This window comes from Miscanthus floridulus, chromosome 11, assembly GCF_019320115.1.
Source record: "Miscanthus floridulus cultivar M001 chromosome 11, ASM1932011v1, whole genome shotgun sequence".
In the NCBI taxonomy this organism is placed as follows: Eukaryota; Viridiplantae; Streptophyta; class Magnoliopsida; order Poales; family Poaceae; genus Miscanthus; species Miscanthus floridulus.
The window spans coordinates 11,207,621-11,279,709 of record NC_089590.1 but is presented as its reverse complement, the minus strand read 5'-3'; the positions used below and the strand labels follow the sequence as shown (position 1 = coordinate 11,279,709).

The window sequence follows — 72,089 nt, the reverse complement described above, 5'->3', positions numbered from 1 at the left end:
GGAGCAGCTTCTGGGGGCACCAGACATGAAGGTGTGCCATAGGACAGGAGGGGTGTCGGTGCCCCTCCAATGGTCATCCAACGACTAGTTTCACTAGCCTTTGGGGCACCGGACATGGCACAGTGGTGCCACTCCAGGCCAGCTCCTTGTTTTCCCTCCTCTATAGAACAAATGGGGCGGTGCACCGTCAAGGGGTGGCGGTGACCGTGGTGGTGCCCATCCCGGTTTCCCCCACTCTTTGTTGAAAAATGACGGTGGCAATGGATAGGGTGACGATGCCCTCGGGGGTGCACCGTAGCGCCTGAGGCAGTGTACATAGCCACTGGCGGTGCTAGCTCCAACTCCAGCTTCTTGGCTGAGGCCAAATGGTACCGCCCTAGGGTAGGCGGTGCACCGGATAGGGGATGATGGTGCCCCCAGAGGCAGCACCTCACCACCTCCTCTGATTCCTTTGCAAACGTGCCAACACCCCAAGTGTTTCAGTATCACGTGCAAGTGTGTTAGCATTTTCACAATCATTTTTCAAAGGTTAATCACTTCTCACCGATTGTGCACTAGGCCTAAGATGCAAATGCAAGTTATCCAACACCTAGTGGCACTAGATGATCGAGTTGTCCGATAAGGGCTCCCCTCTTAATAGTACGACCATCTATTCTAAATGTGATCACACTCTCTATAGTGTCTTGATCACCAAATCAAAATGGCCCTATCAAATATACCTTTGCCTTGAGCCCATTTTGTTTTTCTCTTTCTTCTTTTCCATGTCCAGAGCTTGATCATCATCATATGTCCAACATCATTGTGATAGAACATCCCAATTTATACAAGATCAAGTATGGCTGCCCCCGCTAACACGTTGACACACACACACTTTCACTTATATAAACCCGGTAGTCCATCGAGTGTCGCGAAGGACCTCGGTAAATCCACATCGCAACCAAGACCGTAATAGATTAAGCAAATACACATCACATACATGGAGTTTGCAGCGGAAATAATATTACAATTGAGTTCACAAATGAATAGTATAATACTGAGTTCAAATCTGATTTGAGGAAAACAACATAGCTTTGAAATGAATACAATAACATAAGTTCCAAATATATTGTTAGCATAAGTGACATCCTCCAACAAGAGCATATAGATAAGAAGTAACTATGGAGTCACCGAGCCCACCAACACTTAGCCACCAACTTCAGTAGGTCAGGAACTTCACCTACAACAGGGTGGGATAAAACCCTGAGTACTCGAATGTACTCAGCTAGACTCACCCGACAGGAGAGAAATAAAATGACTCTCAAGGATATGCAAGGCTTATTTGGTGGAGTTGGTTGGATAGCATAACATTGCAAAAGAGCATTACTATCATAAGTCCTTACTTTCAATATTTTAGTCAATATTTTAGCATCAAAATTAGTGAAGCTTATTATAGCTATATTTGCACCTATTCTATAGCAATCACTTGATTATCATTAATAAGCATCACAGTAATAACCATATCCAGTTTATCATAATAATCAACATAACCATCATATTACATCAAGTATTACTATGATGCTGAAGCTAGTTGAGTTTCTCACTATTCGGGAGAGACGACGATTTGAATCGATTGGAACCAGCAATGTAGAAATCCATAACACAAACCGAGGCATACCGTGCGAAGACAACCTTAGGTCACCTTTGGTACTATTTAGGATACCGTGGGTTTGAGCTGAGCCGCACACTCAGTGGCAACCGAATGCCAGGTAGCTCAAGCCAAGCCTACCATGGTCAATCCCTATCCTGCCGCACATCCTTACTTCCTCCAGTGTGAGCGTCATGCATCTCAAATTTTCAGCCTGAATTGAGCTACTCGGCTTCGCGGTCGGAATGACTTATCCATCCAGCTAAGTGAAAGGAGGTGTTCAATCTCGACAGAAGTTCCAACAACGGTACGGTGCTTAATCGACATAGACGGGATCAACATAGCCAACGATCACCATTTGCATGGAAGATCTCGCCCGGTCTCCATTTATATAATCATCACATGGTTACTTTCCACGAAGCAAATATAGCCAACCATGACCGAGTATCCACCTATATCTCGCAAGTGCAGAAAATCACCTGACTTCTACCGGTCTAAGCATGGCTAAGCATAAATTGACCTACACATACTAGTAAGGGTCCAGGTATGTATATCTGGTGGACAAGGTAAGTCATGCAACAATGGTTTCATCCAACTCCTATAACTTAATGCACAGTACATAAAAAGATAGTCTCGAGTGCATTTGTAAAAAGAGAGGGTAGGAGGCTTAGAATGCTCCAGGGCTTGCCTGGGATCCAACACTAGGTTAGTGTTTGTTAGATGACACTCTTGGCGAGCATCTCCCATCCTAGCACTTGCTTAGTCCTTCCATCTTCAGGTTAGATCCACCAAACACCATCTTCGGGTTCGACTCCAACATCATGTCCTTCAGTTCCTCGCGTCGGGTATCTAGCATACCTAATAATATGCAACGATGCAAGTGCATGAATGTACAGAAGCAACACATGATGCATTTGGAAGGCACACAAGACATTCATGAGTATACTATCGAAGACATAAACACCTAGAGAGCAACTTATTTAATTAACTATCACAAGAAGGCAACACTAAGTATTTATCCACAAGGCAACTTAAGTTAAGCTATTATAAGGCACTCAACTAGCACAAGCTAAACAAGCTTAACATCACACAACCAGCAGGTTAGAGATGATTATGGTAAGATACATGTTCATTAGATATCTCAAGCAAATTAGCTCCATCAAGCATAACAAATTTATTGCTAGACACTAAACAACTTGATACATCATGTATACATGTGTGACTACTCTATAACTTAATTAGTTAAGCAACACATATAACAAGTTGTAAGATACTTCAGGTAAATTAGTCTAACACCACTAAAATTATGAGCTAACACTACCAATCACACAAGCAATGCAAAACGATAGCAATCAACTATAGGTGCACACACAGATTCTGGACAGCAGTGCAATAGTTACTTGTTTTAGCCATAACAAGAGATATACACATACAAAAAGGGTGGTATAAGACTTTATTGAAAGATAAAAAAATTATCTACAACTTTCGTATGATCACCCAGAGCTAATTCAAAGGCTAACAAAGTCAGAACACACCAAGAAGAAGATCTGTACAAACAAGAATAGAAAACTGATATGAACTTCAGAGATGCATAACTAGAGTTCTATTCATCCAACCAACATGATATTTAACTTTCTAGACAGATTATTAAGTTATCTATAACTTTCTTATTATCATCTCAAGATGATTCCACAGTTAACTAGGCCAAGCATTACAAAGAAACATTACTGTCCAGATTTGGGCAGATTCTGACATCCAACTTTAAACATCTATATCTAGAGTTCTAGACAACCAAAAGCTATGTTATTTAACATTTCAGAAATCTTAAGAAAAGTACTACAACTCTTTAATTATGAACAAGAGGTGATTCTACAGCTATCACAGTCAAAAAGCATGACATTGCAGATCAGTCCAGAACACAAACAAAACCTAACAGAGACTTTGTAAAATCTATAACTCTCAGACCTGTTGTCCTAAAATCATAAAATTTTAGGAACAGCGAGATAAGTAAGTTACCTACAAATTTTGTATTCACCACATTCACATAAAGCAACATTTACATCATGAAATCAACCACTTAACAGAAACTACACATGCACTCATTTTTAGCATACATATAACAAAGTTCTTCTTTTAGTACTTTAACAAGATAACATATGCAGAGTTATTTTTTATATATCTCAGCTACTATTCTTATAGTTAACTAACATTAGTTATAGCTAGCATGAGAACACACTAAAGCAACATTAACATGGAGGTTAGACGGTGAGGTTCATCTTTTAGTTTATTCACTGAACGCTCGATTATTGGCTAGCAAGCATAAACAAACTGACACTGACAAAGGTAACTCACCCCCAGGGTGTTTTGGGATGGTTCCTAAACAGAATATAAACATCTTCTAACATACACCTAGCACACATTTAAACAAGGAATAAGAAAAGATTAAAAGCATGCATAAGCAATATAATTACTAGTTGTTATATTAACAAGAGAGCATACAAATAAGCTATTTCAAAGCTCAAACATCACTAACATACTGAGCAACAATTCATCTTTGTCACAAGCACCCAAAGCATCACAAGAACATGTATACACACATCTAATATGAAAAACATGTTCTCTTTTAAAGTTTAATTAAACATGCACCAAATAAAAAGGTGATGTTGCGAACAGCTAGTTTGGAACCGATATTTTTATGGTGGGGAGATGTTATCAAGATAAGACTACTGTATAAATTTTACATGCTCAGGTTTAATATATTAATTATTACAATAAAACAAGTTTAATTGTAATTAAGCATGTGGGAGCAAGCTAAATCTAAAGATCAACATTTTATGCAAACACATGGCTATATTAAGGTTCCTTAGGTTGCAAAAATATCATGCAAAGCTAGTGGAACCACATTTTCCATTTTTACACATGTATATTATTTATAAACTATTAACCAAGCACTAGCAAGGTTAAATCAATAACTCAGGCATACATGCACCAATGAAGCTAATTTTTTTTATCACAGATCAATCATAACATGAGTAGGATACCATAAAACTTTCACATCAAAAGAAGCACTACAACTACAAATATGAATTTATCTCTAGAAAACCCTAGAAAGCATCGATATAAATCTACAGCAAGATTTATCTACTAAAACATGAATGATTATACATCTACTGCATAGATCTAGTCACAAGGATTCCAGAACATCTTCATTTTCTATTTTATGATTTTCTATGAATTACTATGCATTTAACAAGATTTCATAGCATTAAACGATTATAAATCAAACAACATACAAAACTGTAGCACACAACAATTTTTATATTTTTATCAGATAGAATACTCCAAGATGAAACCAACAAAATTGGTTTCACTCAATTTGGAGATATTGATTTTACAAGTTTAGCACATAAGCTGGAAAACATTAAAACAAAAAACAACTAAACCCTAGAAACTGCTACGCGCACACAGCTCAGTGCACCCCCAGGGGCTGACGGCTGGGGCCTAAGGTCAACCTGACCCCACATGTCACAGACATAGAGGTAGGGGTGGCGCTTTGACCGGCCGTAGCTCGCCGGCGGTGATTTTTACGGCGACGCGACTAGCACCATTAGACTCCTCTCTCCGAGACACATCTATCAGGATAGGTTAGCGAACGATTTTTCAACTTCTACGCATGCAGTGCAGGAAGAAGCGGCAACGGCGATTGCGAGCTCGACGGCATCCATGGCGGCGGCGTTGGCCCATGGGGCCCTTACCTTGCGACGACGGATGACGCAGCTAGGTTGGCGAGCGAGAGGGCATCATGGTGGAGCTGTGGGTGCAGGAAATGGCGGTGGATTTTAGGGCGGTGGCGGCATGCCCTGCTATCGGTTTTAGCCGAGAGAGAGGGAGAGCAGTAGCAAGAGGGAGGGAAGGGCTAGTGAAAGGGAGAGGGAGACAGCAGGCGCGACGCTCGGTTTGCCTCCCCAATGCGCACACACGTAGCTACACACATGGGCACCGTGGCACTCGTGCCAGCGATGGGAGCACCATGCAACGGCTAGGCTCTGAAGCTGGTCAGCCATGACCTTCCCCCATTGATTCAGATTCAAAAACTGAAGCTAAGGGCTGACCAAAACCATCCCAAAAGGACAACGGAAACCCCAACTTCCTCCCTTCGTAACTCCTAAACCAAACAATGATTGGATTAACCAATTATTCCTGGTGGTAGAGCTACATGAGTACTCCAACTTTGATTAAAGGATCTTGGTCAGATTCGAGCTGGTTTGCAAGATAAAAATTCCCAAAGAAGGCTACATCAAAACTGAAAACTGAACTTTCAGCAATCCAGACTTAGCCAAATTTTTGGGTTGCTGTTTGGCCATGATAGAAACTGAACTAGGTCTCGATCCTTAAACAAAGTTTGATCTACACAATCCAAACTACAACTTTTATTCAAGCTCCAACTCCATGCAAGCACTCTAAACAACAGGTCAACATAGGTCAAAACAACATCTTGAAAAAGGCATTTTTAGCCACTCCCACACATAGAAGCAATTTTAGATTATGTCATGAATATATACATGGTTTCATTTTTCATCTTAAGTGTGTCTAGGTTGGTTTAGTGACCAAACAACAATCACCTGCATTAACATGCATGATCATCAAGCATACATATGGCTAATCTAAGTATTTTATGGAAATAAACATAACAACAAAATGTATCACCACATGCTCATGATTATGAATGGATGGATGATGCTTATGCTCATGGAATGCAAGTGTGATATGCATGCTGAACACCTAGGGTATTACAATCATCACCTTGGATTTCATTTTTGCTCCATCACTAGGCTTAGACCAACCTATCTCAATTTCACACTTAGAGTATAGGGTTTAGTCCTAATGGGTTTCATCAATTTACCAAAACCAAACTAGAGCTTTCAATTAATTAGGACCTAGTGTGCTAACTTCTAATCCTTGAAAATGCTTTGAAAATATGCTAACACACGTGCACATTGGTGATACACAAGGTGTTTAGCACTTGGAAGCAAGGGTGGAGAGATAGAAGTTTAAAAGGAGAAGAAGAGAGCAACCAGACCCTAGGGTTTAGTGGGTCTAGAACCTAACCCTAGGAGAGCAGGGTGCTAGCTGTTGCTCTGGACCTAGCTAATAGGATGGTCCGAACCATCTATGTGTGGTCTAGTTGGGACTCGGCATGAGCAGCCCAGGGCCACGCACGCTCTAGACCCAGGCGAAGTGCTGGTCTAGACTAGTGTAGGCGTGTCCGGTTGAGATGCAATGCGGGCACAGGGACACGTGGCACAATGATGTGCATCCAGACCATCGGAGTTAGTCTGGACGGTGCGTTTGGACCTAGTCGGGAGCCATTTTGGTTCTTGGGGGAGCTCTCTTGACTCTCCAGACTTCCACGTGTAGATAGTTCAGATGGTGGTCGCTTGGTGTGGCAAAACTACCTAAATTATATGGTCCACATGTGCCTGTCATTGTCTTACAGACTTCTAACTACTGCACATGGGAGCCAGACAACTCCGTAAGTCTATCGGGTGTCCTCGGGAAACCCAAATCATCCACTTAAACATTCCGAGCAGGATACATCACAAGAAGCATTGAAGTATTACAATAGTTTTACAAATATATAAATATATTACATCAGAGTAAATAGAGGAAGTCTTACAAACCATAAGTTTACAAACCATTTATTTAGTTATTACAAACCATAAGTTTTAGCCATCAAGGCAGTGGAGTGGCATGATAGGTACCACTTATATTACAACACACAAAAGAGGTTCACCCTACCTAAGGGTGCATGACAAACTCCTACTCCTGGGACTCCTCCTCTAGAACCATCATACAACAGGGACACATGCCAACCTATTGATGAGGCTCACCTACAACAAGGGTTTAACAAACCCTAAGTACAAAGGTACTCAACAAGACATAACCGACAAAAGGAAAAGACTCTAAGGATATGTAGGCTTACAGGGAATCAAGGTAAGTCTAAAGCAAGAATCAAGATTAACTTTGCATAAAAGCTTACTAATTATTGATCCTTACTTTCAATGTTTTAGCTCAAGTTAATTCATTGCAAGTCTCCAATTTGCACCTGATCTAATTCGACCACTTCATTAAACATCATATGAGGTGATCATAAGTACCAATGTTTCATTAATTAAACCACAATGTAGAGCAAAGAATTGAGTCTCCTTCAATGAGAAACACGGCGATTTGATTCAATTTGGCCTAGCTGGGGTTTCGTTACCACACGACATATGTAGGTCCTAGACCTACATATATCAACCTTCAACTCGGATCCTCCAAAACATGAACCGGTCTATGCTACCCAAGAATATAGTACTCCACCATCCTATGTCATCCATGATGTTTTTGTAAGGTGGGTACACGCTACTCTCACCATCTCCCACTCCTAGTGCGCAGTTAGCTTTTCACATAATGGAATAGCCGAGGTCTTAGGCTTACCAGAGTATGTGGCCAGTACTGCAAAGTCTCAATGCACATAGGTCTACAACGGACAGTCCTTAATCGACACAGATGGGACAAGCATGACCAGGCAACCCAGTCGGCTTAACCACCAAAGACAATTCCCATGTCCTATCCGGTCTCAAGTTATGCTAATTCATTATTTAATACTCAGGACATCTCCTGAGGATAGGACCATTGCGAATGATGAAATCATGACTTGACACTTATCAACTAAGCATGGCTAAGCATAACTAACCTATGATAACTAGTAGGGTGATAAGAAAAAGTATTGATATACCAAGGTAGTTATGCAGCAATTGGTAATCAATCAACTCCTAATCTTACTTAATGCAAGAGGCATAAGACTTAAGTGATTAACGTTTATAAAACATAAGGAATGGGTTTATGCTCCGAGGCTTGCCTTCGATGTTGGGGTTGTAAGATTCCTTAGATGAAGGACTAAGCATGGATTATGAAGACTAAACAAGATTACTTAACTTGAGTACAACTTTCCTTCACTTTCTAATTAAGTTAACTACTTCACAAAGCACTTTGTTGTTTATTATTAACAAGGTTGATTATGAGAGCAACAATCATAAACTTAAGTTTCCAAGGAACAACAATGAATTAGTGTTCCAAGGTCCACAATCAATCCCAAAATCACATTGAAACAAGTTAAGGATTTATAGAAGTCATTTGGTATTTATTTAATTAATTAACAAGGCATTTTAATAGACCAAAACTAAGTGGACAATTTATAATTATCAAAATAGTACCAACATTTTTGTGAATACAGGTCTAAGCATATTAAGCATACACAAAAATTTTTATGATTAAAGGATAATTATTTTAGACTATAAAAATCATGGAAGGTTCATTTATTAATGAAAAGATGTAATTTTCAACCATAGCAAAACTACTGATATTGACCAACTCATATTTTTCCATGATTAAGCATGTCATAACAAGCTCACACAAAAATTTTCATAATTTTATTAGCTTTATTTATTTAGTTATGAATTAATCAAGTTTCATGATTTATTAGCATTTTCAGAAAACCTAAAAAGGATTAAATCCTTTTCTCACTCAACCCCATCTCAGCCACAGTCACTGACAAATGGGCCCCTAGGTCAGCGAACAGGGCTCCCACACTGACTGCGGCTCAGACGCCGTTGACCGGTAGTTTCCTCGCTGGCGACGGGCGTGCCTCGACAAACTTGCCTCTCTCTCTCGCATACCTCTTGGTGCCACTAATCAACCATCTAGGACAGCGCAGCACGCACACCGGTGGCCATGGTGGCACGACAGAGCTCTGGCATGATGGGAACGATCAATGACGATGACTCCGGCGACCCAAGCTACTCCTACACCTCCCTCTCGGCCTCACGAACACAACCGAATGGTCAATCGAGCGAATTGATGCCAGCAGCGCAACTGGTCGCGACCACAGTGGCCTAGCGGCACTCCCGCGAAGCGGAGGCGGCCAACGGTGAGCTCACCGGCGACGCGAAGGGCACCGATGCACTTAGCGCACTCACGTGCACACACTCAAGGGGTCTGTTGAGCATGTGCGGATTTACTACACATGCGATTGCGGCCACGGTGGCTCAACAAAGCAGAGCATGCCGGCGCGGCGGCGTTTCGGCCAAAAGGGCTCAGTAGAGGTAAAACGGGCAGCGGTGTTAGCATCAGGAGCTCACCGTTACTTCAGAACGATGGCTAGTTGAACTAGGGACACGATGGAGCTAGGTCATCGACGTCAGGGATGAAAGAGGTGGCATGGCTCACGGACACGGTGGCATTCCAGCTCGTCTAGACTTTGGCAACGAAAACCATCAAGCCTATGAGCAACAGGGTGACCAGAGGAAGCAGAAATGCGAAAAGGATGGAGCGGAGGTGCGCCACAGAGTGCTAGCCATGGTGAGGGGATCACGGCGGCGCTCTACTTGATGCCCGGGAAGATGACAGCGCTAGGGCAATTCCTGCGGCTTGGGAATGGCGAAGCTGGCTGTGAGATGAATTGTGACAAGGTGGAGCGGTGGCGGTGAATTCAGCTGGTGAACTAGAGGCACTTGATGGCAGCGAGAAAAGGAGAAAGAGAGGTTGGCGGCCAGCTCAGCGACTTAAGGGCGTCGACGCTGCTTCTAGGCATCCAGCTCCTGCTTGCGAAGCATCAAGGCGAAGCAGCTGTGTGCCCACACGAGAATAGGTGGCGAAATGGTCAACGGCAGTAGCAAGCAGGCAGAGTGCTCGCTGGCGTCACTATAGCTACCGGACAGTGCTTCTTCTCCCCCTTTTCTCCCAATTCCAATTGGCAACTCGCTGAGCTCCAAAAACCGAAGTTGTTCATCTTACTTTGATCTTCATCTTTGCTTTAAGCATGAACACCTAATTCTAACTAGATTAGGAGATCAAGATCCAAGAATAGGGAGGGATTGAAACAACAAACTCTAAACTTCAGATCTTCAGTTAGGGTTATGAAATTTTGTTAGCTTAGCTTTGTTTGTGAATTAATTGGTGATTAATTAGTGAGCAAACCAAACCACCAATAGCACCATTGCAAAGTTGAAGCTTCAAACTTTGAAATGATACTATTGTTTGGGCAAGTTTATTCAAGAAATTCATTTTAATAATGCCCCCAACTTTGAATTAATGTTGGATTCCAAGATAGCCAAATTTGACTGTGTTGGATTTCAAGTTTAAATTCAAATTTGGAGCTCAAATTTTAATAGGTTGGACTTGAATTCATACTCCATACTTGACACTAGTATAAAGCACCAACTTTACACCTCAAAGTTTATTAGAGCATAAATTCAAGTATTTTGGTGAAATTCAAAAATAAAAGGTCACAAAGTACCTTAAAAGGAATTTTGGTATTAGCTCAATACATCACACATGCATTGCAATGCTAGCCAATTAACATTGATTTTAGTGAATGCAAAGCTTGGTTAGCTACCATGATGCTTAACATGCATGATGATGACATGCTCAAGTTTTAGTGATGCTTAACACCAAGGGTGTTACACTTGGTCCGGTCCGGAGGTGGCGAGTGTGCTCACGTGTGAGCTGTTAAGAGCAACAGTCATGTGACCATTTAAACTAACTGTGTGGCACGTCATGATTGGCCCTAGGGTCCGGACCCTACTATGACTTGGTCCAGAGTTTGGACTCCCCTCCCAGGAGAGTAACGGTTGGAACTTCCTTGGGTCTTTATAAATAGAAGAGGGACGGCTTGGGCTCACTCTCTTGCACATTTTCATCAGTGATACATCCTTGTGAGCTAATGCAAATACCTCCCACTCATCTCCTCCATTGATTCTTCATATTTGTAAGATTGAGAGTGATCCAAAGTGCTTTTGCTTGAGTGATTGCATCTAGTGGCACTTGAGGATTATTTGAGCTGCGGTTGTCTTGTTACTCTTGGTGGTTGCCACCACCTAGATGGCTTGGAGTAGAGGAGGAGCTTTGGCACGAGTTGGTGATTGTTTGTGGCCATCTCCCAGTGATCTTGTGAGGGGTTCTTGACCTTTCCAAGGCGGAGACCCAAAAGATACTCTAGTGGATTGCTCGTGTTCTTGAGAACCCTCATTTGTGTTTGGTGTAACACCCAAAATTTTGCATTATTTTAAAATAGCTGAAATTGATTTTTAGTGCAATTTTGTGAGCATGTCAATAAAGTAAAATAAATAACTTTGTGAAACTAAAATTTATCCTAAGCTTAGGAATAGGTTGCTGCATACATGCTGATGCATATTTTATTATGTTTGACTGGTTTCTGTAGCTTTTGAAAAGAGTTTCAAATTCCTTTTGAAAAGGTTGATTCAAAATTCTAGAAAATAAAAAGAAAAGGATAAAACCTCACCTCTCTCACTCTCTTGGCTTTTGGCCCAGCAAGTAGCCAAGCCCAGCTCGCCATGCGAGCAGGCCCGCTCCTCCTCTCTTCTTCTTGGGCCAAGGAGGCCGAGGCCCAGCTCACGGTAGCCCACAGCGGCAGCAGCCCTCCTCCTCTCTCTGTCTCGCTGACGAAGCTAGCCCACATGTCAGTGGTGTCTTCCTCCATCGGACCCGAGCCGGACTCCGATCTCACCTCCCTTTTTCCGCCCGAGTCGAGGTGGCATGTGGCCCATGTCCAAGTCTGCCTATAAGAGGGCATGTGACCACGTCCATGCCCATTTTCCCGAGCCCTAGCGCATGCGCCGCCCTCGCCCGAGCTCTCCTCGCGAGCCAAAACCCTAGGCCGCCACCCAAGCTCGCAATTCGCCGTAACTGTCATCCTTCTCGTCCTCGTAAGCACGCGAACAAGTTCGCCTTGATCCCGTGAGTCTTCTCAAGTTTTTTTTCTTCGGTACAATTTTGCTTATTTCGTGTCTTCCCCGTGCACAGGAGCTCTGTCATCGCCGCGTTGAGCTGCACGCCGTCGGTGACTGCCATCCGCCTCCATCACCTAGCTAGGTGAGTCCACGTCGAGCTCCTCGTTTGAATGGACCCGGTCCCGTGCCAAATGGTGGCTGGAATCGCCCAAACCGGCAGCACCGGCGAGAACCTCACCGCCGGCCATGTCATGCCGCTGTGATGGCCTTCTTCTCTGGCCAGAGCGCCGCCCGCACACCACACCGATCTAATCTAGATCGTTCAATCTCGATCCAGTGGCCGAGATTCATAGATACCCCTTCGGGTGGTTGTCTTGCTAAAGAGCCCCTGGCGGACTTTATAATAGAACCCACCGTCCTTTACGCTTTCTAATTTCTACGTTTTCATTTTTGGAAAACATATTTTCCTTTTTAACAGAATCAAAATACGTTTTCACTAATTACAGTTTTGCCACTGATTTTCAAATGCTTATAAAATGCTCATTTTAACTCTGATTTGATCCATTCAACTTGTGTTGGATTTGTAATTTCATAATCTACGTGTTAGTGTCCTTGTTAGCCCAGTTCCAGTTTTTAAATTTCGAGTTCATGTTTAATGCATTAATAGTCTATAAGGAAAACTTGGAAAAATCCATATCTTGCTTGTTTTAGATCCGATTTCGGTGAATTTCGCGTCTATGTGATCGTAGTGACAAGTAGAATGTTTTTATACACTTTTCAAACTGTTTTCTTGCTGGTGGTGTATTGTTCTAATTATAGCCCTTTGTTTGCTTCGTGCATGATTGCTCGGATGATTGTATGTTGCTGCTTGGTGTTGTTGATCGAGTTCAGACGGTGAGGTTTACATTGTTGATCAAGAGAACTTCTACGACCAGCAAGACCAGCAAGACCAGCAAGACTTTCAGGAGAACTTTGATCAAGGCAAGTATAGCTAGGGACCTTCCTTGTTGTCCTATTCATGATGCTCACTAAAATACATATGCATGTGTCTTCCTTGCTACCTATGGTAGGATTTCCTAGATTTTGAATACTCAATTACCTTGTCACCCTGGGAGGTTTGCATTGGGTAGTTCTATTGCTAGTGCAACAATCATGATCTTGAAACTTGATTAATGAATATGCTACAAACATAAACAAGATGACTTTTTAGCAACAGAAGGACTTATCTTGTAACTGATTATCCGGGATTAACGTACAACAATGAGGGCTATATGGCTCTGGCTCTAGTTGATTGAGAAACCCTTCTCTAGCTGGTTAGAGGTCTGCGAGTTGGATATAGGACAGCCGCTATCCTGTTGAGCCTAGCTTTGGAAGCGGCCTATTACTTTATTTTTGGAAGGGGGGTTCCTATATCTGATGACCCTACGGCCCTGGCCGGTTAGACGAGCTCTTAGGTAGCTTTATATGATTTTTGATGTTTTGGACCTTGCAAACCCATCCATTTGGAAATCATGACTCACAGTGAAAGTGTACACCTCTGCGCAGAGTTAACAAACTGGTATACTAGCCATGCTCATGGATACGAGCGACCTTGGAACACTTACATTAAGGGATAATGACTTTTACTTGTTAAGATGATTATTTATGTTAATTGTTTAAGATATTGATTATTCATGTTCATTGTCATGTGTTATGGGATTATTGCTACCTTGATGTTAATAAATGCTAAACTTGATGATGACTTAAATGCTAACCGCAGTAAACCAGTGTTAGCTATTTGAGCCTCATGAACTCTTAGTTATCTTGTTAAGTACGACATGTACTTATGCCTTGCTTTATCTTTTATGTTGGAAAAATCCTAGATGGGTAACAGATCAAGATTGGATTGAAGATTATCGTGATGAGTATTAGGCTTGGTGTTCACCAATTGACGTCCCTGTTAGAGCTTCCACGAGTTCCTTAGCTAAAATATTAAGGTTAAAAGTGCTATAATAAATAGTTGGGTTGGTCTATCCTGTCTCTTTGCTTGCTGTTTTCTGGAGCAGTCAGTGATGTTTTGGTTATAACTTTTCACCTGTTCGAGCAATGGTCATGAAATTTTATTGGGAGTATGTAGACTTCTGTGTCTTTCCAATGGCACAAGAATCACCTTTTTATCTATTCGTATCTGAGAGTTATGACTGTCACAATATGAACATTTGTGCTGTCTGGAATCTCAGGACAGTTTCTGTTGTGGACTGTTTTTGATTAATGTAACGTCAGAATCAGAAAATGTGGTCTAAATGAAAGTTATAGATAATTTCTTAAGTTTTCCAACCGTATAAAGATCATCTTATTTGGATATCTGGAACTCGAGTTATGACAGTTTTTTCTGACCTGCTGATTCTGCATCACGTCCAGAAATTTTCAGAATTGCTTATCTCTTACATATTGGTGTTGTTTCATGTTGGAGTACAGATGTCTGGCCGTGGATGAGGTAGAGGACGTGGGAGAGGTGCTCCACCACCCCCACCACCACCCATGACCACAACAGAGGTGTTGGCGATGCAAGGACAGTTCATGCAGTCCATGATGCAGTTCTTTCAGAACCAACCTATTGGAGCACCAGCACCTCCACCACCAAGAGACAAGCGGAGGGAATTCATGCAAGGACATCCTCCAGTTTTCTCTCATGCCGCTGACCCCTTGGAGGTAGATGATTGGCTACGCGCAGTGGGGAAACAACTCAACATCGCTCAGTGTGATGATCAACAAAAGGTGTTGTATGCATCGGGACAGCTTCAGGGAGCAGCTCAGACTTGGTGGGAGTCATATCAGTCTGCTCGTCCCAACAATGCTCCTGCTATCACTTGGCTAGAATTTGTGAGGGATTTCAAGGCACACCATATTCCAGATGGTTTGATAGAGCTCAAGTAGGAGGAATTCAGATCTCTCAGGATGGGTTCTATGTCTGTTAGTGAGTATCACAACAAGTTTGCTCAGTTGGCTCGCTATGCTCCTAATGACATGAGGGAGGATGCAGATAAGCAACATCTCTTCCTCAAGGGAATTTACTATGATCTTAGGTTGCAGTTGGCTGATAACACATATGCTAATTTCCAGCAGTTGGTGAATCACGCTATTGTGCTTGACAATATGCGATTGGAGAGGGACAGGAAGAGAAAGATGAAGGGACAGGCCTCCGGAAGCAACACACGCCCACACTATAATAATCGGCAGAGGTATCAAGGTCCAGTCAGTCAGTGGAACCATGGTCAATTTCCACAACGCTCTCAGAACCAACAATAGAATTGGAACCAGCGTACCCCGTAGCAAATGGGCAATCAGACTCCATGCCAGGGAACACCCAACAATACCCTGATGAAGAGTAGTGCACCTAGTACTCCCAATAGGTGTTTCCAATGTGGAGATGTGGGACACTATGCTAACCATTGCCCTCAGAAGCCGAACCAATAGACACCTCAGAAGCAGAATAGCAACCAGAAGCCCACGTACAACACTGGAAGAGTGAACCATGTGGCGCCTGAGACTGTGGTTGGAGCACCAGAAGTTATGTTGGGTACGTTCAACATCAACTCTATCCCCGCTAATGTTCCTTTTGACTCTGGAGCTTCACATTCTTTTATTTCACAAGCGTTTGTTAGAACACATAGCATACCTTTAATTGCAATGAAGACCCAAATGTAGTAAATTCACCGGGGGGATCAATACCAGCTGCACATTGTTGCCCTTCAGCAAGTCTTACCTTAAGGGGGTAGACTTCACAGTCAGTTCTATTGTGTCGAGAACTTTTGGGATCGATGTGATTCTGGGTATGGATTGGATGAAAGAACACCGAGCTGTGATTCAGTGTCAGGAGAGAGTTGTAGTAGTGTCAACACCAAAGGGAGATCGAATCAGTGTTGGCGTGATAGTGCAACCACCACCAACAGCTATAGTGAATCAACTAGATGATGATGCTAATCCCTAGGACCGTGTTGTGGAGGAGTTTCTAGATGTCTTCCCCGATGATTTGCCAGGTATGCCACCTGACCGTGACATTGAGTTTATAATTGAATTATTACCTGGTACCACACCTATAGCTAAGAGACCATATAGAATGGGGGTTAATGAATTAGAAGAACTTAAGAAACAATTGAAAGAGTTGTCAGATAAAGGTTTCATTCGTCCTAGTGCATCACCTTGGGGAGCGCCTGTGATCTTTGTTGACAAGAAGGATGGAACACAGCGTATGTGTGTGGATTATCGATCTCTTAATGAGGTAACTATCAAGAACAAGTACCCGTTGCCTAGAATTGATGATTTGTTTGACCAGTTGAGAGGTGCTTGTGTGTTTTCTAAGATTGTTCTGCGTTCTGGTTATCATCAGTTGAAGATTCGGAATACTGATATACCTAAAACAGCTTTTACTATGAGGTATGGGTTATATGAGTATACAATTATGTCATTTGGTTTGACCAATGCACCTGTCTACTTTATGTATATGATGAATAAGGTGTTTATGGAGTATCTTGATAAGTTTGTGGTAGTATTCATTGATGATATATTGGTATTCTCTAAGACTAAAGATGATCATGCTGAACATCTGAGGTTGGTGCTGCAGAAGCTTAGAGAGCATAAGTTGTATGCTAAGCAGAGTAAGTGTGAATTCTGGTTAAGAGAAATCTCTTTTCTTGGACATGTGGTTTCTAATGGTGGCATAGCAGTGGATCTAGGCAAGGTGAGGGATGTACTGAATTGGAGGCCACCTAATGATGTAAGTGAGATCCACAGTTTTCTTGGCTTAGCTGGTTATTATCGAAGATTCATTGAAGGTTTCTCCAAGCTCGCTAAACCCATGATAGCCCTGTTAGAGAAGAATGCTAAGTTTGAGTGGTCTAATCAGTGTCAAGCTAGTTTTGAAGAATTAAAGAAGTGGTTGACAACAGCGCCAGTGCTAATTTTGCCTGATCTAAATAAGAAGTTCTCTATCTATTGTGATGCGTCTCGTCAAGGTTTGATGTGTTCTTATGCAAGAGGGTAGAGTTGTTGCTTATGCATCTAGATAGCTGAGGAAACATGAGTTGAATTATCCCACTCACAATTTGGAGTTAGCAGCTGTGGTTCATGCTTTAAAAATCTGGAGACACTATCTGATTGGGCATAAGAGTGATATCTTTACCGATCATAAGAGTTTGAAGTACATATTCACTTAGACGGATCTGAATTTGAGACAACGTCGTTGGTTGGAACTGATCAAGGATTATGTTCTAGAGGTGCACTATCATCCTAGTAAAGCGAATGTTGTGGCCGATGCACTTAGTAGGAAGAGATATGCCAATGAGCTTGAGATGGAACCTGTGCCAGAAGAGTTATGGGAAGAGCTTCAACACTTGAACCTTGGTATTGCTTATAATGCTATGGAGATAGAAGTGACACCTACATTAGAGCTTGAGATACGTAAGGGTCAGTTGGAGGATGAGAAACTAAGGAAGATAGCAGGTAATATAGCGCTTGGGAAAGCTCTAGGTTTCAGCATAGATGAGAATGGGACTCTATGGTTTAGAAAAAGAATCTGTGTGCCTGAAGTGAAAGCCATTCATGAAGCAATTCTATGTGAAGCACATGATTCAACTTATTCTATCCATCCTGGCAGTACTAAGATGTATCTGGATCTTAAAGAGAAGTATTGGTGGTATGGTCTGAAGAAAGATGTAGCTGAGTATGTTGCTATATGTGATACTTGTCAGAGAGTGAAAGCTGAGCATCAGCGACCTGTAGGATTGTTGCAACCTATGAAGATACCTGAGTGGAAGTGGGAAGAAGTTGGAATGGACTTCATAGTTGATGAGGACATCGCCACGCTGGACACACCGACGCCATGGTCTTCCCCAAGTTGCAATTCATTTCCAACTCAGCTGCCACGTCGTCCTCGGATTCAGCAGACACGTCGTTACTGTTTCGGTCATAACTTCCTCATACGACATCGAAACGGGCCGTTCTTGGATGCGTTGGAAAGGGGACGACGATGCCGTCGTTTTGGGTCTGGTCCCAGCTCCAGAAGGTCCGTGGATCATTCTGTGTGACCACGGCAAGGTGCTGCGTCACCTATTTGGGCCAACTTGGCCATGTATCGTGTCGGGCCTTAAGCCCAAGTTGTGGGCGCCCAACCCCTGGCCGTCCCCAACCCTAGGTCGAGTCTTAGACTATAAACTTAGCCGCCGCCGTTGCTACACAATTGGGTTTTGTTTAGAGTTTAGTTTTCCCTCGAGAAACTGAATCGTTCATTGTAACTGTGGTGACAAATCCTTTTACAGTGATCCAGGGCCCCCGTTCTTGATCTCCTCCACTGTGTCGATTAGTCCTTTGGAACCGAGTTCTTGAACCCTCTATTGATATTCGCGTCATTCATATTTGCAATTTCAGATTGCGTGATTTACCTTCTTGCTTGTGCTCTTCGATTCGCTTGCAGGAAAAGCCTTCTTGGCGAGGTCAATCAAGTTGTGCTTGGTTGATAACCAACGGAGCGGTGGTGTAACGGTTGCAGGGTTCGAATCGTGTCTGATTTGAAGCCGGATCGCCAACGTCGAGATCTCCACAAATCGAACTTACCGGCTACCTCTCGGAAGATCGGGCCTATAGTCATCAATTGGTATAAGATATTTTAGGTTTACCGTGAGGTATAATCTCATTTGCCTTAGATTCATATTTGTTCATTACCTAGAGTCCACAAAAAGCCCAAAAATATTTCAATTTCCGCTGTCCTATCGCCCTTTGTGCCTTTGCAATTTCGTTTCAGATTCATGTTGTTGAGTTTGTGTCCGTGGTCGAGTCTTGTTGCTGGTTTAGGATTGTGTTCGTGGTCGTAGTTCAATCGCCCGTTGCTGTGATTTTGTTTTCCGCCACTATCCCATCCACCGTTCCCAAACAACAAGTCGAAGCCACCACATTACTCGACTTGCCCCGCTAGCCGCCTTGTGTAACTTCTCGCCGCCGCGCAAACCCTAGATAGGTTGCCAGCCGCTCTTATTTTGCCTGCATCGCAGCCCTCCTTACATCATCAGGCGAATACCTACTACTGTGATCAGTGTTAGAGTTTAGGGATGCTTTGCCCTAACTGCCGCCGCCGTGTTGTGCCTCCCGGAAAACATACCTTGAGATACATTCGGTAAAACAGGCATAACTTTTCACTCGTTTATCAGAAAAATCTGAAATTTTTTGTGCAGCTTCTTGACACCATTTGGACCCGACCCAAACTTGGCTTCGCCCTATTTGGTTTCATCAGAATTGCTAAAAAAATTCGGGAAAATATAGAAAAAAAATTGTCAAAGTTTTTGCACGCTTTTCAGAGAACGTGCTGAATTTCTGTAGACCACATCCCACCTCAGTTGTAGGTGCCAATTTTTGTGGTTGCATCTTTTGTGATCCTTGTTCAGAGAAAAGTATAAAAAAAAATAGTAAAAAAAAAGTTTGTTTCCTACTAGTGCCTTTTGGGAAAATCCGGGAAAAATTCAGGAAAAAGGAGAAATCCGGGCTATTTGCTTGTTCTGTGAGTTCTTTCGATCGTTCTTTGTTTTCACCTTGTTGCGCTACGTCTCGACACATCTTAGCCAGCAACTGTGATTTGTACTTTGGATCCAGATTGAACAATCGCTACTCTGCACTCGTTAATTGCTAATCCTTGCTGTCATATTGTGTGCCTACCCATAGCTCCACATATTCTTCTGTCAGCACAGGTTCATCTTGCAACTGTTACCCACGCTCAACAACAGATTGCTTCGCCACTTTGGTTTTGCTCCTGTTTGGTGTTGGTAAGAATACAGGCAAGACGGTGGTAAGCCGCTTGTGATTTTGCATTCCACTTTCACCACCACCACTTGTTTCCTTTTAGTTGATAGGGATAATACTTTGGTGTTGTCTTTTTCTATCTTCTAACCATGGCAGGAACTCTGACGGACTTCAATGAGTGCGTGTCCAAGGGCGAGCTTGCAACGTTCATGACTGAACAACGCAATCTTATGACCGAGCTGACGCGCAACGTGAACAATCTGGTCACCCGCATTGAACAGCTTGAGCAACGCCCTCCACCTTATCGTGCTGATGATGAAGATGCTGGTGATGAAGATGCGTATGCTGACGGTGGTGCCCGTCGCCGCCTCAACTTCAATCGTCGCGGTATGGCAGGTAATAATCATGGTAATAATGATCCTTTTGCTAAAATTAAATTTAGTCTACCACCTTTTGCTGGTAATGTTGATCCAGAGGCATATTTAGATTGGGAGCTTGCTGTTCAACAAAAATTTGATTCTCATAATGTTCCTGCTGAGCATAGAGTTAGACTTGCTACCAGTGAGTTTACTAATTTTGCTTTGTTCTGGTGGAGTGATCTTTGTAATGCCAATAATGCTGCTGCTGTGCCTCAAACTTGGAATGTTTTAAAGCAACGTATGAAATCTCGTTTTGTTCCTCCTTATTACCAACGTGATTTACGTTTGAAACTACAAACTTTAAAACAAGGTGATAAAGGAGTAGAAGCATACTATCAAGAATTGCTTATTGGTTTAGCACGTTGTGGTATAAATGAAGATGATGATGATGCTAGTGCTAGATTTTTTGGTGGTTTAAACCATGATATACAGAACATACTTGATTACAAAGAATGGCGCAATTTTTCCCAATTGTATCATCTTGCTATTAAGGCCAAATGAGAAGTACAGGGACGCAAACAACACCAGCCTCTCAGGTCTAACAATGGGAGGAATTTTCAGCAGCGTTCCGAGCCGGAGACGCCCAAGCTTCCTATTGCACCACAGCCATCTACACCTCCATTTTCTTCCAGGGTAAGTAAATTGTCTAATGTGCAGTTTCCACAGCTGAAGAAAAGTGGCACTCCGGGTGCTTCTACTAGCTCCTCCTCGTCTAGCTCTAAAATCATTTGCCACCGATGCAAAGGCATGGGACATGTCATGAAGGAATGCCCCAGTCGTCGCGCTTTCATTGCTACCGAGGATGGATATGTAAGTGCTAGTGATGTTGAAGATGATTTAGCCCTTGCTGCTAACATTGATGCAGATCCCATCGAGGGCGATCATGACAAGGAGACCATCACCATTGACTCTGTGGCTGCTGCCGCGGACTACCCTAGCCTTCTTGTGCAGCGTGTGTTGAGTACACGTGTGGGTCATGAAGAAGAGATGAAGATCCAACGCCACAATTTGTTCCACATGTATCTCATTGTGCAGGGTTGTCGTGTTCTCACTATCATTGATAGCGGGAGTTGCAACAACTTGGTGAGTTCAGATTTGGTTGACAAGCTTGGCTTGACCACACGACAACATTCGTATCCATATAAACTTCAATGGTTCAATAATAGTGGTAAGACTAAGGTAACTAAATCAGCACGCATTAGCTTTTTCACGGGCTCTTATCATGATACTGCTGATTTTGATGTTGTCCCTATGCAAGCTTGTTCCATTTTGTTAGGTCGCCCATGGGAATTTGATAATGATGCCTTACACCATGGTAGAACTAATACATACACTATCATACATAAGGACAAGAAAATTACATTGCTGCCTTTGTCTCCTACGGATATTATTAAACATGCTAATGAGATCAAAAATAAACCTCCAACAGACATTGCTAAAAATAATGGGATTAAGTTAAAAGGAGGTGCTTTTCTTGCTACAACTCCTGCTACTGCTGAGTTATGTGATAATCCTGATGCACCATGTTATACTATGTTTTGTCAACCTTTTATGTCTGGTGCATTGCCTGCTGTCACTAACCTTTTGCAGGAGTTCGCTGATGATGGGATGGAGTCGAGGACGACTCCAATTCTACAAGGAGGGGATAATGAGGACATCGCCAAGATGGAGTCGAGGACGACTCCAATTCGAGAAGGGGAGGATGATGAGGACATCGCCACGCTGGACACACCGACGCCATGGTCTTCCCCAAGTTGCAATTCGTTTCCAACTCAGCTGCCACGTCGTCCTCGGATTCAGCAGACACGTCGTTACTGTTTCAGTCATAACTTCCTCATACGACATCAAAACGGGCCGTTCTTGGATGCGTTGGAAAGGGGACGACGATGCCGTCGTTTTGGATCTGGTCCCAGCTCCAGAAGGTCCATGGATCATTCTATGTGACCACAGCAAGGTGCTGCGTCACCTATTTGGGCCAACTTGGCCATGTATCGTGTCGGGCCTTAAGCCCAAGTTGTGGGCGCCCAACCCCTGGCCGTCCCCAACCCTAGGTCGAGTCTTAGACTATAAACACAGCCGCCACCGCTGCTACACAATTGGGTTTTGTTTAGAGTTTAGTTTTCCCTCGAGAAATTGAATCGTTCATTGTAACTGTGGTGACAAATCCTTTTACAGTGATCCAGGGCCCCCGTTCTTGATCTCCTCCACTGTGTCGATTAGTCCTTTGGAACCGAGTTCTTGAACCCTCTATTGATATTCGCGTCATTCATATTTGCAATTTCAGATTGCGTGATTTACCTTCTTGCTTGTGCTCTTCGATTCGCTTGCAGGAAAAGCCTTCTTGGCGAGGTCAATCAAGTTGTGCTTGGTTGATAACCAACGGAGCGGTGGTGTAATGGTTGCAGGGTTCGAATCGTGTCTGATTTGAAGCCGGATTGCCAATGTTGAGATCTCCACAAATCGAACTTACCGGCTACCTCTCGGAAGATCGGGCCTGTAGTCATCAATAGTGGGGTTACCACGTACTCAGAAAGGTTATGATTCAATATGGGTGATTGTGGATCGTTTGACTAAAATTGCTCACTTCTTACCTGTCAAGACCACTTATAGAGGACCAAAGTTAGCAGAACTATACATGGAAAGGATAGTGAGTTTGCATGGTGTTCCAAAGAAGATTGTGTCTAATAGAGGTTCACAGTTCACTTCTCATTTTTGGAAATAGGTGCACACTTCACTGGGCACAAAGTTGAATTTTAGCACAGCCTACCATCCTCAAACTAATGGACAGACAGAGAGACTTAATCAGATTTTAGAAGACATGTTGAGAGCATGTGCGTTGCAGTATGGTACTAGTTGGGATAAGAGTTTGTGTTATGCAGAGTTCTCATACAACAACAACTATCAACAGAGTCTCAAGATGTCACCGTTTGAAGCTTTGTATGGGCGTAAGTGTAGAACACCCTTATTTTGGAATCAAATAGGTGAAAGTCAAGTGTTTAGACCAGATGTGCTTAGAAACGCTAAAGGGCAGGTGAGAAAGATTAGAGAGAACCTGAGAGTAGCACAAACCCGTCAGAATAGCTATGTAGATAATTGAAGAAGAGACTTGGTATTTGAAGAAGGAGATTATGTCTATTTAAAAGTATCACCTATGAGAAGTGTGAAAAGGTTCAACATGAAAGGTAAACTAGCCCCAAGGTATGTTGGTCCATTTAAAGTTTTAAAGAGATGTGGAGAAGTGGCTTATCAATTAGAATTGCCTGAGAACCTATCTGGTGTCCATGATGTGTTCCATGTGTCTCAACTTAAGAAGTGTTTGCGTGTGCCTGAGGAACAAATACCATTAGAGGAACTTGCTGTTAAGGATGATCTAACATATGAGGAGTTTCCAATTAAGATTATGGATATAGCTGAGAAAGTTACAAGAAGCAGAACAATTAGGATGTGTAAGGTTCAGTGGAATCGGTATTCGGAAGCAGAGGCAACTTGGGAAAGAGAGGATGAATTGAGAAAGACATACCCGTAGTTGTTTGAGTAAGCACAGTCTAATCTCGAGGACGAGATTCTCTTAAGGGGGTAGATTTGTAACACCCAAAATTTTGCATTATTTTAAAATAGCTGAAATTGATTTTAGTGCAATTTTGTGAGCATGTCAATAAAGTAAAATAAATAACTTTGTGAAACTAAAATTTATCCTAAGCTTAGGAACAGGTTGCTGCATACATGCTGATGCATATTTTATTATGTTTGACTGGTTTCTGTAGCTTTTGAAAAGAGTTTCAAATTCCTTTTGAAAAGGTTGATTCAAAATTCTAGAAAATAAAAAGAAAAGGATAAAACCTCACCTCTCTCACTCTCTTGGCTTTTGGCCCAGCAAGTAGCCAAGCCCAGCTCGCCATGCGGAGCAGGCCTACTCCTCCTCTCTTCTTCTTAGGCCAAGGAGGCCGAGGCCCAGCTCACGGCAGCCCACAGCGGCAGCAGCCCTCCTCCTCTCTCTGTCTCGCTGACGAAGCTGGCCCACACGTCAGCAGTGTCTTCCTCCATTGGACCCGAGCCAGACTCCGATCCCGCCTCCTTTTTCCGCCCGAGTCGAGGTGGCATGTGGCCCACGTCCAAGTCTGCCTATAAGAGGGCATGTGACCGTGTCTGTGCCCATTTTCCCAAGCCCTAGCACATGCGCCGCCCTCGCCTGAGCTCTCCTCGTGAGCCAAAACCCTAGGCCACCGCCCAAGCTCGCAATTCGCCGTAACCATCATCCTTCTCGTCCCTGTAAGCACGTGAACGAGTTCGCCTTGATCCCGTGAGTCTTCCCGAGTTTTTTTCTCCGGTAAAATTTTGCTTATTTTGTGTTTTCCCTGTGCACAGGAGCTCTGTCGCCGCCGCGTTGTGTAACAGAACCGACCAAATCATAAGAACGTAAGTACAAAAACAATCACCGAAGCGATCAAATTCCTGTACTTAAGCTCCCATAATCCCGGTAGTCCGGAAATCACGAAGGATTTCAACCAACTCTCGACATATAAACCAAGATCGTAATGATTCAACACAACACATCATCTGTTACAACATTTCACAAGTAGCATTCGGATTACATCCATCAGAGTTGAATTAGAATATTACAAACCAAGTTTGAGTGTGCGGAAGCAACATAGTTTAGTACAAAACATCATAGTTTTCAAATACATTGCCAAGTCTGAGTCATGTCCCACAAAAGCATTATCAGGTACGAGAACTAGTAGAGACCGCGCCCAACGGTCTAGTCTTCATCCCCAGCTGGGAGAAGGCAGTACTTGCAGCAACCAAAGTAGAACTGGTCATCTGCAACAGGTGGGAGATAAACCCTGAGTACGAGAAGGTACTCAGCTAGACTTACCCGACAAAAACAGAAATAAAGACACCAAGGATCATGCAAGGCTTTTCAGGTGGGCTAGCTTGACACAGTTGCAGAAAAGAGCTTAAGATTATGGTAACCAATTTAAACTTAGCATCAAGCTTATCATTATTTACCTGTCCACTAGATTAGCACCTGTACTAGAGCACTCACTTATTAGGAGCAAACAGTATTAACCATAGCAGGTATAATAAGGCTGTCATCATCATATCATCATTGCCGAACCATTATGTTATTAAGTGTATCTACATTGGAGATAAGCCCGTCAAGTTCTCACTAACCGGGAGAGACAGCGATTCGAATCGAATTACAACTTAGCTGAGGGGGTATTCCTAACTCTCACCCTGGTATACTTAGCAAGGGTAGCCGTGGGTTACCTTTGGTACAACTCAGGAACCAAATTCGCGGGTTCGATCAGCGCCAGCGCTCTCAGGGATTACCCTTCTGCCAGGACGATCAGGACTTTTAAATCACCTGCCCTTGGACTCACGCCTACGGCTCCCTTCCGAGGCATACTTTATACTTATCGACTCCTGGCCTGAGTTGAGCTACTCGGCTTCGCGGTCGGTCTCTAGACCCGGCCAACTAAGAGAGAGGCATGCGTTCAACATGAACAGGAAAGGCTCCAAGAATCAGTCCTTAAGCGACGCAGACGGAGTCACTGCAAACCGGTAAGCCTCCGTCCGGTCTTCATTTCAAATTAAGACTAGTTCTTTTCCACGATAGCAAATATAGCCAACCGTGCCACATGTATATTCCTATATCTCGCAGGTGACAGGAAATCACCCGACTTCTACCGCGTTTAAGCAGGGATAAGCACTACTCGAGCCTGAGCTACATGGGATTTAGGGTAACAATATCTGGACAAGGAATTGGGTAACCAATGCAGCAAGTGTTTGCATCCAACACCTAAACTTAATGCAACAATATATATGTAACAATAATACTATACTGCATTTCGGAAATTAGGAGGCTTAATATGCTCCGGGGCTTGCCTTTCACAAAGTTGCAAGGACAGTGATCCGGGCACTCAACGGCGACCTCGTCTGGCACTTCTCCTGAAGGCTGCTCCTCCTGAATCTCCGGTGTCGGCTGCTGCTGCTCGCTCAGTTCCTCGAATTCCAGCAGGGTTACTCCTTCCGGTACACCTATTGCATGCCGATGCAAAATATAATTATCATGGATGCATAAGGAATGACATGATGCTCATGATGAATGAATCACAGTGAGTGTTTACGAAAGTATCACTGGACACTCGTTTACCGAGTAGTTGGCTCTATTAAAATCACTTTAAGCATGTATCTACTTAACTTAAAGACAAGATCAACTTACCTAACTTGCATAACCTATGGTAAAGATGCTCATCTTCAGTTAAAGGCCTAACACCTAGGAACATTACCACAACTTAGAAATAATAAAGGTATACATAATTTAACATTTAAGTTTCATATGCATACAAGTAGTCCCTTAATTAAATCACAACTAAAGTTCTACAACTCCAAATGACTTGCATGAGGACATTCTGGAAAGCTTATGAAATTCTCTACAAAACATTTGTAAACATCAAAGTATGATTCTTATGTTAACTAAATCAATTTCCAGCAAACCTAGAATCTGTCCCGAATGACGGGGTTACTAACTTAATTATTTAATGATTGTGCAAAAGCATACTTTGATCAAACCAAGTTTACCAACTTGTTTTGCATACCTAATAAACATCAGAAAGTATAGTGTCAACTTCTAAATAAATTATTTAATACTCTTTTCTAATTTATCTAGTTAATTAGGTGATTAAAGCAATATATAGTAAAACTGTTCAGAAAAATCTATAAAAATTACAGTAGCTATCTCATGCTTCACATAGGCTACCATAAAAATTTCAAAGCCATTGAGTAAGTATAACAGTCTACACAAAAATGATAAGGCATACTGGCTTAAAATGGCATAATTAAGAAATCCTAACGAAAAGTGTCAAGCAACAGATTTCACATTTTTCCTAGCATCATTCTAGCATAAGAATAGTACCCACCAAATTTTACCTTTACTGGATCTATAGAAAAATTATGAAAATTCACACAAGATCCACCCATTAATAAAAGGAAATTCTATAACTTAAAAACTACACATGCACTAGCTCTGAAATTTTAACCAGAGACTCTACTAAATCAAAATAGAGGACCCACAAAATTTCATAATTTTTGGACTACAGAAACTCAAGATAAAATTCAAACAAGTTTGCATGCTTCTAAAAACACATTTCAAACTCCTATTTAATTCATCCAAGTTTTCTAAAACATGTGCTCCTATTATATTTTTATTAAATACTAGACATGACCAGGAACTTAACAAAATTAGAACCACATCATTTGGATCTATATACTAGGAAATACATATTTTAGAATCATGCACATAAATCTGTGAAAACAAATAAACAAAACAAATAAGAAAACCTAACAGCTACAGGTGGGCTGGCCCAAGGAACGGCGGCCCACGAGTGCACAGGCATGGCCCAAGCCGATGGCGCGGCCCAGCGTGCTCCCGCCACGCGCGTCAACGGCTGACAGGGCGGACCCGCGTGTCAGCGAGAGAAGCAGGGGAGAAGCGACGGCCGGTGGCGTAGCTCGCCGCCGGTGGCTTCTCCGGCGAAGGAAACAGTGTCTACGTGCTCGTCTCATCCTAGCGGACCTAGGGGAACCCTTACTCGCAGCGATTAACGCAACTAAGAGAGGTGGCGATGGCCACGGCGGCGCTCAGTCACTGCACGGCCGGCTCCGGCGAGGCCATGGCGTCTTGGCCCTAATGGTCGGCTCCACGAGTTTCAGTAGGGTCCACAGAAACCAGCGCAAGGGGGAGAAAGAGAGGGAAAGGGCTTGAGCAGCACGGCCACGCGCGTGCTCGGCGGCGGCGGTCATGGCGACCTGGTGGAGCCGCCTACGCGGTGAGCTCTACCTGGCGAGAAAAAGCGACGACGGTGAGGTCTCTGATGTGGAGGAACACACGGCGGTGCTTTGGCTGGGAGCAATCGGACCAAGGCGCGCGGTGGGGCTGGATTTTTGGCTCGGCGGCTTTGGTGTTCCAGTAGAGCGACGGCGAGCAGAGGGGGCGAAGAAATGAAAATGGCGCGGCGAGTGCGCACGGGCAGGCGCGGGGCGGCTTCAAGGCGCTGCTGCGTCGCCAGGACGTCCACGGCGCATGGCCTGCGCGACAGAAGGCCGGCGATGGGTGGAGGACACGCGGCGTCAAGCTTCTGCACCGGTCGGCCATGACGGTCACTGAATCGTTTTTCAGAAACGCGATTCAGTCGCCCATTGCCCCGACTGACAGAGCATGTTTGGCGACGATTAACTCCTAATCCGTGGCGATCCAGGTTAAGCCATAGTTAACAAAGTTGGAGACCTACATGAGTACTACAAGTTTACTAATTGGAGCTCGAGCTAGTTCGACTTGGTCAGTGAGATACAGTGCTCCAAACATCAGCTCATGAAACTGAAATCTGCTTGGGACTTAGAAAAATTTGCTAAGTATGAAATCAGCATGTACATCTGACTTGTGGGCCATGTTTGAGCATGTTCTAGCCATTTTCATGAATTGGCCATAAAACAACTTTTGTTCCTTGATAAATTATCTACAACTTTTGTAAAGAGCGCACAGCCATGCAAAGCTTCTAAGTTGGACTTTTGAATCAGTCAAACGATGACACTCCATGGGTCAATTTAAGTCAAACTTGCACTTGAGGACATTTTGGTCATTTTGGTCTACATGAACAATGTTCCAACAAGTAAACTAAATGTAGTTAAGGTGTATTAGACCATGATCAACCATTTTACAAAGTTGTTATACCACTTCTACTGATCACATGTGATAAAGAAAGTAAAACAAGCAATTCATACATATGTTTCAATACAATGTTTCACATGTTGCATGACCTTGTTGTTATCCTATACTTGTCACATTACTACCATATTGCCATGTTTCCAAGTATGAGAGTTTCATGTAACATTCACATGTTGCACTACTACCATTCACAACAATCAAGCATGAAACATACACAGTTGAAAATGTTGCATATGCACGTTTCAGTAACAATGACATGATGACATAGATAATGCACATGTTTATGAAATGACATGCAATTTAGTGGAAGCCAAACACCTAGGGTGTTACACGTTGAGCCACACGCCGTCGGTGACCGCCATCCGCCTCCATCACCTAGCTAGGTGAGACCGCGTCGAGCTCCTCGTTCGAATGGACCCGGTCCCGTGCCAAATGGTGGCCGGAATCGCCCGAACCAGCAGCGCCAGCGAGAACCTCACCGCCGGCCATGTCACGCCGCCGCGCTGGCCTTCTTCTCTGGCCGGAGCGCCGCCCGCACACCGCACCGATCTAATCTAGATCGTTCAATCTCGATCCAGTGGCCGAGATTCATAGATACCCCTTCGGGTGGTCGTTTTGCTAAAGAGCCCCTGGCGGACTTTATAATAGAACCCACCATCCTTTACGCTTTCGGATTTCTATGTTTTCGTTTTTGGAAAACGTATTTTCCTTTTTAACAGAATCAAAATACGTTTTCACTAATTACAGTTTTGCCACTGATTTTCAAATGCTTATAAAATGCTCATTTTAACTCCGATTTGATCCATTCAACTTGCGTTGGATTCGTAATTTCATAATCTACGTGTTAGTGTCCTTGTTAGCCCAGTTCCAATTTTTAAATTTCGAGTTCATGTTTAATGCATTAATAGTCTTTAAGGAAAACTTGGAAAAATCCATATCTTGCTCGTTTTAGATCCGATTTCGGTGAATTTCGCGTCTATGTGAATGTAGTGACAAGTAGAATGTTTTTATACACTTTTCAAACTGTTTTCTTGCTGGTGGTGTATTGTTCTAATTATAGCCCTTTGTTTGCTTCGTGCATGATTGCTCGGATGATTGTATGTTGCTGCTTGGTGTTGTTGATCGAGTTCAGACGGTGAGGTTTACATTGGTGATCAAGAGAACTTCTACGACCAGCAAGACCAGCAAGACTAGCAAAACTTTCAGGAGAACTTTGATCAAGGAAAGTATAGCTAGGTACCTTCCTTGTTGTCCTATTCATGATGCTCACTAAAATACATATGCATGTGTCTTCCTTGCTACCTATGGTAGGATTTCCTAGATTTTGAATACTCAATTACCTTGTCACCCTGGGAGGTTTGCATTGGGTAGTTCTATTGCTAGTGCAACAATCATGATCTTGAAACTTGATTAATGAATATGCTACAAACATAAACAAGATGACTTTTTAGCAACAGAAGGACTTGTCTTGTAACTGATTATCCGGGATTAACATACAGCAATGAGGGCTATATGGCTCTGGCTCTAGTTGCTTGAGAAACCCTTCTCTAGTTGGTTAGAGGTCTGCGAGTTGGGTATAGGACAGCCTCTGTCCTGTTGAGCCTAGCTTTGGAAGCGGCCTTTTACTTTATTTTTGGAAGGGGGGTTCCTATATCTGATGACCCTGTGGCCCTGGCCGGTTAGACGAGCTCTTAGGTAGCTTTATATGATTTCTGGTGTTTTGGACCTTGCAAACCCATCCATTTGGAAATCATGACTCAGTGAAAGTGTACACCTCTGCGCAGAGTTAACAAACTGGTATACTAGCCGTGCTCACGGATACGAGCGACCTTGGAACACTTACATTAAGGGATAATGACTTTTACTTGTTAAGATGATCATTTATGTTAATTGTTTAAGATATTGATTATTCATGTTCATTGATCATGTGTTATGGGATTATTGCTACTTTGATGTTAATAAATGCTAAACTTGATGATGACTTAAATGCTAACCGCAGTAAACCAGTGTCAGCTATTTGAGCCTCATGAACTCTTAGTTATCTTGTTAAGTACGACATGTACTTATGCCTTGCTTTATCTTTTATGTTGGAAAAATCCCGGATGGGTAACAGATCAAGATTGGATTGAAGATTATCGTGATGAGTATTAGGCTTGGTGTTCACCAGTTGACGTCCCTATTGGAGCTTCCGCAAGAGAGTTATCTTAGCAGCTATCATATCTATGTTTGAAACTATGTGTTGAATATTTATTTGCTGTGTAATAAACACTGTGTTGGTACAATTCACAATTTGTCCACTTATGTGTGCGACCGTTCTTGGGGTGCACATAAGACTTTATACATCCTCTTTTATTCTTAAAATTGGATGTGATAGATTGGTATCAGAGCACTGTTGACTATAGGACGCAAGCCTAGTTAGAATAGTCTTTTTTAGTTTCTTTGCTTCACTTGGTTCATGCTTTCCACCTTAATCTTGTTATTTGCTAAGTTTTGTGCTTCTTTTCTCTTATTCTATTATAAAATCAATTGATTCTATTCTAAACGATTTGAAACTTTTGTAGATGAGACGTGACCGCAAGTCTGCCCGCTTGTATGTTGGATGCTTTCAACCACAGCGTGCTGTGTATGAGCCAATGGAGCCTAGAGAGGACGTCCAGAGGAAGAACTGGAAGAATGAGGTTGGAGAAGAGGTCCATTCTTCGCCAACTTCGATAGCTCAATCCCCAGCACGTGTGGAGGCCATTGGCTTGACTAATGATGATGAAGATGAAGTACTCCAGCCACTGCCTCGTATAGATTGGACTGACAAGTTAAGCATCAAGAAGCCTGATGACAATGCCTTCTACCATGACTTGCTGACAATGTTGTTGGAGTGCTATTATCCAGACCTGCAAGCCACTCTAGAGTATCATACTACGGAGCACAATCATCCTTTGATTGGTTCATCTTGGGATACTCGGTTGTTGATCAAGACCCCAAATACTCGCAAGATAGATGCAGTTGTCACTCACCATGTAAGTCGAGCTACCGCGGAAAGAAGCATGGAGGATGCTGCTTCCATTGCACTTGCCTACTACCGTGGCCGTCTCTCTGATGATAAGAAGGATGATGGACTCTTGTATTACCCATGCTATCTTCCAAAGGAAAATAGTTGGACCATAGAGGTCATGGTAAAAGGATTGAAGACTCTTGAGGCCACCGTTGAGTTAAACTGTGAACTCACAAATAAGGTGGGAGCGTTAAAAGAAGAGTTGAAGAAGGCACAAGACATGATCAAAGAATACCAGAAAGAGATCGATGGCCTTAACGCCGAGCTAGGCCACCCCAAGCTGTTTGAGAAGTTAGATGAGCCCTCCATCAAGAAGAACGCCGCCCCTTAAGTTTATGAAACTATTGTAATAGGCACGTTTTTAGTATCGTGAGTCGTGTCGAGTCTTTTAAGTGTTTGTGAACTAATGGTGTGCTTGTTGGATTATTATTGTGAGCTATGTGTGATTTGGATCTTTGTGATGAGTGCTGGAACTCGGTGGGCATGTCCACGAGTTCCTTATAGCTAAAATATTATGGTTAAAAGTGCTATAATAAATAGTTGGGTTGGTCTATCCTGTCTCTTTGCTTGCTGTTTTCTGGAGCAGTCAGTGATGTTTTGGTTATAACTTTTCACCTGTTCGAGCAATGGTCATGAAATTTTATTGGGAGTATATAGACTTCTGTGTCTTTCCAATGGCACAAGAATCACCTTTTTATCTATTCGTATCTGTGAGTTATGACTGTCACAATATGAACGTTTGTGCTGTCTGGAATCTCAGGACAGTTTCTGTTGTGGACTGTTTTTGATTAATGTAACGTCAGAATCAGAAAATGTGGTCTAAATGAGAGTTGTAGATAATTTCTTAAGCTTTCCAACCGTATAAAGATCATCTTATTTGGATATCTGGAACTCGAGTTATGACAGTTTTTTCTGACCTGCTGATTCTGCATCACGTCCAGAAATTTTCAGAATTGCTTATCTCTTACATATTGGTGTTGTTTCATGTTGGAGTACAGATGTCTGGCCGTGGAAGAGGTAGAGGACGTGGGAGAGGTGCTCCACCACCCCCACCACCACCCATGACCACAACAGAGGTGTTGGCGATGCAAGGACAGTTCATGCAGTCCATGATGCAGTTCTTTCAGAACCAACCTATTGGAGCACCAGCACCTCCACCACCAAGAGACAAGCGGAGGAAATTCATGCAAGGACATCCTCCAGTTTTCTCTCATGCCGCTGACCCCTTGGAGGCAGATGATTGGCTACGCGCAGTGGGGAAACAACTCAACATCGCTCAGTGTGATGATCAACAAAAGGTGTTGTATGCATCGGGACAGCTTTAGGGAGCAGCTCAGACTTGGTGGGAGTCATATCAGTCTGCTCGTCCCAACAATGCTCCTGCTATCACTTGGATAGAATTTGTGAGGGATTTCAAGGCACACCATATTCTAGATGGTTTGATAGAGCTCAAGCAGGAGGAATTCAGATCTCTCAGGATGGGTTCTGTCTGTCAGTGAGTATCACGACAAGTTAGCTCAGTTGGCTCGCTATGCTCCTAATGATGTGAGGGAGGATGCAGATAAGCAACGTCTCTTCCTCAAGGGAATTTACTATGATCTCAGGTTGCAGTTGGCTGGTAACACATATGCTAATTTCCAGCAGTTGGTGAATCGCGCTATTGTGCTTGACAATATGCGATCGGAGAGGGACAGGAAGAGAAAGATGAAGGGATAGGCCTCCGGAAGCAACACACGCCCACGCTATAATAATCAGCAGAGGTATCAAGGTCCAGTCAGTCAGTGGAACCGTGGTTAGTTTCCACAACGCTCTCAGAACCAATAGCAGAATTGGAACCAGCGTACCCCGTAGCAAATGGGCAATCAGACTCCACGCCAGGGAACGGCCAACAGTACCCCGATGGGAGTTTGCATCTCTACCTCATCTTTACCTTCCTCATTTATATTGCTACCTTGGTTGTGTGCTTTACCTTTCCTGGCTTAGTTGATGGGCTAGTTGCTAGGATTGGGGCCTAGGTTGGATAACTCTTTTGCGGTAGAGATACAACACACTAGCAAAACCATAGTTGCACATTTAGATAGATTACTTAATTGCATAGGTTTTGCTAAGGTTAGAAAATGAGACCATAGTTAGAAATAGAGTTTTAAGTTGCCTAATTCACCTCCTCTTAGGCATCCTTTCAGGTAGGTCTATCTCGAACTAGAGTTTGAATACATCGAGAACTACCATAAAAACAAACTCAAACTCCATAACAAAAGCTCATTTTGTCTTGATATCTAATCTGAGCCGGCAAAACCGAACTACCCATTATGTATATTAGGTCACCTAGTTTGCATGATATGGATTCTTTCTGAAGTCCATAACTCTATCATCTAGCCCCAAATTAGTTGTTATAAGAAATATAAACCCTAGTGAGGTTTTTATTGATTTTGGTGGTTGATTGACAACATAATAATTAGGATTAATAATATTTGCTAGTATACAAGGTATCCCTAGGGTGTTTAGTCCTAGGGATGCAATAAGGATGGGCTTGAGCTAGGCTAAGGTGGATGTCAAGCAATCAACACCTAAAAATCAAAGAGGGCATTGAAAACTGTCACACCCCGTGTCCAAAACTACTTATATGGCCTAGCTCCGCACATGGAATGGGCCTTCATACGTGTAGCACCTTGCTTACACTTTCGTCCTCACTTTGTGTAAAAGGGTTCACTTGGATGTGCTACGTTTGGAATGATAAGGCTTATAAGTTGGTTGTGGCAGAACCGCCCGAAATAGCATACTTACGGAGGCGCTCGTCTTCCACTAGACACTAAGCACCCCGAAAGCAAGCTACAACGAGCGATGTCCGTCGGGCACACCCCGAGGGAGAACCTGAAAGATCCACATTTTTCCCAAGGATCCAATAATGAGAACGAGTTACAATACAAGTCTATTTCATACATTAGAGTTTCTTAAAAAAACATTATTATAATACCAAATACTAGAGTGCGGAATAATAACAGCGGAATTTAAAAATAACATCTAGCGCTAGGGGCGAGGATTCCATCTCAGCCCACCAGAAGGATCCTCCACACAAAGGTACTCTTCAAGCATCACCTGCAACAGGGGTAAATAAACCCTGAGTACACAATGTACTCGCAAGACTTACCCAACTAGTGGGAATAATTTCTTGATTCCAAGGAATATGATAGGCTTTATGGTTTGCTGGTTTTCTTTAGCAGAAAGCAATACTAATAGTGAGTCCTTATTTATGTATTATTATTATTAGCCGCATTAAGTTATCATCTAGCCAGTCTATATAAGCACCTAGTCTACTTTCAAGCAAGAGTTGAGCAATCAGTTATATTTCTTCTCCTTTTCCACTTTCAGTTCTTACTACGGTGCTAAACCACAGACAAGCCGTACTAGATTTCCCAGTGATTCGTGAATCAATGTTCCCAGCTGGGTGCCCTAAAAACACATGCCCTGCTTGTACCCTAGGCACAAGCAGGACTAACCCATCACTCTCCTGTCCCGGGTGTCTAGGTCCCTGTCCAAACTTGGACTCCAAGCCCCCACATCCTGAGTCCCAGACTCAGTGTGGTGCAAGGACCTCCACCACCTCCTCTTCCCATCAGTCGATCCAGAAAGAGCTGGATCCATGACAAGAGAGCAACAAGTCTTCCCTACGCCCATACCCAAGTATGCGCTCGGGACAATAAATTTGTGACTTGCCTAGAGCCATATGCAATGACCGGTCCTTAATCAACACGGACAGGGAAAAAGTGTAACCAAGACATGCCTTGTTGGTCGCAGGACACAACCCCTTACACCCACCAGTACCCAGTCCATATCCCTGCCCAGTCACCATTTTCCTTTCCACCATTTTATCATGAGTGTTCATATTTTATTACCTATTTGTGAGTAACGGCAGGTTACTCACGCTACCGGTATCCTAAGCATAGCAGCTACTCAGCCTGTACTAGTAGGACTCATGGGTAAGTATGTTTATGCAGGTAGTTTCCATAAAATGCCTGTAACTTAAATGCACATCACACACACACACACATATATATATATATATATATATATATATTTAGTGATCATAAAAATATGGGTTATGCTCCGGGGCTTGCCTTGGGCAGGCGCCGGGTCAACAGGGTCAGCACCAATAGGCTCCTGGGCTCCCTCCTGCATGAGGATCTCCTCCTCATACTCCTCGATCACTTCGTCGTACTCTGGCTCACCGACGGGCATGAAGTCTACCAGTTCGTGATCTACATGAAATGATGATGCCATGTTTAATAATATGACACAACAACTCTTAACTTAGAAGTACATCTATTAAACTACTAAGTGAGGTCTACCCACTAAGGGCTAAGCTATGTACCATCACCACTAACAAGTATGAAACATGACATACATTCTTATAGCAACTACAGGTATTGTTACTCCTAATACCAATTAAATCGAGATATGATAAAACAAGAGTAATAGCTATTTTATTTAACATCCCATTCTAAGGCTACAAAATTTACAGCGAGTACATGATAACCTAGTGGACCTACCGTAAAATTTTTGTGGCTACATCTATCACCCATTGTCCACAAATATTCCTACAAGTATTAACCTACCTAATATTAGATCTCTAGTTTTGAATTTATGACCTAATACTCATCATAGCTAACTGCAATCCAACTATACTATCAAGTAGATGGTATTTTTGCGAACCTAACAAAATTAGTCTCACTATTTTTGGACAACTACACAATTTACTATGATTTATTGAAGTTCGACTCATAACTAAAATAAATAAACATTTCTATTCTTTTGGAAATTAAGAAAACCAAATCCTACACCTCGGCCCACACGCGCGTCCTGGCCCGCCACGATGCGACGCGCGCGCCAGCACAGCACGGCCCAGCTGGCCAATGGCCTGCGACGAGAGAGGCCCACGCGCGATGCAATTATGCAAAGACACCCCCGATCTACTCGATATTCACAGCGAGCTCTAAGACACTATTCCTTTAGTCTATGGTTTTATAGCTGCACCCTCCCCTTTCTCCTTCTTTACCACGGTGACGTCCCCCGGCACCCATGCGCGCACTAGCGCGATGGCACGAGCATCGGGCAGCCACACCGGTGTCACCCGTGCCTCCAAGGCCTAGCTACGGGGCTGATGATTACCTCCATGACAACATGCAGCGACTGGAAGTGCTACGGTGAATAGGGGCATCGTCCTAGGCTCCCTCCCCAGTGGTGGTCCCTAACCTATGATGGCAGGTATGTTCCCATGAGCCATAGCGAAAATGAAGCCAACCAAATAGCTAGAGAGCTCGAGGCACTACCCACGGAGACCCTAGAGGTGACGGTTTGGCCAGAGAAAGCCCAAGGTGAGTTGGCCGCATGTGCGCAAGGTGGTGCGGTGGTGCACGGTGGTGGCACGGCTATGCCAGGGACTGCTACATGGCAGTAGGGCTTAGACTGTGGTGAGCATGGTGATGCCCAACTAGAGGAGAGGCTAGTAGAGTAAGGAATTGGATCGGGATTCCTTGGTCGCATGGTTAGCCGACGGCGTAGGACACCCTGGTCTTATGGACCTGATGAGCGGCGATTCAAAATTGAAGCATAGGATGGAGCTACAAGCAGCGATGTGGGGTCGGTAGGACTGTAGGCTACCTAGCAGAGTCGAGGATGTAGTCAATTTGTAATAAGGCACTGCTACCATGACAAATTTGAAAGAACCGTCCTGATGGCCATGGAGACAGCGGAGGTAGGGGGTCCTGGCATGGCTTGGCTAGGTCCGGCTATGGATGTCAACGCAATAACCAAGCACGCACCATGATGGGGGACAGTGGGACATGCTCTAGGCGACTGTCCACGCGGCCAGGGTGCCAGACAAGAGAAACACAGTGCGAGTGATGCAGAGGTGATGGTGGAGCAGGCTGCCATCCTTCGTGCAAGCAGCCAAGGCGAGTCAACGGAGCAGTACCTGCTGTGGCCGCTAGCGGCGCGTAGCGCAGGACCCGGTGCACCTCTGGCCAAAGCAGGGCAGGGCATGGCATGGCAGAGCTTGGTCGGCGGCCCGGACGCAGCGCGTTAGCCATGGTGCTGTGACCCACATGCCAATGAGTGGTAGCAGGTGGACAAGGCAGCCGCGCCAAGACCCTGCATGCATGCCTTCACGGTGGAAGTGCGGATGCATTTGGGTGAGCCAACAGTGGCGAACACGGCTAGTAGCGGTGGCAGACGGTCAGCGTGCGGTGGCAGACGGCCTTGGCACGCAGCGCAAGGCCATGCACGTGCACAGGTGCGGCGGTGGGGTGTAGCTGGCATGGTAGCGGGACATGTCTGGTGTGGCAGTGCGCTGGCAAGCCAGCAGCGGTGCCAGGCCAAGTGGTGACCGCGCCTAGAGCTAAGTCATGTGCCATGCACGCTTTTTAAAGCAGCTTGAAAACTTGTACACGATGCTCCAAAGGTCAAACCAACTGTTTGATGCACAAGAGGGTACGTTGGGCTGTCGATTGGAGTCAAGATATCGTACCACTTCCTAAGTCGATCGCTCTACAATTATTGCCAAAGGTGGCATCGTCGACCTTCTTTCAAACCTACACGGAATGACTTAACTTCAAATGGTTTTGCATCGAATCCCAAATCCAACCCCCTTGATGGACTAACTAGCTATCCTTGCCCTCGATCGCACATGTTTCATCGCCGTTCACAAAAAAGTTCTATAACATTTTTGTTCGACAAAAATTCAATCAAGTGACATGACACGTAACATTGTTTCATGTTTCGCATAAATGTTTCAAGTGCCTAACATTGATTTATAATTCATGTTGTACACATATGCACATAAATATGATTCTCATGCGATGTTTTAGCAAGAACAGTACAATGTAACACCGAGGGTGTTATAAATCTACCAACCTAAAACAAAATCTCGACCCGAGATTTTGTGTGCCTAGTGTGAGAAAGAGACAGGGAATACATTTTTGGCACAGCACTAACTGTTCAAGCTGACGAGAAGGTGAGGGTAATGCTGCAATAGGTAACTCTCTTGTTCCCAAGTGGCTTCAGCCTCTGAATGATTTTGCCACTGCACCTTGTAGAATTTTACCACTCTATTCCTGGTCACTCTCTCCTTCTCATCCAAGATTTTGATAGGGTGCTCCACATAAGTTAAATCTGGCTGGAGGGGAAGTCCTTCCATTTCCACCGCTTCATCAGGAACCCACAGACACTTCTTTAGTTGTGATACATGGAACACATTGTGTATTGCAGATAGAATATCTAGAAGTTGTAGATGGTAAGCAACTGGACCACATTGATCCAACACCTGATATGAACCCACATATCGAGGGGCTAGCTTGCCATGAATGTCAAACCGATGCACCCCTCTCATAGGAGACACCTTGAGATATACATAATCTCTAGCTGCAAACTCCAAGGGCCTTCTCCGCTTATCAGCATAAGCTTTCTATTGGCTTTGAGCTGCCTTCAAGTGACTCCGAATAATGCTCACTTAATCTCGAGCCACTTGGATGAGCTTAGGCCCAAAGTATCCATGGTCTCCCACTTTAACCCAGTTGAGTGGCATCCTACACTTCCTTCCATATAGAGCTTCAAATGGTGCCATGCGGATGCTTTCCTGATAGCTGTTATTATATGAAAATTCAGCCAACTTCAAACACTTATCCCACTTCTCAGGAAAAGAAATGGTACAAGCCCTCAACATATCCTCAAGCACCTAGTTCACCCTTTCAGTTTGACCATTAGTTTGTGGGTGGTAGGCTGAGCTTCTAAGAAGATAAGTACCCAGACAGTGCTGTAGTTGCTCCTAGAAATGAGAGACAAAAATTGACCCTCTATTAGAAACGATAGTAAGAGGAACTCCATGTAGGGTCACAATCTGATTGAAATATATATCTCAGCATACTTCTTAGCAGTACATCTAGTGTCCACTAGGATAAAGTGAGCAGACTTGGTGAGACGGTCCACAATGACCTAGATAGAATCATAGCCTGTGGATGTGTGGGGTAAACCCACAATGAAATCCATGGAAATATCCTCCTATTTCCAAACAGGAATGGGCAAGGGCTGCAGATATCTAGGGGTACACATATGATCTACTTTAACCCTGCCACAAGTGTTGCACTCCATGATGTGCCGGGTGATGTCCTGCTTCATGTTAGACCACCAGTACAAGTGGCGTAGATCATGATACATCTTGTTATTGCTAGGATGAATAGACAACTTTGAATGGTGAGCTTCATTCAAAATGTTTCTTTTCAGCTCTTCATTGGATGGAACCACTAGTCTATCCTTGTATCTCATGACCCCCTGCTCATCAATGCTAAAGTGAGGGCCATGACCTTCGGCCATCAATTTCCTGATGTGAGGAATCTCTTCAGGGTCTTCCTTCTGTTCCTGAATAATGTGCTCCAGCAATTCTGAGGTCAATGCAATATGAGCTAGCACCTTTGTGTGGTTGAGAGACAAAGGTATTTCCTCAACCTGATGTGACTTACGGCTCAAGGCATCTACTACAACATTGGCCTTTCCTGGGTGATAATGGACTTCCAAATTATAATCCTTTATCAACTCTAACCATGTCATTTGCCTCATGTTCAGCTCAGACTGAGTAAAATATACTTGAGGCTCTTGTGATTAGTGAAAATATGTACTTTGTTGCCCAATAGATAGTGCCTCCAAATCTTTAGAGCATGGACCATAGCGGCCATCTCTAAGTCATGAGTGGGGTAATTCACCTCGTGCTTCTTCAGTTGGCGCGAAGCATAAGCTATCACACGCCCATCTTGCATAAGCACACACCCCAACCCCATCTTCGAGGCATCACAATATACATCAAAGGGCCTATCAGTATCTGGTTGAGCCAACATAGGAGCAGTGGTCTGGAAAAGTCTTCAGAGATTGAAAAGCTTCTTCACAAGCTGGGCTCCAATCAAACTTAGCTTCTTTCTAGAGCAGCTTGGTCATGGGCTGGGCTATCTTGGAGAAATCAGGAATGAAACACCGATAGTACCTAGCTAGACCCAGGAACTGATGAATCTGATGCATAGACTTGGGAGACTTCCAATCCAATAGATCTTGCACCTTGCTAGGATCTATAGAAATGCCTTCAGGAGTCAACACATGCCCCAAAAACTACACTCAATCTAACCAAAACTCGCACTTGCTAAATTTAGCATACAACTTGTGCTCCCTAAGTTGAGTCAGTACTATCCGGAGGTGCCGGGCATGCTCTTCATCATTCTTGGATAGATCAGGATGTCATCAATGAAAACCACCATAAACTTATCTAGCTCCAGCATGAAAACTGAATTCATCAGGTACATGAAGAAGGCAGGAGCATTTGTAAGACCAAAAGACATCACCAGGTACTCATACAACCCATACCTAGTAGAGAAAGTTGTCTTTGGTATATCATGTGGCCTGATCTTGATCTGATGATAGCCTAATCGGAGATCAATCTTTGAGAACACCTTAGCACCGGCTAATTGGTCGAACAAAGTATCTATGCGAGGCAAAGGATACTTGTTCTTAACTATTACCGCATTAAGAGGGTGGTAATCCACGCACATCTACAAGGTGCCATCCTTCTTCTTCACATAAATAGCCAGACAACCCCATGGTGAAGAACTAGGATGGATGAAACCTTTGTCCATTAACTCTTCCAGCTGCTTCTTTATTTCTGCTAGTTCTCTTGGAGCTATGCGGTACGGGCGTCTAGAGATAGGGGCAGTACCAGGTTCGAGCTCAATGGAGAATTCTACCTCATGGTCCGGTGGCAACCCAGGAAGATCTTTAGAGAAAACATCCGGGAACTCACATACTACTGGAATGGAGGTAAGATTAGGAGCAGCTTTAGCATGGGCAGCAACAGGTAAGACTGGTTCTGAGGGTACAATAAGAGACATCCTATCCTTAGAAGAAGGAAGCCATAACTCCACACTTCTCCTCTGCATATCCAATACTACCCCATACACCCGCAACCAGTTCATTCCAAGAATAGCATCAATGCCTTGCCCAGGCATGACCATGAACTATAGGCGGTAAGTGTGGGTGGCTAATACCAAACTTACTGTATCCATGCGGGTATTGATGAACATTTGTGACCCTATAGTATGGATCTTATAGGCATACGGTATAGCCATAAGTGGTAAGTTGTGCCGCTCTACAAACCCCATGCTCATAAAGGAATGTGATGCACTAGAATTGAACAACACCAAAGCTGTATGGGAGTCGATGGTAAACATACCAGCCATCACCGGCTCCTGCTACAAAACCTATGCAACATCTATGAAGTGCACCTGGCCAGATCTGCTGGGCACTTTCTTCTTGATGATGGTCCTCTTAACAAGCCTAGAATTTGCGAACAGTTGAGCTGACTGAGCTGGCTGGTTTTGGGGATAGGCCCAGGCATAGTGGCCATCTTTGCCACACTTGAAGCAAGCTCCTAGCCTATTCCCAAACCCCTGACGAGGTGGGACCTGCTGTCCTTGAGACTGCTATGGCTGCACCTACTACGGTGGTGCATGGTACTATGTAGAGGAAGCTTGTGAAGTCTACTGGGGTTGCTAGAACGAAGGCCTACCGGATGGTTGATAGGGCCCCCACCGGACAACCTATATCTTCTGTGTGTGAGGGTGGCTAGAGGATCCAGCTACCACCCGCTTCATCTTCCAATCAGCCTAGGACTCCCACTAAAAACCCTCCATAGCAATGGCAGCGTTCATCAGAGCCCCAAAGGTCTAATAGTTCATTGTGTAGAGCTTTTCCTAAAGGAGGGGAGCTAGACCATGAAAGAAGTGTTCCCTCTTCTTGTCATCAGTATCCACCTGACTACTAGCATACTGAGCCAAGTGATTAAACTTGTTCACATATTCCATCACTGTCCTGTTCCCCTGGCGTAGCTCTAGGAACTCAGTCACCTTCTGGTTGATGACACCAGCAGGGATAAAGAACTCTCAAAATGCGGTGGAGAACTCCCGCCATGTTGCTGGATGATCCAACAACTCCACGGCATGGAAGGTTTCCCACCATGAACCAGTGGACCCTAAAAGCTATTGTGTTGCAAAGCACACCCTCTGCTCGTCAGTCACGTTGAGTAGTAGAAACTTATGTTCTAGCATGCGAAGCTAGTGCTCCACCTCTAGAGGCTCATTAGACGGGGTGAAAGTGGGTGGGTGAGTCTTGAGAAAGTCCTGGTAAGAGGATGGTCCCCTAGGACGACGTGTACCACCCCCATTCCCACCGTTGCCCCCATGGCCTCCGTGGGCGAGGCCCGCGATAGCCTGTGCCATAATGTCCATGGCATGAGCTATTTCCTGGCGAGCAGCAGCTGACTCTCGGTGAGCAGCCAATAGCTCCGCCATTATCTCTGCAGGAGTCATCGGCGGAGGCGGTGGCGGCGGGGGGAAAGGATGAGGAGCCAGAGGTGGAACCTCCTGACCTCCCCCGTTGCCACGCTCAATGGCCTGGTCACTGTCACCCTGGCCCTTGTGAGCCGCCCTAGAACAGGTGCTCCCATGTCTAGACCTTAGATTCATCTATAACAAAGATGAACCATCCATTAGAACACCCTTCCCGATTAGAAGCAAGGAATCAGAGGGATGACAACACATTTATTAAAGCATTTCGTTAGTTAGTCCTATCAATTTACTAATTTAATTATACATGAAGGGGGATTTCAGTTGAAGTAAGATGCTATTATCGTGATGCATCGTCCGACCTATATGTTCACTCAAGCCGGAATATAGCGGCATTCGTATAATTTTTGGCACATCGCACACTCGCTTTCCACGATACTAAGCGATTTCTTACGCAACATAAGTCAGTGTACCTACAGAAAATTGATTAGATAAAACCAGTGCCGCTATCCTAGATAGACCATATTGCTAGGGCTTATACTTATTTACCTAATATAATCGCATCCTACTTTTCGCAAAACTTTTGTTGGTCAAATTTTTAAGTTTTTGAAAAAGGGTGATGAACTCATAACCATTATTGGCTCTGGTACCAACTATGGCAGAACCGCCCAAAATAGCATACTTACAGAGGTGCTCATCTTCCACCAGATACTAAGCACCCCAAAAGCAAGCTACAGCGAGCGATGTCCGTCGGGCACACCCCGAGGAAGAACCCGAAAGATCCACATTTTTCCCAAGGATCCAATAATGAGAACGAGTTACAATACAAGTCCATTTCATACATTAGAGTTTCTTAAAAAAAACATTATTATAATACCAAATACCAGAGTGCGGAATAATAACAACGGAATTTAAAAATAACATCTAGCGGTAGGAGCGAGGATTCCATCTAAGCCCACCAGAAGGATCCTCCACACAAAGGTACTCTTCAAGCATCACCTGCAACAGGGGTAAATAAACCCTAAGTACACAATGTACTCGCAAGACTTACCCAACTAGTGGGAATAATTTCTTGACTCCAAGGAATATGATAGGCTTTATGGTTTGCTGGTTTTCTTTAGCAGAAAGCAATACTAATAGTGAGTCCTTATTTATGTATTATTATTATCAGCCGCATTAAGTTATCATCTAGCCAGTCTATATAAGCACCTAGTCTACTTACAAGCAAGAGTTGAGCAATCGGTTATATTTCGTCTCCTTTTCCACTTTCAGTTCTTACTACGGTGCTAAACCACAGACAAGCCGTACTGGATTTCCCGGCGATTCGTGAATCAATGTTCCTAGCTAGGTGCCCTAAAAACACATGCCCCGCTTGTACCCTAGGCACAAGCAGGACTAACCCATCACTCTCCTGTCCCAGGTGTCTAGGTCCCTGTCCAAATAAGCCTGGGCAAAATACCCAATACCCATTACCCGTACCCAAATTATCCGAACCCGGACCCGAATTACCCGAACCCGAGGTACCCGATCCCAAATTCGGATAGCGATTTTGATTACCCGAAATTAGTTTGGGTAATTCGGGTAATATCCCCTAGTACCCAAACTATCCGAACTACCCAAAGATTTGTTTTTGTCTTTGTATTTATCATGTGTTGTTAGCTGAACCATTTAACTTATCACTTTATTAGAATATAATTCTCTCTATTTGAATGAGTGACTGTAATATATTATTCTCTACAAATTGCTATTGAAATTCTATACAAATTGCTGCTGAAATTATGTATAGATCGCTACTGAAATTTAGTGTAGTTTGTTGTTTTCTGTAAATTTGGGTATATCGGGTAATACCCGAACCCGAACCCGAATTATCGGGTACCCGAATTTGCGGGTAGTGTTTTTTTGGGGGTAATATCGGGTAGCAATTTTCATTACCCGAATTTTGAATTACCCAAATTACCCGACCCAAAAAAATCGGGTAACCCGAACGCCCAGGTTTGTGTCCAAACTTGCACTCCAAGCCCCCACATCCTGAGTCCCAGACTCAGTGTAGTGCAAGGACCTCCACTACCTCCTCTTCCCATCAGTCGATCCAGAAAGAGCTGGATCCATGACAAGAGAGCAACAAGTCTTCCCTACGCCCATACCCAAGTATACGCTCGGGACAATAAATTTGTGACTTGCCTAGAGCCACATGCAATGACCGGTCCTTAATCAACATGGACAGGGAAAAAGTGTAACCAAGACATGCCCTGTTGGTCGCAGGACACAACCCCTTACACCCACCAGTACCCAATCCATATCCCTGCCCGGTCACCATTTTCCTTTCCACCATTTTATCATGAGTGTTCATATTTTATTACCTATTTGTGAGTAACGGCAGGTTACTCACGCTACCGGTATCCTGAGCATAGCAGCTACTCGGCCTATACTAGTAGGACTCATGGGTAAGTATGTTTATGCAAGTAGTTTCCATAAAATGCCTGTAACTTAAATGCACATCACACATATATATATATATATATTTAGTGATCATAAAAATATGGGTTATGCTCTGGGGCTTGCCTTGGGCAGGCGCCGGGTCAGCAGGGTTAGCACCAATAGGCTCCTAGGCTCCCTCCTGCATGAGGATCTCCTCCTTGTACTCCTCGATCACCTCATCATACTTTGGCTCACCGACGGGCATGAAGTCTACCAGTTCATAATCTACATGAAATGATGATGCCATGTTTAATAATATGACACAACAACTCTTAACTTAGAAGTACATCTATTAAACTACTAAGTGAGGTCTACCCACTAAGGGCTAAGCTATGTACCATCACCACTAACAAGTATGAAACATGACATAAATTCTTATAGCAACTACAGGTATTTTTACTCCTAATACCGATTAAATCAAGATATGATAAAACAAGAGTAATATCTATTTTATTTAACATCCCATTCCAAGGCTACAAAATTTACAGTGAGTACATGATAGCCGAGTGGACCTACCGTAAAATTTTTGTGGCTACATCTATCACCCATTATCCACAAATATTCCTACAAGTATTAACCTACCTAATATTAGCTCTCTAGTTTTGAATTTATAACCTAATACTCGTCATAGCTAACTGCAATCCAACTGTACTATCAAGTAGATGGTATTTTTGCGAACCTAACAAAATTAGTCTCACTATTTTTTGGACAACTATGCAATTTACTTTGATTTATCGAAGTTCAACTCATAACTAAAATAAATAAACATTTCTATTCTTCTGGAAATTAAGAAAACCAAATCCTAAACCTCGGCCCACACGTGCAGCCTGGCCTGCCACGGCGCGATGTGCGCGCGGCCCAGCCGGCCAACGGCGCGTGACTAGAGAGGCCCGCGCGAGATGCAATTATGCAAAGACACCCCCGATCTACTCAGTATTCACAGCGAGCTCTAATACACTATTCCTTTAGTCTATGGTTTTATAGCTGCACCCTCCCCTTTCTCCTTTACCGCTGCGATGTCCCTCGGCACCCATGCGAGCACTAGCACGATGACGCGGGCATCGAGTGGCCACGTCGGCGTCACCCGAGCCTCCAAGGCCTAGCTACGGGGCCGATGATTACCTCCATGACAACGCGCAGCGGCTGGAAGTGCTACGGTGAATAGGGGCATCGTCCTAGGCTCCCTCCCGAGCGGTGGTCCCTGACCTATGATGGCGGGTATGTTCCCATGAGCCACAGTGAAAATGAAGCCAACCAAATAGCTAGAGAGCTCGAGGCACTACCCACAGAGACCCTGGAGGTGATGGTCTGGCCAGAGAAAGCCCAAGGTGAGTTGGCCACGTGCGCGCGAGGTGGTGCGGTGGTGCACGGAGGTGGCATGGCTGTGCCAGGGACTGCTACATGGTAGTTGGGCTTAGACTGTGGTGAGCATGGTGACGCCCAACTGGAGGAGAGGCTAGTAGAGTAAGGAATTGGACCGGGATGCCTTAGTCGCATGGTTAGCCGATGGCACAGGACACCCTGGTCTTATGGACCCGATGAGCAGCGATTCAAAATTGAAGCATAGGACGGAGTTACAGGCAGCGATGTGGGGTCGGTAGGACTATAGGCTACCTAGTGGAGTCGAGGACATAGTCAATTTGTAACAAGGCACTGCTACCATGGCGAATTTGAAAGAACTGTCCCGGTGGCCATGGAGACAGTGGAGGCAGGGGGTCCTAGCATGGCATGGCTCGGTCTGGCTATGGATGTCAATGCAACAACCAAGCACTCACCACAATGGGGGACAGCGGGACGTGCTCTAGGCGACTGTCCACATGGCCATGGCTGCAAGCCAACGAGGCTCGACACGGTGTCACGGCGGGCAGCGCTAGACAAGAGAAACATAGCACGAGTGACGCGGAGGTGATGGTGGAGCAGGCTGCCGTCCTTCGTGTGAGCAGCCAAGGCGAGTCAACGGAGTAGTACCGGGCGTGGCCACTGCTAGCACGTAGCGTGGGACCTGGTGCGCCTCTAGCCAAAGCAGGGCAGGGCATGGCATGGCAGAGCTTGGTTGGTGGCCCGAAAGCAGCATGCCAGCCACGATGTTGTGACCCACGCGCCAATGAGTGGCAGCAGGCGGACAAGGTAGCCGCGCCAAGACCCTGCGCACGTGCCTTCATGGTGGCAGTGTGGATGCGGCCGGCGCATTGGCACGCGCATGTTTGGGAGAGCCAGTAGTGGTGGACACGGTCAGCAGCGGCGATGGCTATGGTCAGAGCACAGTGGCAAACGGTCAGCGCACGGTGGCAGACGGCCTTGGCACACAGCATAAGGTCGTGCACGTGCATAGGTGTGGTGGTGGGGCATAGTTGGCGTGGCAGCGGGACATGGCCAGCGTGGTAGTGCGTTGGCAAGCCAGCAGCGGTGCCAGGCCAAGTGGTGACCATGCCCAGAGCTAAGTCATGTGTCGTGCATGCTTTTTAAAATAGCTTGAAAACTTGTACATGATGCTCTAAAGGCCAAACCAACTGTTCGATGCACAAGAGGGTACGTTGGGCTATCGATCGGAGTCAAGATATCGTACCACTTCCTAAGCCGATCGCTCTACAATTATTGCCAAAGGTGGCTTCGTCGACCTTCTTTCAAACCTACGTGGAATGACTTAACTTCGAATGGTTTCGCGTCGAATCCCAAATCTGACCCCCTTGATGGACTAACTAGTAATCCTTGCCCTCGACCGCACATGTTTCATCACCGTTCGCAAAAAACGTTCTATAACATTTTTGTTCAACAAAAATTCAATCAAGTGACATGACACGTAACATTGTTTCATGTTTCGCATAAATGTTTCAAGTGCCTAACATTGATTTGTAATTCATGTTTTACACATATGCACATAAATATGATTCTCATGCGATGTTTTAGCAAGAATAGTACAATGTAACACCCCCTCACCCTCCTAAACTTCTAAGGTGGTACTAAACCCACCAACCACAACCACACATAAGCCACTTGGGCCACATGGGCCAACTTCACAATTACTACAAGCTACTAATGGGCTGGGGTCTTACATTCACCCCCCTTAAGGGTTGACGCCCTTGGTAGCTCACCACACATATGTGGCAGATGTCCAGGACCACCCTTTGGTACACCCCTCCATAGGCACATGTAGCAAGGGTTGATGCTCCGAATACCATCTGTAACACCCCACATCCAAAACTACTTATATGGCCTAGCTCCACACATGGAACATGCCTGCATACGTGTAGCACCACACTTACACTTTCATCCTTGCTTCGTGTAAAAGGGTTAACCCAAAGGTGCTATGTTTAGAACGACAAGGCTTATAAGCTGGCCATCACCATCCTAAACTTCCAAGGTGGTACTTAACCCACCAACCACAACCACACATAAGCCACTTGGGCCAACTTCACAACTACTACATGCTACTAATGGGTTGGGGTGTTACAAAAACCCTAGAGAACAAGCAAAAACTCAAGGCATCAAGAAAGATAAGCACAAATAAAAGGACAAAAAATTCAACTCAGAAGTGTAACGGACAAAGCACCAGAGATTTCTGGTGAACACCAGAGTTATCAGGTGAGGTCAGTCCAAGGTGGTAGACAAGAAGTGCTTGATATACTTTCAGTGCAAGCACCAAAGTTACACCATAGAACCATTGCATAGGTGGATGAGAAGAGTAGAGAATATTGGAGCTCTCTAGTGTGTCCACCGGAATATTGAGGTGCATCGAGAGAGACCCTAGTTGTTTGGATAGTACACTATAACATCTTTGGTGGATCACCAGATAAAGAGATTGGATGGTCAGCAACGAGTAGTTGGGGTAGCAGAGGGCGTGATATTTCTCTAGTGCAATCACCGAAGATCTCCGATGCACCCTGTCAAAGCAGCCCAAGCTTCCAACAGTTAGTTGGCGCTTGTGGAGCTATATATACCCCATACCCAGCCATTTGGATTGTGTTGGAATTGAGGTAAGTTGTAGTTGAGCTGACCCAACATTATTGCATGATTTTGCGGACACACTTTGTGAGCGTGAAGACTCATTCGTGAGGGGCTACTGTTTAGGCCCCATAATAACCCTTGTAGTCCTTCGCCCCAATTTGATACCTTTGCACCATGATTTTGCCAAAGTCTAATTGCGTATTTGAAGGAAGCTCTAAAATGTCATTGTGGTGGTGAAAGCCCTAGTTTGGTTTTGGATAATTAATGAAACCTAGTGTACTAACCCTTGTCATCTAGTGTTGTGATTAAGATAGGGTTGTACACACCAAGTGGTGGAGCTAGATGATGGTCATGGTGAAGGTGGTGACCAAACTTGAAGATCAAGTGCTCCAACTTGAAAAGAAGAAAGAGAAAAACAAAAACCAAGTGTTATCAAGGCAAAGGTATCAAATAGGTTTTTGTTTTGGCACTCAAGACACCATAAAGGGTGTGAGTGTGTTTAGGATCGATAACCATACTATAAAGAGGGGAAATCTTTAGCTAAGCGGTTATTGAGTGCCACTAGGTGACATGATTCTTGCATATGCATTAGGGACCTAGTGTGCTAACTATTATCCCTTGAAAAATGCTTGGAAAAATGCTAACACATGGGCACATGAGTTGTACACTTTGTGGTTAGCAACTTGGAAGCAAGGGCGAAGTATTTGAGGAGATAGAAAAAGAGAAGGGGTCACTCACACGCGATCGGACACTGGTCTTGGCTTGACTGGACGCATCCGGTGCTTGACCCTAGGTGCATAGGTAGTGGCCTAGAGGGCCAAGTCCTGATCGAACGTAGGACTGGACGCAGGGATAGTGTCAGGTCTTCATGTGTAGAGAAGAGGGTGGCTCGGACTCAGGATCAAACACAGGTGGCGTGGCACGAACGAACGCTGGGTGAACACTATTCATGTGTCCAGTCTTGGCGTTGGTGTGTGCACAAAGCAGAGAGGAGAAAGACCGAACGCCAGATGCGTTAGGTCATCGTTGACCGGACACGTCCGGTCAATAAAAATGCTCTCTGGATGCTTACTAGAAACGATCGGACGCCATGTGGTGGTGCATCCGATCACTTGTGCGGCGCGTCTGGTCATTTGTTTACTGCGTGAGTGAACCGTTAAGTTACCGTTGAAGAACAACGCGCGACGTTAAACAGAGGGCGATGTGGCCGGCATCGGGTGACCAGACTCAGCCGACCGGACATAGGGTAGCGTCCGGTCAGCACGTCTGGTCGTGTCTATGAGCTCCCAATGGCTCTTTGAGCCAAGGTGGCTCTATAAATAGTTGGTGGTCGGCTTGGTGCTCATTCTCTTGGCACTTTGACATTCTTGACATCCTTGTGAGCCTAAGCAAACACTTCCCACTCATCTCCATCATTGATTCATCATCATAGTGAGATTGGAAGTGATTCCTAGTGTATTTGCTTGAGTGATTGCATCTAGTGGCACTTGGGGATCGTTGTGGCTGCGGATTTCTTGTTACTCTTGGTCTTTGCCGACACCTTGATGGCTTGGAGCAGCGGAGGAGCATTGGTGTGAGTTGGTGATTGTTCGTGGCCATCTCCCGGTGATTGTGAGGGGTCTTATACCTTTCTTGGCGGAGAGCCGAAAGGTAACTCTAGTAAATTGCTCGTGTCATTGAGTTACCTCACTTGTGGGTTGGTTCTTGCGACGCAAAGTGTTGGCTAGGTGTGTTATACCTATTAGCCACTGAACCTCTAAGTGTTGGTCGACACAACGGGGACTAGCGTGCCGGCAATCATGTGAACCTTGAGAGAAAAATTGTGTGTCACTTGTCTCTTGAATTTCTCCCGGTGATTGATTTGGTATTCATTGATTGGATCATCTCTCTTGCCATGGCGGTATAATCTTCGTACACTCTCTTGTATTTACTTTGTTTACTTTCTTGCCTAGTCAAGCTCTTTACTATAGTTAGTCTTTGAGAGCTTGTTAGTTTAGTTAGTGAGGCTCTTTAGTTAGTCTTTGAGAGCTCACTATCTTAGAGAGTAGTGACATACCCTTTGTGTTAACCTAGAGATCATAGCAACTAGAATTGTTAGTATAGGTGGCTTGCAACCCTTGTAGAGCTAGAGCAAAATTGTATTTCGCCATTTAAGTTACTAACCTTTTGCTCTAGTGAATTTGTAGAGAATTTTTATAGGCTATTCACCCCCTCTAGCCATTTAGGACCTTTCAGGTGGGCGCATGAAAACACCTTTGGATAGTTTCAATGGTGTTGTGGATACATATTCGGCGGTGTTGATATTTCTTATGACTATTGGACTAATTCCGCAAGCGCACAGAATATATCGATGTAGCACTTAATTTGGGAGTATACCAAGTATCGTATTTATTTCCACAGAGAAGGCATAGTATGACTCAGATAAATGATTAATTAATTTCTAGTGAATTAACTAAGCACGATTATAATGGGAGCAAATGAATGTAATAAAACTAACTAAAAATAAGAAAATAAAAGACACACCTAAGGTCATAGAGTAGGTGATGATAAGTTAAGTACTATCTTAATTATAATTCAACCTATCAATTATCTAGCAAGATAAGCAATGATTATACTTTGGGGTGTACCTGCCCTAAACTCACCCTAAGGTTGATTAGGTACAAAGCACCACGAGCCCTATGATTTAATAACTAATTCCAACATGGTGGAATACAGAGGATAGTAATTCCAACATGATGGAATACAGAGGATGGACATGGCTGTCACCACCTGCCACCTACCACAATCTATCTGGAGAATTAGCCACAACCCAAGGTACCCTATAGTCTAAGCACCACGCTTACACTAAGTGATACTACTCTAACCTTGCGCTAAGATCAGAGCACCAACTAGTGACGAGGATCCCGTATATCAGAAACTTACTAACTAAACAAGATATGATCGAAATATTCACAACACTACTTTACTCTAATGCAAGAAAGTAAATGCTAAAAATAAGACAAGTACTAAAGCAAATATATAGAAAGCAAAAGTAGCTTACAAGAGCTTACAGAGAGACTCCAGAAGACTTCTCCAAGCTCCTAACTCTTCACTTCTTCACTCTCACTGTCAATACTAACCTAAACTTAGGAGTAGAGAGAATGATTCTACTTGGGACGCTTTACAACTGCAGTGGACACCTCTATTTATAGTACAAAGGAGCTATGGGGTATTTGTAGGTAGTGGAGAAGCAATGGAGGTGACTTGGGTGCCGTGCGGCGGGGGTAGGGCACCGGGCGGCCCTCCGATGCACCACCATTGCATCGTAGGGTCTTGGTTGGCTCCCAAAGTCGTTTACCAGTGCAACACATGCCAAGTTTTGGTCTAGAAGGTGGTTCCAAGGTTGGTTGATGCCCTCCAAGTCTATGACGATGGGCCCATGAATCCAAGGCGAATGAATCTCGTCCATTTGCTTGAACCGACATAGGATCAACGCTTGTGGGGTGTTGTGGATGCCATCCCACGGATCGATGACGTGGATGGGGACAGGGTGGCGCCGGGCGGCGCCACTTGGCCACCGCCGCACATGGCAGTGTGGGCCTAGTGCCCCTTGCGACGTCCATTTGCCTCCATGTCACTTGTTTTGCACCATTTTTGCTATTTTCCTGCATTCAAATATACTTCATGTACAAGTGGAATTCCATCAGTAATAAACCAAATCTTTGCATTTTTATGTTGATTTCCCTTGGAATATTTGCATTGTTGATGGCTAGAATGAGTATTTAGTGACCATCAACAGGCGGGTCTCGCGAAGACCCATTTGGGAGAGTCCAGTGGCACCATTTCCAGATGCATGTGCATGTCTTTGCAAAAATGCAAGAAGTCTAATCTAGTTTGGTTTACTACTAGGGAGTATATCAAAAAGACCAAAGTATCCCTGAAGTCTATTGAATGTACTTGGAATCTAGCGGTAGTATATGGATATTTTAGTCCAATAAGAATAATATTAACACTATAAATAGTGTTCCCATAAAATGAAAGTGGGGCATTGTGACCCTACTTGCTCAGAACTACACATCCTACCCACACTGACCTTTTGGTCTCTGACATAGAGGGGTTGATGTCGGGTCTTGAAGAACATTATATGTTGATAGGATTATGACCATGGTCTATTATGTAATACTGCAACTTTTTTTAAGACAATGGAAAGATTGGATTTTTTGTCCAAAGCATATTGTTTGATGTATTCGCTAATGTGTTCATTTTCTATGATATGAATTAATATGACATTGTTTCAAGATTTCAGGATGTTCATGTTGGCTCAATAATAATCCATTAATCCCAGTTCCTAATAAGTGGACACGTGTTTTTCCATGCACTCTAGCAACGTTTGGACTACATATTAATCAATTTGCCAAGTTGTTATACTAACATGAACATTTTACAAGTTGTTCCATCAATCTGTACCCACTGGTGAGTACAATTTACTCTTCGAGGCCTCAATCATCCTGGGCATTGTCCTTTATGTGATTATTAGGAGGACAACATTTGCTCACATCATGTATTTTCTCAAGATAAGTCTAGTATTCAGTTTTGTCCTTAGCCAGATTGCAATAGCACACACTAGGCCCAGATGCTCTCCACCTCCGTTCTATAATATTTTAGGACGAAGGGAGTAAGTTTCATTGAGTGGTGGCGCCATACAATGCAGCAAATCAAAAAGCAACATCACAAGAGATTCAATTCCTTAGTATCGATGGTGGCATGGTGGATTTGGAAACATAGGAATGCTTGTGTTTTTGAAGGGACCTCACCTAATGTTAATGCTCCTCATGCAAGAAATTAGTGGTGAGAGGCAAAATTGTGGTGTGTGGTTAAGGCTAAAGATCTTACACATATTTGGCCATAATGTGTACAGTTTAGGTCGCTAGTCAAAGTTTCTTGTTTTTAGCTAATCACTCATGTGAACTCATGCCCTAATGTGCTTGATTTGAGTCTTCTTAGACTCCTTTCTTTTTTTAATATAATAATAAGTGGCTCTTTTATGTGTTTGAGAAAAAAATATTATACATATGTGGCTCCTCCAAAACAAGCCTTAGCGTCCCACCCCAAGCATGCGAGAAAATAAGATAAGAGCATCTCCACCGGATTGAATAAATGTAATCCTCTTTCTCTATACCAGCAATAAAGGGGATTCAAGGGGAAAAACATGCTCTGCCATATCTCCTTTCTAGTATTATTTTCTATTTTTTCTTAATCCCTAAATCCTCCCCGAGAAAATAAGATTAGAGCATCTCCACCGGATTGAATAAATGCAATCCCCTATCCTATAACTAGAAATAAAGGAGATTCAAGGCAAAAAAAAGGTGCTCCTTAATATTTTTTCCTAAAATTCCTTGGATCCTCCCCTCAATCCCTCGAAGAAAGGGGAAGAAGCAGATATCTTCCTCAACCCCTCTTTTCTCTTCCTGTCTCAGTGGCCTCTCAGGTCCCACGCTATCGATCCATCCATGCGCCAGGAAGGCCGCCGTGCCAATGAGAGAAGCCACCGCCGCACCTCGTCGTCACTGCCCTGTGTCTTGCGCTAGGAGTGTCGCCGCCTCATAGGACACCGCCATGCTCAACACCGCTGTCCCATAGCATGCCACCATGCCCCGTGCTGGCAAGGTCGCAGCATCGTCACGCCGGGAAGGCCACCGCCTTCCAGCATGCCGCTGCCCCACGAGGGAGCCGTCGCTGCCTGCGCGCAGTGTGCCTCTGCTCTGGTCTATCGGCGATGAGGGAAACAGGAGGGAGAGAAAAGAAAGGAGAAACAGTCTTTTGTCACTGACATGTGAGTCCCATATAATAAAGAGGATAGAGCCTTCTTAATCTGCTGGAACACATATCCCCTATAGTTCACAATTCAGTATTCTCAATCTCCTTTATTAGATTTTAAGGGAAAGAAGAAAAGAAATCTGGTGGAGATGCTCTAAGAGAAGAGAAATATGGATCTAAGGAAATATGGCAGCGCCAGCAGAATAAGCATATCATAATTTATCATTACTAACATGATACTGAAAGCATCGCGGTTCAAATTACCTCAGGATATTCACAAAAATGACACAAGAAGATCGTCACCGGCAGCCTCTGCCATCACTCGGACAAAATACTCCTCCAGTGATACAACCTGCCTAATTCTATCCATTTCCTCCAATTTCTTTCATGCAAACAACAATTTTACATCAAAACAATCCCCCCTCTCCAGACCAGCAACACCATCCCAGAAAAGAAAACTGGCTATTCAAAACATGAACACAAGATAATTCTAGGGCAAAATTCAATGGTACTGTTGTATTATCTTAGAAAGAGAAGAGTATGTGCCAACACCAGCACAGCAAAGTCCAACAGCAATGATGAACACACACAGTACTACCTGCACAGAATAGGCTCATTAAAATTCCGCACATGTTTCAGTTTAAGAGTAATTACAATTATTTATATTTGGATGATAAGCTGAATCAAAACATAGGGAACATTATTTTTTCCCAAAAAAAATTGCCTCCAAGAAAGTGAAAGTTCTGAATGAAACGATTGGAGAATAAATAAGAAACAAAGTATTTTAGTTTTCAAGCCAGAAAAACATTTGAAGATTAAAATAAATGAGTTTTTGGCACTCTTGCACTTTTTTAAAAATAGATGTTTAAGAAAAATATATAATTAATGCACAAGTAAAAATATATTTTACCCGATACCAGGTCACTTTACTCCTGAGGATAGACAAAAAGCAGGCACATGGTAGAATATAGACCTAGAGGGAAATACAAATTAGCTACAAAGAAATATACAAGCAAATACTCCAAAAATTTGGAAGGTGAACTCACCACAAACATGGTGAGAAAAGACCCAACCAGTGACATGACAAGTCCTGAAAAGGCTCAACAACCATTGAAGCAGAGAATCAGGTAAAAAGGAAAAGCGGGAAGCTTTTTGAATATTAATAGGAAAACTTCATACTATTACCACTACTTATAGAATGTCATCGGAAAATGAGATGAAAAATGATGAACAAACTTACCCAAAAATGGGACGGACAGAGCAATAATAAGGGAAAATACCACCAGAGCGGATCTAAGCATCATTATGTTCGGGTATGTCTGCTGATTTGGAGGTAGCAGTTCCTCCAAACTCAGGGCGAGAGGAGTCATGGTTAGCGCATACGTAGGTATTAGTTAAGGACATAGCATGCAATCCATGAAAACACTATTAAACAACACAGAACGATTAAAACTAAATTTGTTCAAAAAAATGATTAGCTGTTAGAAGTTGATAGCAGACTTTGGGGAGGAGAATTATAGGACTTCCCATAATCACAAGTGTAAGTCCATCTATATTTGTCCTAAGTCAAGCATTTTTTTACTTTGACCATGAATATCTAAAATTTATATAGAATGATAACATAACATTGACATTGCTAAATTCATTGTTAAAAAGAAATAACTCTGTTCATTTAAAATAATATTTTTTATAGATAATTCGAGTCAAAATTTAAAAATATGTTTGACTTAGAACAAACCTAGATGGCTAGATGGAGTTTCATGTGATCAAAGAAAGTAAGATATCATATAATGTTAATTGTTAAGTATGGGAACAAATGCACACGGAAAGCTGAAATAAAAGTCCAAGGATATTTGGTTATTGGACTCGTCGCCTGCACCAAAAACCATAAGCACAAACAGTCAGAAGAATATAACTTGCCACATAAAAGCTAAGTATTCGTAATGCGACTGAACTTGATTATACTCTATGAAACACATTATGTGACTTTAGCTAGAGGGCATACCAGCACTAAAGCACCGGATCCCATCAGAACTCCGAAGTTAAGCGTGCTTGGGCGAGAGTAGTACTAGGGTGGGTGACCTTCTGGGAAGTCCTCATGTTGCATTCCCTTTTTAACTCCGCCTATGGTGGGGCGCCTTTGGTGTCCCAGCATAGCAGGTCCCAAGCCCTAGTAAAGGAGCAAGATTGCATTAGGCGCGGTGAGTCAATGTAAAAATTTAGCCACTTTAATGGAGATGAAACCCAAAAGAATCCCGTTGGGGCGTAACCCTCTTAGCGACGCATTATGTCGGAACCCGGGTATGGTGTTAAATGAGCAAGGGTCGGGTCGTCACCCCCGTGATGCACCGTGTCGCGATCTGGACGTGGTGTCAAGTGAGCAAGGATCAGGTCGTCTTATCCTTAGTGACGCGCCACATCGGTGCCCGGTGTGGTGCAAAATGAGCAAGGGTCTTCACACCTACCTCGACGGGTGCGAAGGGTAAGGAAGCTAGTCGAGCCAACTAGGATCCGTTTAGGTAGCTAGAATATAGAGTCCCTTATAGGTAAGTTAAGAGAGTTAGTGGACACAACGGTTAGGAGGCGTGTAAATATCTTATGCGTCCAAGAGACTAAATGGAACGGGCAGAAGGCAAAGGAGGTGGACAATACCGGCTTTAAGCTCTGGTACACAGGGACAACTTCAAATAAAAATGGAGTAGGAGTTTTGATTGATAAGAGCCTCAATGATGGTGTGGTGGAGGTGAGAAGGCATGGGGATAGGATCAGTTAAACTTGTCATTAGTGATATGGTCTTAAACATAATTAGTGCGTATGCCCCCTAAGTAGGCCATGATGAGAGTGCTAAGTGGCTTTTCTGGGAAGACTAAGATCGCTTGGTTAGAGCTGTCCCCAGTAGCGAAAAGCTCTTTATAGGAGGTGATCTTAATGGCCATGTAGGTAAGATGAATGGGCTAGCTGCTTCTAGAGTCTAGACAACAGTCAGGGTTACTTTGCATAATTGCACCAGTTTTTATTAGACCAAGTGTTGTTTATTCGGGTTCATTAAACGATGGTTTAGGAACTAACTAATCTACCACTGTCGGGGTGTCATTGGCACATTCGTTGGAGTAGCCGCGCGGCAGAATGTGTTGACTCACGAGTCATATATCACCTCTATTATTTCACATGTATCGATCTGATCGAGCATTTGGATAATACAATGATGGGTACACATGTTTCTTTATGGGAAAAGAAAATGATATGGCCAATGCATGACACATTGATAGGGATGAAAACGGATCAGATACGGACGACACTTATATTATATTTGTTTTCATATTTTTGTCCGGATTCGGATTCGAATACGTATAGTGTTAACCATGCCGGATATGATACAATTGGATATCGACATCGTAAATATACGATCTGAGTATTCGGATACAGATACGGTATTAGATGTTGAATATCCGGACTCGAATACGGACGGATCAAAACCCCTCTAAACGAATTCATTCTCAAATACGGTCGGAAAATATCCATACCATTTTTACTCTAGAGTATGGTATTTTGTCACTTGTGAACTAGCTAGTGTGATTTCAGATTGCATCTGCTGTAGTGACTGATGATGACCAGGATGAGCAAAGACACATTCTGTCCACATGATCCGGCCCTCCAACTCCAACGACGGGGATCACATCACATGGCAGGATGCCAGGTGCTCCGTAGGTCGGATTGTTTAACGTACGTACCCAGGTGTGCACTTGCTCGCGTACCCAAGAGGCCAAAAGACCCCTGTGTCCTGTGTGTTTAATTTGACTAGCCCCAACATAGGGGGTGTTTGGTTCATCTACTAAATTTTAGTAGCTACTAAATGGTTTAGTCATTTTTAGTAACTCTAGAGTTACTAGAGAGGACTAAAACCCTTTTAGTAGCTTTTCGTCATAGCGTTTGGTTAAAAAGTTACTAAAGTGACTAAAAGCTACTAAATTTAGTAGCTACTAGGCGAACCAAACAGGCCCATACTCTCTCCATCTTAAATTATAAGTCATTTCAAAAATCTTGGAGAGTCCAATCATCTCAAATTTGACAAAAGTTATAGAAAAAATTACAAAGATTCATGATATCAAATAGATATATTATGAAAATATAATTAATGAAGACCATAATGATACTTAGTTGGTATCATAAATGTTATTATTTTATCATATAAATTTAGTCAAACTTAAGATACTTTGACTCTTCAAGATTCCTAGAATGATTTATAATTTGGGACGAAGGGGGTAGAAAGCAACGCGTGATGTGCGAACATATTTTTAAATAGTAACAAAAAGCGAATAAACAGTACGATACACAACGATTATGAACTAACACCAAATAGCCTCAAACAACAAACTGCACAGTAACCACCTGTGACTGACAGCGCGAAGTGAACAGTAATGCGCAGTGTTAGTTGCTCTGGGAGTCCAGCGATTTATTGTCTGTTGAGGGAGTAATATTATTGGCTTATTGCTGGCAGTGCCGAAGCTGCCGTTGCTCATGAGCTCCACTTTTGAGATAGGCGATCGACCTTATAATCTATTGCAACTTATGTTGAAAATAAAGCAAATCGATTTGCAACATCATTTAATCCAAAAAATAAACACAATATCGTAACAAATGTTCGCACTGTTCTGCTCAATCGACATGAGTAGCTATTCATTGTATCCATTCTTGTTCATTTAAAAGGTTTTCGCTTTTATTTTCTTACTGAAAAATGAAGAGATGGGTAATTAAAAGAAGAAGAAGAAGAGGGCTGACCGTGTTGGGCCACTCAAAGCCCAAAGGCCAAGCAGCCCAACCAGCCAGCACGTTATCCAAGGATATCAGGCATCGCGGCGGTGTCAGGAAAAGCCTTTGGGTAAGGATCAAATCAAAACCCACAACGTGTGATACCTCTCAAATCAGGAAGGATTGAGATTAATACGTCAATGTATTGCATTGAGCCTCTCAGGCTGTCAGGCAGTATATATAGAGAGAGAGTACTGAGACTTGAGACAGACACCTCTTCAGATACGGACTATAATAACGAATTATAATACTAACTATCAATATACTCCTGCAAAAATATAAACAGAACATGTCTTCTGAAAAGAGCTTAATTTAAAGTCACAGGTCGTCAGGTCTCAACTTGCTCACATCACCAATGCATGATCATTTAATGCAAGAATCTAAAGATTTCCATCCAACTTGTACTCACCTTACATCCCCAAGCTTGGTATAACCTAGACTTCATGAAAGGTTTGTTCAAGCTGTCTTCAAGGCCATTCCATTTTATGAAAGTCCTCCAAATTTTGCGTTTGTTTGTTTACTATCATTTCCTTCGGCTATCTTACTTTCCTTTTACAGACAATCGAAGAATAATTGGTAGTCTAGTCTATTTTTTTGCAGTTGGACATCCCGAATCATATCAAGTGTACATAGTCAAACAAAATTGACATCAATCCAACAAAAAGAAGTGAGATGACAAGCATACTTTCTAAACTGCATACCAAATCCACCCTCTTGATGGAGCACCATTGCCATCATTTGTGGGTTGCTTGCGCCTAGCGAGGCTTCACATCCACAAGGGTGCTCAAATGGATGTTGGATATTTATGTGAGCAGACTAATTTAAATTTGAGCATGTTCGATATACTTGTTTGGGCTTTTCTGCTGTGCTGTGAGATGAAACGAGTTTCTGGACAAGGGTACATTGAAATCATAACAATTTTGGAAAAGACATCGATTCGATCAATTCAAGGTTTTCATCGTATCACAAGCTCTTGATTTCACTATGTAAATCAATGAAAAATGTTCAAGGATACGATGAGAAATAGTGAATATGAACCTACACACTGCTATACACTACGGAGTAGTACACTACCTAGTATTGAGAAGAAACATCTGTAGCTACACTGAACATCACCAATCAATGCCTCAATGAATCGAATGCCAAATGGCTGCATGATTAACCCCAAGCAGTGACGAGCAATCTAGTTCAAGCACCTTCTTCAGTTTTCTTCTTTATTTTGAGGGCAGCGCTGACGACATTTCCCCTTGTAATCATCCCAACCTTCAGGAATGGAAATTGGATTGTGTTTCAACACAAAAAGGTATTGTTGTTAAGGGTATTGAGCTATAGCAAATGAACATAAATTGCAAGGAACGAAGGATCCACTCACTAGTTTCCCCATGCTATCAACTACAGGTAATCGCCGGTATTTGGTTTCAAGTAGCAACCTTGTAGCAGCATCAAGATTAGTATTTGTACGCACCGCTAAAGGTGAAGAAGTCATTACATCACCAATGACCTTCCCATTAGTTTTGCTTAATAGTCTCTGTATCTCGTGGAATGTCTGTAGAGCAGTAAGTATAAGTCTATCACGAAGAGACGAACAATAATTCATTCATGAAAACAGTTAAAGCTAATTAGATAAATAATCTGACTGTATAAACAATGGAGCAGGTTATCCTCATTTTAACAGCTTCGAAGGTATAGTGTTTAAGATAGACTGACAGATCGAGTATTCCTGAAGTACAAAAATGTGGTTCAAACTGTACTGCAGAACACAGTAACTAAAAATGTGAAGGTCTGATGTAGTTAAAACATTTTGTTATACTGAGGACCTGTTTTATCAACATATAAATTGCTTAAAGAGACCTCCCCAGCAAACCATCTCCATAGGTGGCACTAAAAAGGTCAGGAAAATACAGCTGATGTAGAAAAGATTATATCTTGAGATAGTATTAACTAGCCAGCATGAATGATTCAATGTATACTCCAGGTTATAGAAAAGATAAACAATACCTTCCATGTACTATCCACATCAGGAAACAAGTTTGTATTTGTATCGGCCAATCCATTTCCTGAATCATGAGATAAATATCATATGACAGTGAATACTATGAGATACTATATATGCATACAACAATTGAATTGCAGGCTAGAAGAAAAGTAATGGAAAAGATACGACGTTCTGTACGAGTTGAAGAAGTGATGTACAAATATACTGCAAATGGCAAGTAAAAGGCGGACAGTTGTCGTATAATTGATAGCATGAATAACACTTGTTATGTGTGGTTATGGACAATATACGTTGTAATATGAGTTGTTTGTAAGCAACAGAATCCAAGTTCCAGGAAGAAATAAATACCTGACATCGAATCCAAAGCTAATAGATCATAATCTGATACAACCCCAACCTGCAGGAGAAAAATACTGAAAATATAATAGACATCATAGATAAACTTTGGTGATAATAGCCAAGCTTGTAGATGTAATAGTCGAAGCTAACAGAGCACTAGTCAGCTAAGTTTGCATTCTTCAATAACAAAAGAGTAAGCACTAAAAGAATACAGGGCAGTTAAAGAAAAGATTTACAATAAACTAACCAACTTCCCATCATCGTCAACCACAGGTAAGCCAGAGATCTTGTGCTGCACCAGCAGCTCCAGGGCTGCGCGCATGCAAAGAAACAGCAGAAATTAGCAACTTAGGAAAATGCGAAGCAAGTGAACACATGCGTCATGCTATAAGGATAGGTACCTTGGTCAACCGGTGTAGTAGGTTGGACAACATGGAGATTGTCCCTTCTTGTCATGAAGTCACCAACCGTGTACACTCCATTGCTATGCTGCACAAGGAGGGAGCATGCAGGTATCGTCAACAGTAAATTGATGGCTAAAACGATAGATCTGGTACCACTGAGAAAAATTTCCTCGAGAGATTAGTAGTAGATATGTAATTGCTTGCTGAAGGAGGAATTTCAATGACACGAATGTGAATTGCACAAGAATGAAAATGTGCCTCTTGAGTTTCAAATTTGGGATATGGAACATTGTCCTGCTAATATTGTAAAAAGAAGTATACATATGTAGTGATGTTAGACGCTAGTGATTATTGGGCTATATAGTAAGCAGTAATATTTGGACAATCTATAAGAAGCTAAGAAGGGACTTGAACAATGGAATGTTGGAAGAATCTTGGTAGGAAAGGAAGGAAGCTCTTGGTATATATACCAACAATAAGTAAACAATCCAATCCAACGGAGACAGGAAAAAAAATGAAGGTAAACAGAAAGTGATAGCCGTCTGTCACCTGGGGCGATGCCTCCCTCTAAAAATATCATTGTAAAAGAGTGGTGTTAGACTTAGACGTTAGTGGTTGTAGGGCATCACATAATCTACCGAGAATTTATAATGAGGTTATTTCAGCAACAACTACTGTTAATTCAGTCTTATAACAGCGCACGTCAAGCCATAATACCAATTGTTGATTCCAAAATAAGAAGGGAAACAGGGGTTATTTCAGCAACAGCCTGTTTTCGGTTCAATTTTGAAAGGCCAGCCATAATACGAATTGATTCCAAAAACAACATCCGTTCTTCTTAACCAACGAATTCAAGGGCGTCGTATAGTAATTAAAAAGCAAACCAACATCGGAGAGGAAACAATAAGAAGAAAGAATCATACGAAACTGAAAGGGGAAAAAAAAATCGATAGCCGTCCTCACCCCGGAGATGCCTCCCGCGGCTGGCGCGGCAGCTGCGGCGGAGCGCGCGCGGACGGACCTGCACGACGACGACGCCCGGCGGCCTGGGACAGTCTGGCGCTGGAACGCGGACGTGGAAGGGCGGGAGCGGGACCGAGCGGCGGCGAGGGTGGCGTCCGCGGATACAAGCAGCCTAGTGTCCATGGCGCCGCCGCGCGCGCGTGCGCCGAGGGGATTGGGATTGGGCGAGGAGACACGAGAGGGGCTGGAATGGATGGCCGATGATTGCAGACTAATGATGAGAAGCCGCCGATTGATTGGCTATATAAGCTTACCTATAAGCCTAGCTAGGTGGGGAAGCAAAAGCAATCGTGTTGGCAAGGGATGGGGATGGAGCAAAAGCGAAAGCAAAAGCCTACGGTTGATTTTTGGTAGGAAATTTGGGAGTAAAAGGAGAGCTGACTAAAAAGGTAGAACACGATAGAGACAGAGTAGACAAGGCTATTCCATTCTTGCTTCTTCGGCCGTTCAGCGCACTGAGATTTTATCCCCTGCTATTTTCGGACGACAGAATCTTTATGGCAGTATATTCAGTTTAGCCTTCTCTTTGGGCCTGTTTAGATTCCCAAAAATTTTGCGTAGTACCCGTCACATCGAATCTTGCGGCATATGCATAGAGTATTAAATGTAGACGAAAAAAACTAATTACACAGTTGGGTGAGAAATCGCGAGACGAAACTTTTGAACCTAATTAGTCCATAATTAGACACTAATTGCCAAATACAAACGAAAATGCTACGGTAACCAAAATCTAAAAAATTTTGGATCTAAACGGGGCCTTAATGTTACAGGCTTAGAGCAGGGTAAAACAGTGTATTATAGAAGATACTACATGGCTGGCCCTATTCATTTCGCTGAAATTCGGTTTATACTGATATTTATGCTAATTTATTGTAAAAAACACTATTTATTTATTGAAAAATACAATTGAAGTAGTGCACAAGGAACGGTCTGTAACTTTTGTATTCAGTTTACCCGCTTCTTGAACAGGAAAACGCCTTTCTTTAGTCATCCGTTACCAGCCCGGCCACCGTTTTCCGATCAACGTTCCACTTCCCCACGACGCACGTGCCCGGCCGCCCGCCGACTGTAGACGTGTATGCTTGTGCTGGCCGTTTAGCAATGTAGCATGTTCGTTTGGTCGTAAATAATCGTGGATTATAAGTTAGAAAAATATTTTTTTTTATATTAAACTAGTCAGCAGTAATAATCTATAATCATTTCAGCCGAAACGATCAGCTGATGAAGTACTTGCTCTACAGAAAGAAAAGGAGAAGTTTTAACATAACTTTTGAAACGGTTGCACCTGTTTTAGATTTTTTTTCCTAAAATCATGCTATGTCTTATATATTGAAATTATTTAAATATTATGTAGAATCCATTTTATATTTATTTACTAGACGATGCTCTCATTATCTATTTATGATTAGTCTGTTTCACTAGTACAGAAAAGTTTTTAGAGGCGGTTAAAATCGGTTTTCAGAGACGGTTTAAAAAACCACTACAATGCTGCTGATTATAAAAATAAGTGAATTTTAGAAGCAGTTTTAAAACCGCTTCTAAAAATCAATTTTCGGGTGGTACTCTTACGACAACCGCAACTAAAAATCCATTTTCTGAGGTGGTTCTCTTAAGATAACCGCAACTAAAAATTAATTTTCGAAGGCCGATGATTTAAGTCAACCGTCCTTAAAAATATTTTTTTATATTTTTAAAAATCATTTAGAGTCTAATAAAAATAAGAAAAATATTTTTAATATAGCCCAAAGGGTTGAGGATCGGCCACAGCTCAATAATTTTCATCAGTATTTTTTTAAATCATTTAGAGTTTAATAAAAATAAGAAAAAACATTTTTAATATAGCCCGAAGGGTTGAGGATTGGCCACAGCTCAATAATTTTCATCAGTATTTTTTAAAAATCATTTAGAGTCTAATAAATGTAAGAAAAAAGTATTTTGATTCTTCACTTATATTTTGAATAAGTGCAAACACTGGGATTCGAACTCGCAACATCTTCCTTGTGCGTTTTATCCCCTACCACCGTACCACAGAATCACTTGTGACTAGTCCACGATGCTGATTATTTTATACTAATATGTACGAATCTTGTAATTAATATTTTATCTTATAAACAATCTTAAATGAGAAAACTTTCAACTACAAAGTTTTAGATCTCGTCGAACACTACAACTTTCATATAGGACATTTCTCCACCCAAGGTCATTTAAAAAATTCAAAAATTTAAAATTCAAAATCTGAGACTTAATTTATATATTTCGAACCCTAAATGATATCAAACAAATATTTTATCAACTATAAAGTTTTAGATCTTATTGATCTCTACAATTTTGATATAAATTTTGTCTTCATCTGACTTTATTTAAAAAAGATAAGATTTTATTTGTGCTACAACTATTTTTAAGGATGGCTAATTTAGTCATCCGCCTCTAAAAATCGATTTTTAGAGAACTACCTCTGAAAATCACTCATTTTCAGAGACGGTTGACATAAGCAATCGTCCTTGAAAATAGCATTTTCAGAGACGGTTTTCTTAACAGAACCACCCCTAAAAATAGATACATTTTTAGAGGCAAATTTCTTAATGGAACCGCCTCTGAAAATGGATATTCAGCGACGGTCATGGAGCTACAGTGCTCTGCGACGATGTTATAGGTGGCGTGCTAGTTGAACCGCCTCTGATAGAAAAGGGAGATGTCCCTAAAAATCTTTTTCTGTACTACTGTTTTGACCAACTGAACTACATATAGAAGGCTAATAAGTGACGAGCATGGCTAGCGTTCGGACGCCCGCGTAGCTTGCATCTGTCCGCCTCGCTCCGACTCGCATGTGTACCCCGTCCTCGACGCTGCGCCCGCCGCTCCTTGTGTCCAGATAGATGGCTGCACAGCTGAAAGGTCGTAATATGGCTAGAGGAGGGTGAATAGCTGTCAGTGTTTTGAACAAATACCGGCTAGTAAATTTGTGACACCAAGATGACACCGCATAAGTCCACTAGACCCAAAGGAGTTCCTCATCACCAACTTGCCCATAGGAATGACGGTGCTAGCAGTAGCAGCTCTAGGCCTGATCCCCGGGCAGAGATACAGAGGATTTCTGCAGAATTAGCACAAGCTACTAGAGATAGGGCTTTGGATGCTATACAGGTAGGAGAATTACAGGATCAATTGAGACGTCTCACCATCGCGCACAGGAACTATGAAAGCATGTTAGTTCATACGGTGGAGGGAAGGAATGAAGCATGGCATAGGGAAAATGTAGCTAGAACTAGAACTCATGAGCTAGAATTCTATGTAGAAGATTTAGAAGAACATAATACTTATCTACATGAGGAAGTTCATAGGCTTAGCAACATTCTAAATCCAAATCATGAGCCCTAAGCTGATGCCATGGACCCTGGTGTCATCCTTGCTGATGATGATGAATCGGAAGAGGAAGAAGAAGAAGATCCTGAAGAATTAGTAATGATCAATGAAAGTGATGATGAAGGCGGTAATAATTCCGGAATGGATACCGAGCCTGAAGTTTGAAGTAATCACGGAAAGGAGTAGAGTTGTAAAATAGGAGATCTCGTTAAGTAGTCTTGTTTAGGTGTGGGTTTGTGCTTAAATAAGTAAACTCTATGTAATGTGTCTAGAGTAAGCTTTTGTGTAATTCAATAAAGGCTTGTGAATAAAGTTTGGTTTGTTATGAGCAGATGCGTCGTACTCGGGGTTCATATATTCCTGGAACTTCACAAGATGAGGATGGTATTTTAGATCCGCCACCAGTTCCAACAAATCTGGCTGATGCTATAACCGCACTTGTCAATGTGATGGCCGAGAATTCTTGTTTGCTTCATGAGATAGCTCAGAGTAATCAGAATCAGATGCACGGAAACCGTGGTCGCCACCACAACAGATAGGAGGCTACATATGTTGATTTTACAGACACAAGACCACCGGTGTTCACCAAGGCAGATGAACCATTAGAGGCTGATGACTAGCTTCGGACCATGGAGCAAAAATTTGATCTTATTCCATGCATGGAATATCAGAAACCTACGTTTGCTGCTTAGCAACTTAGAGGAGCAGCAAGTGCTTGGTGGGCAAACTTAGTGGCTATGCAACCAGCTGGCATTCCAATAACTTGGGCTAAGTTCCGTACTGCCTTCAGAGCCCATTATATCCTTGAAGGAGTTATGGCTATGAAGCTGGATGAATTCCTTTCTTTGAAGCAAGGAGATCAAACAGTGATGCAGTATGTGGGAAGATTCAATCACCTATCCTAATATGCATCTGAACATGTCAATACTGATGCCAAGAAGAAGAGGTGGTTTATGAGAGGCCTGAATACCAAGCTACAGACAATGATGACAACTTGTACTAATGTTACTTATCATGAGGCAGTAAATATTGCAGTTGCTTCGGAGTCAAAGTATCGGCAGCATAAGGAGCTTAAAAAGAAAAAGAGTATGCCGTTTGGATCTTTTGGGGGAAATTAGAAGAGGCAGAGGGTGATTTATCATCTAGTACATCATAATTGTCCTCCTTATCATCCGCTGCAGTCTCAAGCCGGGCAACAGTCAAATGTCCATCCTGCTATAACCTACCCGAGTTCACAGTCAACCAATGCTCCTGGTGGCAATGCTCCAACGTCTCAGGTTCACAACTATCCATGTTACAATTGTGGAAGGACTGGTCATTTCTCTAGGGAATGTCCATATCCCAGGCAGGCTAATCAAAATTATTAGAAGACCCCTGCCAATCAACAACAGGGTCAGGCACCAAACAAGAACCCCAATCAGAATGCTCAGAAGGGCAAAGATGAGAGGAAGACAGGACAGGTGTTCTATATTCAAGCTGGAGAAATTCTGGAAGGGGAACCAGTGATGATGGGTATGTTTCCTATTGCTAATCACCCTATAGTTATACTTTTTGATTCTGGTGCATCACATTCATTCATCAATAGAACATTTGTCGTGAAGCATGAAATTTCAATTGGGGCAACAAAGGAAAGTTTCTTTATACAGTCACCCAGGGGACGTCTGTGTACTAAGGAAATGGTATACCAGGTACCCGTAAACCTGGGTGGGCATATTTTTCCCACTACCATGATTATCCTTAAGGATCAGGATATAGATGTAATCTTGGGAATGAATTGGATGTATCAGCATAAGGCTGTTATAGATGCTTTGAATAGAACTTTAAGGGTAAGTTTGCCTGATAGTAATTCTCAACTTCTCATTCAACTTCCAACCTTAAGAAGATTAGTAGGCAAGATTTGTGCAACTGCTGTCAAAGAGATTAGAGATATTCCGGTAGTATGTGAATTTTTGGATGTGTTTCCTGAAGATTTACCTGGTCTACCACCTGATAGGGATGTATAGTTTAACATAGAGTTGCAACCTAGAATAGCTCCGATTTCTTGGAGAGCTTATAGGATGCCACCTAAGGAATTGGCCGAGTTGAAGACTCAGTTACAAGAATTGATTGAGAAGGGGTTTATCCAACCTAGTTCATCACCTTGGGGATGTCTGGCAATTTTTGTGAAAAAGAAAGATGAGACTCTGAGGTTATGTGTCGACTATCATCCATTGAATGAAGTGACCATCAAGAATAAGTATCCATTACCTCGGATAGATTTGCTTTTTGATCAATTGGCCGGAGCCAAAGTTTTCTCCAAGATAGATTTGAGGTCATGATATTACCAAATCAAGATAAAGCCTGAAGACATTCCCAAAATGGCATTTACCACAAGATATGGATTATATGAATACTTGGTAATGTCTTTTGGTTTGACAAATGCTCCAGCTCATTTCATGTATCTGATGAACTCAGTATTCATGCCTGAGCTAGATAAGTTTGTAGTGGTGTTTATTGATGACATTCTAGTATATTCCAAGAATAAGAAAGAACATGCGAAACATCTCAGAATTGTTCTGACCCACTTGAGAGAACATCAACTATATGCCAAGTTCAGCAAGTGTGATTTCTGGCTTAAGGAAGTACAATTTCTTGGACATGTCTTGTCAGCTGAAGGCATTGCAGTTGATCCAAGCAAAGTGAAGGATGTGCTTGATTGGAAACCACCAACCACAGTTCATCAAGTTCGGAGTTTTCTGGGATTGGCGGGGTATTATCGTTGATTTATTCCAGATTTCTCTAAAGTATCAAAGTCCATAATGGAATTGTTGAAAAACCAAGTCAAGTTTGTTTGGTCATCTGATTGTGAAGAGGCTTTCTAGACCTTGAAGAGATTGTTGACTACTACACTAGTATTAGCCCAACCTGATATTGAGAAGTCGTTTGATGTTTATTGTGATGCTTCAGGTATTGGTATTGGATGTGTGTTGATGCAAGAAGGCCGAGTCATTGCTTATGCATCTAGGCAACTTAAGCAACACGAAGAACACTATTTGACTCATGATCTAGAGTTAGCAGCTATGGTTCATGCTCTGAAGATTTGGCGGCATTACCTGCTTGGTAATACGTGCCATATGTATACAGACCAAAAGAGCTTAAAGTATATCTTTACTCAGTCAGAATTGAACATGCAACAAAGAAGATGGTTAGAATTGATTAAGGATTATGACTTGGAAGTACATTATCACCCTGGTAAAGCAAACATGGTTGCAGATGCCCTCAGTCACAAAAGTTATTGCAATTGTCTGGCAGTGAGAACAATGGGTTTGACTTTATGCCAAGAAATGGAGAAATTGAATGTAGAAGTAATTCAACAAGGTAGCTTGACCAACATAATTGTTGAAGCCACTATTCAAGATCAAGTTGTTGCTGCTCAGAAGGAAAACAAGGGTATAGCCCATATCAAGGAAAGAGTCAAGAATGGAAAAGCAGAATGCTTTAGCATAGATGATGAAGATGTGTTATGGTTCAAGGATCGCCTGGTGGTACCAAAAGTTTCAGAGTTGCGGCAGTCAATTCTAGAAGAGGCACATGCTACTAGGTTATCTATCCATCCAGGATGCAACAAGATGTACCATGACTTGAAGCAAAGATTCTGGTGGACTAAAATGAAAATAGAGATTGCTAGATATATAGCAAAGTGTGATACTTGTCAGAAGGTGAAAGCTATACATTTGAGGTCTGCTGGTGAATTACAACCATTACCTATTCCATCTTGGAAGTGGGAGGACATAAGTATGGACTTTATTGTTGGTCTACCCAAGACATCAAAGGGATTTGACTCAATATGGGTTATTGTAGATCAACTCACTAAGTCAGCACATTTTCTTCCTGTCAAGACTATATATCCTACGATCCAATATGCCAAGATGTATTTAGCAAGAATCATGAGCTTACATGGTGTACCAAAGACCATAGTATCAGATAGGGGTACCCAGTTTGTCTCCAACTTTTGGAAACACTTACATGCTTCGTTAGGTACCAAGCTTCTATATAGTACAGCTTATTATCCCCAGACTGATGGTCAGACTGAAAGAGTCAATCAAGTACTTGAAGATATGTTAAGATGTTGTGTTGTTAACTATTCCAAAAAGTGGGATGAATGTCTGCCTTTGGCCAAGTTTTTATACAACAATAGTTATCAGGAA

The 72,089-nt window shown here is 43.0% G+C and overlaps 2 protein-coding genes and 1 non-coding gene across 3 annotated transcripts; 2 read left to right on the top strand and 1 right to left on the bottom strand.

The window, feature by feature from the left end:
* Nucleotides 1–23,754: 23,754 nt before the first annotated feature.
* LOC136491642 (uncharacterized) lies at nucleotides 23,755–24,129 on the top strand. The gene has a single exon (XM_066487922.1). It carries the CDS (start codon nucleotides 23,755–23,757, stop codon nucleotides 24,127–24,129), a length of 375 nt encoding a protein of 124 aa, XP_066344019.1.
* A 33,830-nt stretch (nucleotides 24,130–57,959) lies between these two features.
* LOC136494970 (5S ribosomal RNA) lies at nucleotides 57,960–58,078 on the top strand. The gene has a single exon (XR_010768761.1). It is a non-coding gene; the product is annotated as a 5S ribosomal RNA (ribosomal RNA).
* Nucleotides 58,079–61,744: 3,666 nt separating this feature from the next.
* LOC136494463 (CBS domain-containing protein CBSX2, chloroplastic-like) lies at nucleotides 61,745–64,843 on the bottom strand. The gene is made up of 7 exons (XM_066490622.1): nucleotides 64,480–64,843; nucleotides 63,514–63,601; nucleotides 63,360–63,424; nucleotides 63,122–63,170; nucleotides 62,776–62,834; nucleotides 62,150–62,323; nucleotides 61,745–62,040 (listed from the first exon to the last, which is right to left on the bottom strand). The coding sequence occupies exons 1-7, from the start codon at nucleotides 64,660–64,662 to the stop codon at nucleotides 61,966–61,968; spliced, it is 693 nt and encodes a 230-aa protein (XP_066346719.1). The 5' UTR covers nucleotides 64,663–64,843; the 3' UTR covers nucleotides 61,745–61,965.
* Between the last annotated feature and the right edge of the window lie 7,246 nt (nucleotides 64,844–72,089).

What these genes read in the sequence shown, in the direction of transcription:
- LOC136491642 (XM_066487922.1), top strand. Translation starts at nt 23,755, where the DNA reads ATGAGAAGTGTGAAAAGGTTCAACATGAAAGGTAAACTAGCCCCAAGG.
- LOC136494463 (XM_066490622.1), bottom strand. Translation starts at nt 64,662, where the DNA reads ATGGACACTAGGCTGCTTGTATCCGCGGACGCCACCCTCGCCGCCGCT. An exon ending in CCGCGGGAGGCATCTCCGGG is followed by an intron (nt 63,602 to 64,479) that starts GTGAGGACGGCT and finishes CTCCTTGTGCAG; the next exon opens with CATAGCAATGGAGTGTACAC. An exon ending in TACTACACCGGTTGACCAAG is followed by an intron (nt 63,425 to 63,513) that starts GTACCTATCCTT and finishes GCATGCGCGCAG; the next exon opens with CCCTGGAGCTGCTGGTGCAG.